Source organism: Sminthopsis crassicaudata, chromosome 3 (genome assembly GCF_048593235.1).
Source record: "Sminthopsis crassicaudata isolate SCR6 chromosome 3, ASM4859323v1, whole genome shotgun sequence".
Taxonomy (NCBI): Eukaryota; Metazoa; Chordata; class Mammalia; order Dasyuromorphia; family Dasyuridae; genus Sminthopsis; species Sminthopsis crassicaudata.
In genome coordinates, this window is record NC_133619.1 from 396,469,493 (window position 1) to 396,541,581 (window position 72,089).

At 40.3% G+C, this 72,089-nt stretch overlaps 1 protein-coding gene across 8 annotated transcripts; it reads right to left on the bottom strand.

Moving 5' to 3' along the window:
• Positions 1-20,050: 20,050 nt before the first annotated feature.
• USP2 (ubiquitin specific peptidase 2) lies at positions 20,051-48,994 on the bottom strand. Of its 8 annotated transcripts, none has more exons than XM_074302398.1 (13): positions 48,767-48,994; positions 40,404-41,200; positions 25,472-25,522; positions 24,518-24,641; positions 24,129-24,240; positions 23,888-23,998; positions 23,613-23,677; positions 23,292-23,395; positions 23,121-23,201; positions 22,911-22,989; positions 22,306-22,413; positions 22,027-22,147; positions 20,051-21,809 (listed from the first exon to the last, which is right to left on the bottom strand). In XM_074302398.1, exons 2-13 carry the CDS (start codon positions 41,157-41,159, stop codon positions 21,722-21,724), a joined length of 1,800 nt encoding a protein of 599 aa, XP_074158499.1. In that variant the 5' UTR covers positions 41,160-41,200; positions 48,767-48,994; the 3' UTR covers positions 20,051-21,721. The 8 variants fall into 8 exon arrangements, with proteins under 8 accessions (XP_074158499.1, XP_074158500.1, XP_074158502.1 ...); XM_074302399.1 differs by lacking the exon at positions 48,767-48,994 and adding an exon at positions 47,797-48,422; XM_074302401.1 differs by lacking the exon at positions 48,767-48,994 and adding an exon at positions 44,692-44,771.
• Positions 48,995-72,089: the final 23,095 nt, after the last annotated feature.

Consider the following 72,089-nt stretch of genomic DNA (forward strand, 5'->3'; position numbering starts at 1 on the left):
TGGTTCACAGTTATCTCCCAGAGTTCTTTCACTGGGTGTACCTGGTTCAGTTCATTACTGCTTTATTGGAATTGATTTGGTTCATCTCATTGTTGGAGAGGGCCACATCCATCAGAATGGATCATCATATAGTATTGTTGTTGAAGTATATAATGATCTCCTGGTCCTGCTCATTTCACTCAGCATCAGTTCATGTAAGTCTCTCCAGGCCTTTCTAAAATCATCCTGTTGGTCATTTCTTACAGAACAATAATATTCCATATTATTCATATAACGTAGTTTCCAGTTTCTGGCCACCACAAAGAGGGCTGCCACAAACAGGTCCCTTTCCCTTCTTTAAGATCTCTTTGGGATACAAGCCCAGTAGCAACACTGCTGGGTCAAAGGGTATGCACAGTTTGATAACTTTTTGAGCATAGTTCCAAATTGCTCTCCAGAATGGCTGGATGTATTCACAGTTCCACCAACAATGTATCAGTGTACTGGAAAACAGGTACCTTAATGCACTATTGGTGGACCTATGAACTTGTCTAGCTATTCTAGAAAATAATTTGGAACTATATCCCCAAACTATTAAACTATGTGTACATTTGACTTAGTGAATCTACAAGTTTTATGCTTCCAAAGAATTCAAAGAAAGAGGAAAAGAAAAAATATTTACAGCAACTCTTTTTGTGGTAGAAATTAATTGGAAATTGATAGGGTTCCTAGAAATGGCTATGGTATATGAATGGGATGAAATAATATTGTACTGTAAGAAATGATATAGGGGATGGTTTCAGAGAAACCTAGGAAGCTTTGTATGAACTGATTCAAACTGAAGTGAGTAGAACAGGGGAATGATTTATACAACAATGGTATTATAAAAACAAACAATTCCAGAAGTCACATGATAAAACATGATTAGCTATCCATCTCCAGTTAACCAGGTAATGGACCCAGAGGGCAGACTGAGGCATTTTTTAGGGGCAGGGAAGGAAGGGAATGTTGCTGCATAAATATTTTTTCTTGACCATATATTTGCAACAAGTTTTTCTTATTTGTTCAACATGGGAAATGGGGAGGAAAATTCAGAATTGAAAACAGATTGAATTGCAAACCAAGTATTACCAGATAAGGAAAGTTAAATAGATTATATGGGGTTACATGTAAGCCTATCAGAAACTTTGGTAATCCCCATGGAGAGATTAAAGTGATCTGTGAAGCATGAGGAACAGGGTTGTTCACACAAGGAAGTGAAGGCAAAATTCTGGAACATCCATGGGATAACAATATAATGGACCCAAATGTAGCAAAAAAGCTATCTTTCTTGTTTCTGCTATCCATGGATGATTGGCAATGAGCAAGATATAAGATGAATGATGATGAGAAGTGAAGTAGTTCAAGAAAAAGTGATGTGGGGAAAAAACCCCAAAAAGATAAAAGGAAAAAGGATGTGACTCTCAAGGACTTAACTTTACCTCACCAAAATAAAGAAAAAAAAATAAAAGGAAAAAGGATGTGACTCTCAGAGACTTTACCTCCCCACAGTCTAATTTGCTGTACAAATAAATACTGAAGAAAGTGGGACTGGACCTGTGATTATATTGTTATAGGGAACTCTTTAATGAGGGAACTCCTTCTACCAATGAAGGTCTTTTTTCTACAACTTGTAATTAGAGTTTCCTTGATCATTGACTTGCCTTTGTCACACAGCTAATAGGTATCACAGTCAGACTATATTCAGTCTGTTATGTTTCCTTTGTAGGGGAGTACTGTACTAGATGAAAACTAATCCTAAAGAAAGGATGAAAAAAAAAAAAAAGCAATTGGTGTTATTCAGTGCCTTCTGTTCAGGGTTATAAGAGCATTTCATGATGATCTTGGCCATGGTAGTCAAGAGAGACTCTGGAGCTCATACATAGTAGATTCTATTGGATCAAGGATGACAGAAATGACATCTGTGATAAATGTGTTCCTAGGAAAATGATACAAATTTAAGATGCTTACATGGAAAACATATGCACATAGATTTTGGAACACTTAAACTTTTATCTCTGGAAGGGTTTAGGAAGACTTAAACAACATCCTAGAGGGTTCTGATTTTTTCATCCAGTTTCAAAGGTCCTGTCCCGTTCCCCACTCCCGCTCCTGACCCTGGAATCCTAAGGCTTCTGCAGTTGCCAAGGTGTTAAGGTGTTACTATTTTTCAGTGTGCAGTTTCCCTTGCAGAATCTTTGTTTGACCAAGTTAAAGATTTGAGAGCAAGTTCTCAAGGAGGTGCTAGACTTGGCAGGAATCAAAAAGTATAGAACTACATTGTACCATTCACAGGAAGAACTACAGCCTGAGCATTTAAATTTTGCCCAGTGGAGCTAGTAGTGGGCTCAGTGGAGTCACCGTGTGGCCATTCTGGGATTTGGATGTAACGGCACCAGGAAAGATGTCACAATCAGCTTTCTACCGATTTGTACTTTGGAGTTTTCAAGAAGTATTTCAAGCTGGAGACTTAGTAAAAAGATAAGACAAGGGAGGACCCATACTTGCCAGGGGTTCCAGCTCAGAGGATCCCCGAGAGAAAGAATTAGTATGAAGAGGACCAATAACATCCTGGGGTGCCTTATCTTGCCTATGAATTGGGCTTAATAAAGTACCATGCTGTCAGTCCCATTTTTTTGTTCCAGAGTCATCCAAGTCCAGCAGCAGGAGATGACCCAAGATAGCTCAGAATACAGCAGATGAATGTGGTGTCTGATGCATCAGCCACCTTCATGGCCATTGGAAGAGATTGTTCTCATCAGCTCATTTTGAGGGGTGATGTTCTCACAAACTGAGGGTGCACATCCTAACTCACGATGGCTCTGAGGCTCATTGGTTACCCTCCATTTGCTTAGCCCTTTTCCTGAGAGGATTTTGCCAAGATGTGACTAGAGTTGGGTGAAGATGGACACCATAGGTGGATGAATAGCCCTGAAAGGGACTCAGCAAACTCTCCCAGCAGTGGAGCTGGTGCTTCTTGGTCACCCTTGTGGAAACTGCTAGATGCACCGATAATTAAAGGGACAGATTACAATGGAAAGTTGAGGAAATGGGAACCTATCCACCAGCTGCTGATGAATTAATTGTTAATGTCAGCCTATTTGGGGTAAGATTTGATCAATGCCCCGTTTAAAAAAGTTGAATATGTTCTTGATGTTTGGAGAAGTCTACTAAGGGGGATTGGTGTGTGTGTGTGTGTGTGTGTGTGTGTGTGTGTGTGTGTGTGTGTGTGTGTGTAGAGATTGCCCCTTTCTTAATATTCTAGTTGTTGAAGCCCTAAGGCAATGTATGCTGTCTCCAAAACCCAATTAATTAGGTACTATAAGCAGTAGCCTCCTGCCTCAGAGGCCTATATAGATTCTGGATTGAAACTATAGGACTTTAGTGATGTTGAAGATGAAGAACAATGGGCTACCCCCAAAAGTGCCAGGATCAGTGACCAGAATGAAAGATTGGTGCTTCTGGAATAACAGGTAAAGTGTCACCAAATAGTCACTATAGAGTGGAAATAATGTGCACTTTACATAAAACCAGTGTGAAAGTTCCTATTGCATATAATCTGTGTTTAGTGTAATGTCTGTATGTATGTAATTCTATGTGAAGCTATTTGTTTTAGATGTTTATAGATGTGACCTTTATATATGGTTTGCTTCATGAAACATTATTTTAATTACTATGTATTAGGTAGTTGCCCATGGTCTTTGTTTTTACAATTATTGACTATAACTATGTTTTGTGCAGATTAACAGACATTTTATATCATATTTTGAGAACTAGCCATATTTACTTAGTATTATTTGTGAGGATTACATAATTTTGTATTATTTGTGAGGATTACATAATATTTTATGGTGAGAGAAAAGATGTAATTGGAGCTCATCTGATTTAAGGAATGATATTTCTCATGAGACTCTGATTAGAATTCCTTGGATTAAAATACCATGGGACATTTGCCTGGGCACTAAGAGACTTTACTGGGTGTTAAGAGGGGTGTGAAATTTCCTGGGATTTCTCCACCATTTTCTTGGGAATGAGACTAATTTCTAATTTACAAAATACCACATGAAATTGTTTCTTTGCTCCTTTGCTAATTGTCTTTATCCTAATTTTTGCTTTTAAAATGCAAATTCCTTATTCTAGTCTTCCAATAAGATGCTATATTAAATTTAGATGGTGTTTGATGTCTCAATATGTTCAGGATGGGGGTTTTCTAGACAACTAAGATAAGAAGAATATCCAAATGACTGATGCAGTGAATCCTGTAATCAGTAGAAATTCCAGGATGAAAGGAAAATAAAGTAGCCCTTGTTCACAAGGAACTTTTTACTATAGTAGGGAATCAGATATATGCAAATAATTATAACATAAGTTGGAGGTAGCTGATGGTGGATAGAGCACTGGACCTGGAATCAGGAAGGCTTGAGTTCAAATCTAGCCTCAGAAACTTCCTAGCTGTGTGATCCTGGGCCAGTCACTTAATCTGATTGCCTGACAGAAGGGATCCAGAGAATCCACAGGAGAAGGAAATGGCAAACTGCTCCAGTATCTTTGTCAAGAAAACCCCAAGTTATTAAGCACCGGACTAAGATATTAGTAAGGGAAGGATCATCTATAATAGAGTGGAATTAAGTAAGGCATCCAGGAGAAGGTACCAATTGGTCCCAGTGTTGTAAAAGGGAAAGCCTTTCAATAGGTAGATATTAGGAGTCTGTTACAGATACAATAGATATATATTAGGAGTCTGTAACAAATGCAATGGGTGTATATAAGGAGACTGTAACAGATACAATTGGTGTATATACGGAGTCTGTAACAGATACAATTGGTGTATATACGGAGTCTGTAACAGATACAATTGGTGTATATAAGGAGTCTGTAACAGATACAATTGTTCTATATAAGGAGACTAACAGATACAAGAGGTATATATAAGGAGTTTGTAACAGATACAATTAGTATAGATAAGGAAGCTGTAACAGATACAATTGATATAAAGGAGTCTATAACAGATACAATTGTTATATATAAGGGGACTGTAACAGGTACAATTGTTATATATAAGGAGTCTATTACAGATACAATTGGTGTATATAAGGAGTCTGTAACAGATACAATTGTTCTATATAAGGAGACTAACAGATACAAGAGGTATATATAAGGAGTTTGTAACAGATACAATTAGTATAGATAAGGAAGCTGTAACAGATACAATTGATATAAAGGAGTCTATAACAGATACAATTGTTATATATAAGGGGACTGTAACAGGTACAATTGTTATATATAAGGAGACTGTTACAGATACAATTGGTGTATATAAGGAGTCTGTAACAGATACAATTGTTATATATAAGGAGACTGTAACAGATACAATTGTTATATATAAGGAGACTGTAACAGATACAATTGTTATATATAAGGAGACTGTAACAGATACAATTGTTATATATAAGGAGACTGTAACAGATACAATAGGTGTATATAAGGAGACTGTAACAGATGCAATAAGCATATATAAGGAGACTGTAACAGATGCAATGGGTATATATAAGGAGACTGTAACAGATACAATTGGTGTATAAGGAATCTGTAACAGATAAAATGGGTATATATAAGGAGACTGTAACAGATGCAATAAGTATATATAAGGACACTGTAACAGATACAATAGGTATATAAGGAGTCTGTAACAGATACAATGGGTATATATAAGGAGGCTGTAACAGTTGCAATGGGTATATATAAGGAGGCTGTAACAGATGCAATAAGTATATATAAGGAGACTGTAACAGATGCAATGGGTATATATAAGGAGACTGCAACATATACAATTGGTATATATAAGGAGACTGTAACAGATACAATTGGTATATCCAGGGAGTCTGTGACAGATATAATTGGTATATATAAGGAGACTGCAACATATACAATTGGTATATATAAGGAGACTGCAACAGATACAATGGGTATATATAAGGAAACTGTAATAGTTACAATGGGTATATGTAAGGAGACTGTAACAGATACAATGGGTATATATAAGGAGACTGTAACAGATACAATGGGTATATAAGGAGTTTGTAACAGATACAACTTATATATGAGTCTATAAGAGATACAATTGATATATATAAGAAGTCTGTTACAGATACAATAGGTATATATAAGGAGACTGTAACAGATACAATTGGTGTATATAAGGAGTCTGTGATAGATACAATTGGTATATATAAGGAGACTGTAACAGATGCAATAAGTATATATAAGGACACTAACAGATACAATAGGTATATAAGGAATCTGTAACAGATACAATGGGTATATACAAGGAGACTGTAACAGATGCAATAAGTATATATAAGGAGACTGTAACAGATGCAATTGGTATATATATAAGGAATCTGTGACAGATACAATTGGTATATATAAGGAGTCTGTGACAGATACAATGGGTGTATATAAGGAGACTGTAACAGATACAATAGGTGTATATAAGGAGACTGTAACAGATGCAATAAGTATATATAAGGAGACTGTAACAGATGCAATTGGTATATATAAGGAGACTGTAACAGATACAATAGGTATATAAGGAATCTGTAACAGATACAATGGGTATATATAAGGAGGCTGTAACAGATGCAATAAGTATATATAAGGACACTGTAACAGATACAATAGGTATATAAGGAGTCTGTAACAGATACAATGGGTATATATAAGGAGACTGTAACAGATGCAATGGGTATATATAAGGAGGCTGTAACAGATGCAATAAGTATATATAAGGACACTGTAACAGATACAATAGGTATATAAGGAGTCTGTAACAGATACAATGGGTATATATAAGGAGACTGTAACAGATGCAATGGGTATATATAAGGAGTCTGTGACAGATACAATTGGTATATATAAGGAGACTGCGACAGATACAATGGGTATATATAAGGAAACTGTAATAGTTACAATGGGTATATGTAAGGAGACTGTAACAGATACAATGGGTATATATAAGGAGACTGTAACAGATACAATGGGTATATATAAGGAGGCTGTAACAGATGCAATAAGTATATATAAGGACACTGTAACAGATACAATAGGTATATAAGGAGTCTGTAACAGATACAATGGGTATATATAAGGAGACTGTAACAGATGCAATGGGTATATATAAGGAGTCTGTGACAGATACAATTGGTATATATAAGGAGACTGCGACAGATACAATGGGTATATATAAGGAAACTGTAATAGTTACAATGGGTATATGTAAGGAGACTGTAACAGATACAATGGGTATATATAAGGAAACTGTAATAGTTACAATGGGTATATGTAAGGAGACTGTAACAGATACAATGGGTATATATAAGGAGACTGTAACAGATACAATGGGTATATATAAGGAGACTGTAACAGATACAATGGGTATATATAAGGAGGCTGTAACAGATGCAATAAGTATATATAAGGACACTAACAGATACAATAGGTATATAAGGAATCTGTAACAGATACAATGGGTATATACAAGGAGACTGTAACAGATGCAATAAGTATATATAAGGAGACTGTAACAGATGCAATTGGTATATATATAAGGAATCTGTGACAGATACAATTGGTATATATAAGGAGTCTGTGACAGATACAATGGGTGTATATAAGGAGTCTGTGACAGATACAATTGGTATATATAAGGAGACTGCGACAGATACAATGGGTATATATAAGGAAACTGTAATAGTTACAATGGGTATATGTAAGGAGACTGTAACAGATACAATGGGTATATATAAGGAGACTGTAACAGATACAATGGGTATATATAAGGAGGCTGTAACAGATGCAATAAGTATATATAAGGACACTGTAACAGATACAATAGGTATATAAGGAGTCTGTAACAGATACAATGGGTATATATAAGGAGACTGTAACAGATGCAATGGGTATATATAAGGAGGCTGTAACAGATGCAATAAGTATATATAAGGACACTGTAACAGATACAATAGGTATATAAGGAGTCTGTAACAGATACAATGGGTATATATAAGGAGACTGTAACAGATGCAATGGGTATATATAAGGAGTCTGTGACAGATACAATTGGTATATATAAGGAGACTGCGACAGATACAATGGGTATATATAAGGAAACTGTAATAGTTACAATGGGTATATGTAAGGAGACTGTAACAGATACAATGGGTATATATAAGGAGACTGTAACAGATACAATGGGTATATATAAGGAGGCTGTAACAGATGCAATAAGTATATATAAGGACACTGTAACAGATACAATAGGTATATAAGGAGTCTGTAACAGATACAATGGGTATATATAAGGAGACTGTAACAGATGCAATGGGTATATATAAGGAGTCTGTGACAGATACAATTGGTATATATAAGGAGACTGCGACAGATACAATGGGTATATATAAGGAAACTGTAATAGTTACAATGGGTATATGTAAGGAGACTGTAACAGATACAATGGGTATATATAAGGAAACTGTAATAGTTACAATGGGTATATGTAAGGAGACTGTAACAGATACAATGGGTATATATAAGGAGACTGTAACAGATACAATGGGTATATATAAGGAGACTGTAACAGATACAATGGGTATATATAAGGAGGCTGTAACAGATGCAATAAGTATATATAAGGACACTGTAACAGATACAATAGGTATATAAGGAGTCTGTAACAGATACAATGGGTATATATAAGGAGACTGTAACAGATACAATGGGTATATATAAGGAGACTGTAACAGATACAATGGGTATATATAAGGAGGCTGTAACAGATGCAATAAGTATATATAAGGACACTGTAACAGATACAATAGGTATATAAGGAGTCTGTAACAGATACAATGGGTATATATAAGGAGACTGTAACAGATACAATGGGTATATATAAGGAGACTGTAACAGATACAATGGGTATATATAAGGAGACTGTAACAGATACAATGGGTATATATAAGGAGGCTGTAACAGATGCAATAAGTATATATAAGGACACTGTAACAGATACAATAGGTATATAAGGAGTCTGTAACAGATACAATGGGTATATATAAGGAAACTGTAATAGTTACAATGGGTATATGTAAGGAGACTGTAACAGATACAATGGGTATATATAAGGAGACTGTAACAGATACAATGGGTATATATAAGGAGACTGTAACAGATACAATGGGTATATATAAGGAGGCTGTAACAGATGCAATAAGTATATATAAGGACACTGTAACAGATACAATAGGTATATAAGGAGTCTGTAACAGATACAATGGGTATATATAAGGAGACTGTAACAGATGCAATGGGTATATATAAGGAGTCTGTGACAGATACAATTGGTATATATAAGGAGACTGCGACAGATACAATGGGTATATATAAGGAAACTGTAATAGTTACAATGGGTATATGTAAGGAGACTGTAACAGATACAATGGGTATATATAAGGAAACTGTAATAGTTACAATGGGTATATGTAAGGAGACTGTAACAGATACAATGGGTATATATAAGGAAACTGTAATAGTTACAATGGGTATATGTAAGGAGACTGTAACAGATACAATTGGTATATCTAGGGAGTCTGTGATAGATATAATTGGTATATATACAGAGACTGTAACAGATACAATGGGTATATATAAGGAGACTGTAACAGATACAATTGGTATATCTAGGGAGTCTGTGACAGATACAATTGGTATATATACAGAGACTGTAACAGATACAATGGGTATATATAAGGAGACTGTAACAGATACAATTGGTATATCTAGGGAGTCTGTGACAGATATAATTGGTATATATACAGAGACTGTAACAGATACAATGGGTATATATAAGGAGACTGTAACAGATACAATTGGTATATCTAGGGAGTCTGTGACAGATATAATTGGTATATATACAGAGACTGTAACAGATACAATGGGTATATATAAGGAGACTGTAACAGATACAATTGGTATATCTAGGGAGTCTGTGACAGATATAATTGGTATATATACAGAGACTGTAACAGATACAATGGGTATATATAAGGAGACTGTAACAGATACAATGGGTGTATATAAGGAGACTGTAACAGATACAATGGGTGTATATAAGGAGACACTAACAGATACAAATTGTATATATATAAGGAGACACTAACAGATACAAATTGTATATATATAAGGAGACTGACAGATCCAATTGGTATACATGAGACGACTGTAACAGATAAAATTGGTATATAGAAGTAACAAATATAATTGGTATATATGAGGTATCTGTTACAGATATAATAGGTATAAAGTGTCTGTAACAGATACAATTGGGAGTCTGTTACAGATACAATAGGTATATATAAGGACAGTATATGTAGGTACATTGACATATATAGAGCATGCCATGTCTAGCCTATATCGAATTACTTACCTTTGGAGGGAAAGAAAATTTGGAACTCAATATTAAAAGATAAAAGGAATGTTAAAAATTATCTTTACATATAAATGGAAAAAATAAAATATGATTGAAGGATAGATAGATAGAAAAATTCAGAGACAGACACAGATGGGGGATGGAAGAGAGACAAAGAAGGAGAGAGAAAAAGAGAAGGAGGTCAAGAGAGAGGGTGAGAGGGAAAAGAGACAGAGAGAGAAGGAAAGGGAGAAGGACACACAGAGAGACAGAAAGACACAGAGACAGAGAGACAGAGAAACAGAGAGATAAAGAGACAGAGATAGAGACAGAAAGATACACACAGAGTCATACAGAAAGAGACAGAAAGAGAGAGAGAGAGAGAGAGAGAGAGAGAAAGAGAGAGAGAGAAGAGAGAGAGAGAGAGAGAGAGAGAGAGAGAGAGAGAGAGAGAGAGAGATAAAGAAACAGACAGAGACAGAAAGGAGAGGCAGAGAGTGAGAGAGGTAAGGAGGGAGGAAGGGAAAGCACTCAATGTCAACATAAGAGAATTCCAGGAATTTCATTCTGGATGGAATATAGACTCGCTAAATGAGAGTACTATGAAATAAGATTGTACAGTTTGCTTAGAGTTGGACTCTTGAGGGGCACTATGTGCCTCAGGGCACATACAGAGTTGGGAGGCCTAATGAGTAATAGAAGCCATCAGTGGATATAAAGAAGGAATATCTACAGAAAAGCACTTCTAACTGTTCCTCCCCTCTGCTCCGGCCATCAGAAATAGAATATACATTTCTCAAGAACAGAGAATGTTTCATGTTTGCCTGGCCCATAGTTGATTGTTGTCTTTCATGTTCAAAAAGGACCCAAGTAACATCACTATGTCATTGTGATTGTTCAAACTAATATGAACTTGGAATGCTCCATCATAGTTTGGGCACAAATAGTACATGTAACATTTGGAGTGGAGATGTTGATAAATCTGTGCATCTCCTATTTCTTTTGAGCTGTGACAATCCCGTTTTGTTCATGGAGCACTCCTCCTTCTTTGATGTATGTAATGCAGATCATCAGAGTTGTACTTTCTGCAGTAGAGCTTGAATGCAGTTCAGCTCAAGAAAGGCCCTCAGGGTCTGGTACCTTATCCTGATAAATGATTTTCTGCACTTTCCTAAGACAATTCAAATGAAAATGGTTTGTTTCCTGTCACAGGCAGACAACAATGGGGTCAGCACATGGCTCTGCAGAACTTCAGTCTAGTGTGTATAATACTTCTCTCTTACATTTTTCCTTTAGAGCCTCCCAAAGACTGAGATAGCTCTGACAACCTCATCATCTATTATATATCCCTCGAATGCATATTGTCAAGGTAAGTGAACTTATCTTCAGCATAATCCATTTGCTGTAACTAACTGTTGATTGGCTGGTAGAGAACTTCTATTTTCTTGATGCTAATCATCAGGTCAAAATTAGCACAAATGACAGAAAATCGATTCATACTCTTGCATCTCAGCTTCAGAAACTGCATTGAATGCACAATCATCTTTTAAAAATTTTTTATTGTAGTTTTTTATTTACATAACATATGCAATGGGTAATTTTTCTTTTTTTATTTAGAATTTTTTTCACAGTATATATGCATGAGTAATTTTTAAAATAATATTATCCCTTGTATTCATTTTTCCAAATTATCCCCCCTCTCCTCCATTCCCTCCCCCCGATGACAGGCAATCCCATACATTTTACATGTGTTACAATAAAACCTAGATACAATATATGTGTGTAAATACCATTTTCTGTTGCACATTAAGTATTAGATTCCGAAGGTATAAGTAACCTGGGTAGATAGACAGTAGTGCTAACAATTTACATTCACTTCCCAGTGTTCCATCTCTGGGTGTAGTTATTTCTGTCCATCATTGATCAACTGGAAGTGAGTTGGATCTTCTTTATGTTGAAGATATCCACTTCCATCAGAATATATCTTCATACAGCATTGAAGTGTACAGCGATCTTCTGGTTCTATTCATTTCACTCAGCATCAGTTAATGTAAGTCTCTCCAAGCCTCTCTGTATTCCTCCTGCTGGTGATTTCTTACAGAACAATAGCATCCATAACCTTCATATACCATAATTTACCCAACCATTCTCCAATTGATGGGCATCCATTCAACTTCCAGTTTCTAGCTACAACAAAAAGAGCTGCCACAAACATTTTGGCACATACAGGTCCCTTTCCCTTCTTTAATATTTCTTTGGGATATAAGCCCAGTAGTAGTACAGCTGGGTCAAAGGGTATGCACAGTTTGATAACTTTTTGGGCATAGTTCCAAATTGCTCTCCAGAATGGCTGGATTCTTTCACAACTCCACCAATAATGTATCAGTGTCCATGGGTAATTCTTCAACATTGACCCTTGCAAAACCTTGTGTTCCAACTTTCCCCTCCTTCCTCCCACCCCCTCCCCTAGATGGCAGGTAGTCCAATACATGTTAAATATGTAAAAGTATATGTTAAATATATGTATACATATTTATAGAGTTATCTTGCTGCTCAAGAAAAATCAGATCTAGAAAGAAAGAAAAAACTTGAGAAAGAAAACAAAAATGGAAGCAAATAATAACAGAAAGAGTGGAAATGCTACGTTGTGGTCCACATTTCCCATAGTCCTCTCTCTGGGTGTAGCTGATTCTCTTCATTACTGAACAACTAGAATTGGTTTGAAGAGAGCCACGTCCATCAGAGTTGATCATCGTATAATCTTGTTGTCGAGTACACGATCATCTTGAACAAAAAATTGCTCACTAACTCTCCCTCCACTTTAGTATTGGCTTATAGGCTTTTCAAATTAAGCAATTTACTCTGTGTGATAATCTACTTTGATATTGTTTTTAATCTTGTTGAAGATGCCCCACAACATGGCTGAAAACATCATGCTAAAAACCTTGAGAGCAAGTCTATTCCCTTGGTGATTGGAAGTTTGAGAGTGCTGTCCATCAGGAAACTGACATGAACCAAATTTTGCCATGACCTTTCTTTTTCTTCTTCTTCTTCTTCTTTTTTTAAAATTTTATTTATTTTTAAAAAATTTTTATAATTATAACTTTTTTTTGACAGTACATATGCATAGGTAATTTTTTTTTACAACATTATCTGTTGTACTCCCTTCTGTTCCGAATTTTTCCCCTCCTTCCCTCCACTCCTTCCCCTAGATGCCATGACCTTTTACAAGCCCTCATGGCTTTGGTCAGATTGCCAAACTTGTGTAAGACTTCTCTGTTATGCTCCTGGCATTTCTCTCAGAGTTGCTGTGTAGCAAAAAAACACGTTAACTCTTCTTCAGGCTTTTCTGGAGCCACATTGACTCTCAGGTAGAAGACCATCTTCAGAAGATGAAGGATTGCCCAATTCTTTTGGCAAGAATCTTGCTGACAGTGACTGAGAAGCCCCTTTGTGATTGTCATAGGACAACTTATCTTGCTTTCTTTTATAGAGATAAACAGTGGAAGATTCCTTGAACTCCTGGGGGATAACCTTCTCTTGCCATATAACCCAGAACATTTCCACCAGCTTTTGTGTGAGTGAGAACCCCTTGTCTTGTAAATCTCAGCTGGAATAGAATCAGCACCAGGCACTTTGCCATAAAAGAGGAGCCTAATGGCATTCAATACCTCTTCTTCAATTGGAAGTTCACTTAGAGAGGGATTGACATTAGCTTGAGATATATGGGTAATGGCTTTAGCATTGGTTTGATGACAAATCGTTAAGAATAATATAAAAGGATGAATGTGGCTCTTTTCAACAATGAGATGATTCAGACCAATTCCAATGATCTTGTAATGAGAGTCATCTATACCCAAAGAAAGGACTGTGGGAACTGAGTGTGGTTCACAACATAGCATTTTCCACTCTTTTTGTTGTTTACTTGCATTTAATTTTCTTTCTCATTTTTTGTTTGATTTTTCCTGTGCAGCAAGATAATTGTATAAATATGTCTGCATAAAAAAATACTATAGAAGTATTCAGCCCATCTGTTTACAATCATGTTTTTATCACTGATCCTTATCACTCCATCAGCAATGAGTAGCTGAGATGTACCATAGGTTTTGGGCCCATGAAAAGCCTTCTGGACACCATAAAAATGCTTTGGATTATTACTATCAGTGTGAACTGAATTTCATTTGCCGTGTTACTAAGCCAGGAATCTTGCATCTTTTTATTCTTTGTTTGCATTTTACTTTTTTTTTCTCTGAGACAATTGAAATTAAGTGACCTGCCCAGGGTTGTACAGCCAGGAAGTGTTAAGTATCTGAGGCCAGATTTGAGGGCTGGTGCTCTATACATTTCACCACCTGCATTTTACTTCTGATGGAGTTAAATACTGCCTTCCTAGTGAATGATGAACTATCCTGCTGGATAGTTCTTGTTTTTTCATTTAGCAGCTTCTGAATTTCCTTATCATTTTTTGTCAATCCATTCCTGATGTTTGTGAGTTTTCTGGCACAGATGAGTTAATACATTGCTGAACCAAGTCTCTGAAAACTGCCCACTCCTTTTCTGCTTCACTATGGCCATAGTGTGTTGACTTGTTTTCCTTCCTAGTTAGCAACAAACTCATCTTGGTCAGACACATTAAATCTTCTGGTAGTGAGCTTGCCTTGGGGCCTCAACTTTTGCTGATTGCACATATTTAGTTTAGAAAAGATAAGTACATGATTGGTCCAGCACTCTGGGCCTTCCTGACTCTCACATCTATGAATTTTCATTACTGAACTGAAGTTTATTGAGGTTTAGAGGGTAAGATCATGGTGATGAGGTCATGAGACGCATAAGTCTTCAGTGGTAAGTGGCCATTATTGTTGCTATTTCCAATTCCATTCCTTCTGAGGAATCCCTGACAGGTCTGATAGATAGTCTGTGACTATTGGGACATTAAAGTCATCCAGAATCATAAGCTTGTCTTCTTTTGTCACATTAATAAGGAGGGTCTCCAGGTCTTCGTAAAATTATTCTTTGACTCCATCAGGGTTTGTCATAGTAGGAGTACATATACTGCTCATGGCAGCATGGAGGTTTCCTGCAAGTGGCATTTACCCTGTTATCATCCTCATCAGTGCCGTCACTGCAATCCCTCTGACCCCGACTCCAACTTGATGAAGGGGCCTTCATTTGGCAGTCTTGTTTGGCTGCTATTTATGTGGTTTACATGTTGAGTTCTCTTACAACAAGAGCTGTTTGTTTGTCTTTCAAGGATACTGGATTTCTTATTCACATTCCATGTGCCATTGGCAAGTGGAATCAATTTTACCAAAGTTTTTGCACTTTTTTCTGTGTTTTTGTTATACTTTTTCTAGCTCTTTCATGTCAAGAGATGAGCAGAATGGTCCTTAAAAAAGGCTGCTCAGCCACCCAGGAGCTTCCAAATCTCACTGCTGCTTCAGTCCAGTGAGATGACCTGGGACCTGAGCCACCTTTGTGAAGTTATGACTACAGCTCCCAGTGTATTTGCACTTGCTGCTTTGCCATTTGCTATTGCCACAGGACATTTGAGAAAGGTAAAAAGGGTAAAATGGTATGGTTGATGGAATTTGACTCAAGAATAAATTAGATTTAAGTGAGTTAGAGTTGCACAAAGTCATCAGCCTCATTCTCTCTTCCAAAGTCATTGAAGTCCACTGACAAAAGTAAAAACAAACAAACAAACAAACAAAAGACTGGCAATGGCTTAGGATGCAGTGGATAACATGGCATCTTTGATGTTTAAGTTCTAAATACTCTGTAGTGCTTACCTACCACTGCCTTCATGATCTATTGGTACAAATTGTTCACACTTGCCCATTCTGCTGGAAGAAGTATTTACATGCTTAGGGTAGACACCCCTAATTCACTGAATGGTTCCAAAGCCCTTTGGTTAGCCTTAACCTGATTTAGCCAACTTTACTGAAAGTTTTATTGGGGTACAGCCAATGCCCATGCTACAGCTTCTTGTAGCCATAAGTGAGAGCTGGATGGCAAGAGAAGACCAAAGGTGGAAAGCAGCCTTCAACAGAGATACTATAGCATCTTCTCTGAACATTCTATCTCCCTGTGGTTCAAAGTAAGCTTTTAATAAGTCCTTTGCTTTTTGGGTGAATGAACAAATGGATGAAAAGAAGAAATCAAACTTCTGACTTCACCAGTGTAAAGTTGGAGATATCTAGTATTTTTTGTTTAGCTCAATACCCAATTTCTTTTCCAGTTTGATTTTCAAGCAAATGAAATCACTGCATATGGAAAATGTGCTTTTTGTAGTTGGCTGTCCATCTATAGTACTTTGAAGATTAGGAGTTTGATTATACTGAGAGTGGGTATCACTCCAAAATAGATCTCAGGATGTCAGGACACTAGGAAAAGTCCCCAAGGGTTTGTGGTTGTGATTGCTTTTTTCTATGAGCAAAAACATTTTCTTCCATGGGATAGGGTGTGAATTGATCTGATTTGTGCTTCATATAATATTCCCCAAACACTAATATATTTATTATTGGTGGAGCTGTGAACGGATCCAACCATTCTGTAGAGCAGTTTGGAACTATTCTCAGAAAGTTATCAAACTGTGCATCATACCCTTTGATCCAGCAGTGTTACTACTGGGCTTATATCCCAAAGAGATTTTAAAGAAGGGCAAGGGACCTGTATGTGCCAAAATGTTTGTGGCAGCCCTCTTTGTAGTGGCCAGAAACTGGAAACTGAGAAGATGCCCATCAATGGGAGAATGGCAGAATAAATTGTGGTATATGAATGTTATGGAATATTATTGTTCTGTAAGAAATGACCAACAGGATGATTTCAGAGAGGCCTGGAGAAACATGAACTAATGCTGAGTGAAATGAGCAGGACCAGGAGATCATCATACACAGCAACAATAAAATCATATGATGATCAGTTCTGACGGACATGGCTCTATTCAACAATGAGATGATTCAATCCAGTTCCATTTATTCAGTGATGAAGAAAACCATCTACACCCAGAGAGAGAACCATGGGAACAGAAGGTGGAACACAGAATAGAATTCTCATTCTGTTGTTTGCTTGCATTGTATTTTCTTAGTTTTCTTCCTTCTTGATTTTTCTTGCACAAAATAACTGTATAAATGTGTATATATATGAAATCTAACATGTATTTCAACATATTTAACATGTATTAGACTACCTGCCAGCTAGGGGAGGGGGTGGGGTGAAGGAAAGAAGAATTTGCAACAAAAGGTTATGCAAGGGTCAATGTTGGAAAAATTATCCATGCATATGCTTTGTAAATAAAAAGCTTTAATTAAAAAATATATACACATATACATATATATATATGTATATATATATATATATATATATATATATATATATATATATATACACACACATTCCCCAAGGCCATAGGTCCTCTTTTATGTCTATATTTACTTTCTTGGGGGTCTTTTAAATTCCCAAGGATTCAATGACAACACTCAGATTTGCCTATTTCACCTTTCTCCTGTATTCCTACCACATGTGGCTGTCTCCATAGAGAAGTAGGCAACTCAAAACTCCCGATATTCAAGATGGAACTTATCTTTAAACCCCTTCTCCAACCTATTTCTGTTGAGAAAAACACTCTCCCTGGCAGTGTTTTCAGTGTTGTAGTTATCCTTTTCCTTCATTACCTCCAATAACCAGTTGTCAGATCACTTCCTCTCTCTGATCCACCTTCTAACTGCCAAATTACCATTCCTAAAACATAGATCTATTTTAATTCAAGTCCTTGATAAGTCTTCAATTAGGATAAAATAACCTCCCTTAGTCTGGCATTCAAAGTCCTTCAAGCCAACTCCTCTCCTCTCTGTAAGGATTGTACTTTAAAGTTTAAGAGCTATCATTAATAAGTGTACTTTTAAGGATTTCAAATTACTCTGTTAACTCATTTAATCTTCAAAATCACCTTGGTGAAAGAGGCTATTACCCCCCATTTTAGAGATGGAGAAACTGAGGCAAATGGGTAAAGTGACTGGCCCAGAATCAGACATTAAGTATCTGGGGCAGTGCTTGAACTTTGGTCTTCCTGATAAGTACATCATTATTGTGCGCTATCTGCTTCTAGGATATGTGTCTCTATAGATACACTGTCATTTTTTCATGTACTCTTGACTGCTAATAGTACCACTCTCTGAATCTGATTTTCCATTTTCCATCTTATTTCTTCTCCAGGCTTCCATCCCAATGCATCTTTTTACTCTTGCTTGCATTTTACTTTTGATGGAGTTAAATGCTGCCTTTCTAGTGAAGGATGAACGATCTCCTGGATATTTTTTCATTTAGTAGCTTCTGAATTTCCTTATTTTTTGTCAAACCATTTTTGATGTTTGTTTTACTCCTTCTCAGTTCCTAAAACATATCTCCTCACCTCCACCTCTTAGAATTGCTAACTTCCTTCAAGATTCAGCCTAGGGGTCCTTCTCCTAAAGGAATCATTTTCTTTTTAAATGTCCTTGGGACGCACTCAGGGATCCATGTCTTAATCTTACCCCTAACACCCCTAATGAAATCTGAGTTAAGGGGGTCTCAATACTTGGCATACCTGCCTCTTTTCTATAAGTTTATGGGCTCATGATTGGTACAAATTGTACCAAAGGAAGGATGGCTAAGAGTGATGGAGGAAACCTTGAAATTTAATCTAATCCAAATCTGCAACGACTTCCACAATTTAAAAGGTCCAGGGAAGGGCAAATGCTGGATTAAGAGGGAAAATATTCAAAATTAAAGAATATGAAGTCTAAAAGTTAAAAAAAAAAGGTTAAAAAATTATAATTACCAATTTTGCAATCTTACAGGCATGGTTTAAATAAAGAATTCCTGCCTATAATCAAGTATCTTTCACGTAGGTTGTTTTAGAAGGGGGGAAAGCAGTTATTTACAGGGTTTAGTCATACAACTTTTGGTATTGAAAGGGCTTAAAAATCTCATTTTCAGGTGAAGAAACCTAGCCAAGGAGCAGAAGCTCCCAGGAATCAAGATTTCATAGAAAGACCCTCTTAGAAGCTGGAGCTAACAACAGGAAGGAGTTAAGCTTAGGAAATACTTTCCTCAAGCATGTGGGTTAAGTGGAAGCTGGATGATCAGCTGCTATGAGGGAGGGGTTGGAGTGGATGACCACAACTGCCCAACATACATCATTGTTGTTAGTATTTGGTTGTTTCAGTCATGTCTGGATTTTCAGGCTATTTAGAAGTTTTCTTGGTAAAGACACTGCAGTGGTTTGCCATTTCTTTCTCCAGCACACTTTACAGATGAGGAAACAGACAAAGAGGGTGAAATGGCTTGCCCAGGGTCACCTAGCTAAAAGTGTCAGGCTGGATTTGATCTCACTATAATGAGTTTTCCTGACTCCAGGCCTGGGGGGGTCCACTGTGCCACCTGACTGCCCAATATACATCCCCAGAGTCAAAATTCCTGATATCCAGGACATGGTACTGCCGTTACTCATGATTTGATAGATCAGTAAAGGGAGCCATGTTTGGACACATCAAGTCCCAACCCCATCAACAGTTCGCTCACAAAGGCAGGTTTTTTTTTCTCAAAGCTAAAATTTATTCTGTACAAGGTTCCACTGTACATTAGACATTCTCTTTTACTCTTGCTTACACAGTAAGCAAGTGTACACCAGCCCCTTGGCTCAGGTTTACAGGTCTCCCCTGGAGCAGGGGGTCAGGCCAGCTAAACCTGAAGGGTCTCCCCCCTTAATGCACTGGAGTGCCTCAATCTGAGGAGCACAAGTTGATCCTGAGTCTGCTGGTAGGGGAGAACCCATGGAGCTCAATTTCTTAGGGCTGAATAATCCTTTCCAGAGACCCAGTGGAGTTGTGTCCCTCTACCTAAGGGGCAGAACCAGGCCCTTGCTGGGGAGAAACACTAAGGGCTGAGGCAGCATATCCCAAAGCACTCGTGGCTGTAGCTTTCAGGATGGTACTAAAGACTAATAAATGCCAAAAAGAGCCAAGGGGCAGCCCGGGTGTCCCTGAGAAACTCAGTCCAAGGGGCCTATGTCTGAGAAGCTCTGAGGGGAGGAGGGAATGGAAGGGAAGAAGGGAATAAATTAAAAGAGAACTGGGAAAGGGGCCAGGGAAATGGCTTGTACCATCCTTTAAATGCCTAGGGAGTGGAACTGACTGACTAGAGGAAGTGGGTGGGGAGATGGTCTCCTCACCTGCTTGCCTCTCCTCATTGCACTGTGAAGTCAGTCAATGGTGTAAGGACATAGCTCCTATTCCCCCAGCAAGTTTGAGCATGGTACTGGGGGAAGGGAAAAGAAGGCAGAGGGATGTATCTGGGAAGGGCATTCCCCTAGTCCCCAAATGCTGTAAGGCACAATTCTCAGAGGCAACTAGGATCCATCCAAAAAGCTTTAAAAAAAAAACCAAAACAAAACCAAAAACTTGTTAGATGCCAGTTCTATAATGGCTGTGCCCAGGGCCCTGCTGACACACCTGCCTAGCACCACTGGGGGCTATTGTTATAAAAAGTTGTGCTTGACAAGTTAAAAAATAAAACCAACACAACTCCCCAGCTGCAAAGAGGCATATGGGAGAACATCGCCAGTCTGAGAACTCTGCTTGTAGTTGTTTGAAAAACTTCAAAATGAAAGAAAAAAGAAAATTGGGATTTTAAAAACAAAAACTGCTTGTTTCAAAAAAATATCCCACAATCAGTTCCTCTGGAGTTAGCAGCATCAGGAGGCCTCTTGGCTCACGTGTGACTTGGTAAGCTGGCGGTGCGGGATGGGGGTGGTTCTCCTCTCTGCAGAGCCAGCACGTCCAGGTGGGGTCCTCCTAGTCAGGCTCCCGAGGGTGAAGTCTCCTCAGGAGGAGTTGGAGGCTGGAGACAGCAGCAAATGGATGAGGGTCTTCTCCCCACAAACTGCTGTTGTTTATTACACACATGGAAAACACAAGTTTAAAAAAAGAAAGTACAAGAAGCCGAGGGAGCGTCTTGCTGACTCCAAGTCTCTGCGTCCTCCTACTTTCTCCCAGCCAAGCCTGGGTGAGCCTTGAGAACACCTAGCTCCTCTCTCCCGGCCCCTGACCAGGCTGCATAAACTCTTGCTCGGCAGCTTTATTTTAGTTTATTACTCTCTCTCTTTCGCTTTCATTTGCAGTTTCTTTTTTTTTGTCTTTTTAAAAAAACTTGGGATGTGGGGCTGCCACGGGGAGGGGGAGGTGGAGTGTGGCGCCCCTGCCGCTACATACGGGAGGGTGGACTGGCCAGTTCGTAAAAGAGCAAATAGGCATCACTGCTTCGCACTTGGCTGGAGGACATGGGTGTGACGCTGTGGAGAAAGGAGGGACAATCAGTGTCAGGGTCAGGGGCCGACGAGGGGACAGCTTGGGACAACCAGAGAATGCGGGTAGGGTCATTAGCACTTTGCTTTGCTACTACTCAAACTCTCCAAGAGCCCCAAGCGCTCTGCTCGCTAACCACATGCAAACCACCCCAAGCCCACCCAGGAGAAGGGGGACAGGCGTGCCTTTCCCAAGACCACCCACCTGGAGTCATTGAAAGTGTGCCATTCTCCTGTCACTGGACTCCGACAATAGGCAGTATAGTGGCCGCCCATAGTGGTTCCAGAGTGGTTGGACACAGCATATAGATTGTAAACAGCGTGATCTAAACAAATAGGTAGAGTCAAACAGCAGCAAGGAATACAAGGCTTCCAGCTCCCACCATCACTCCAGTTTTTTCCTTTCCTCTAATTTCCATTCTAGAGGTACTGCTGCCTTCCCCTCTTCCCTTCATCACCCTCCAAATTCTGTTAAAAGACTCACTGGTGTTCTCTGAGGCAAATTCTCTCAAGTCCAGGTCTCTCAGTGGAAAGTTCACAAATGTTGTGAGTTTGCTGGTTCGTATCCTGGATTCTGAGAATCGCTTTAGATCTGGAATTGGTTTGAGTTAAGAGCCAGAGAAAGTAGTGTTGGTTCTTTAAACATGTACCGAGTGCTAAGTTAATGGCACCATGCTAAGTGCTACATATGAAGTCCAAATGGTGAATAAAAAAGTCCTGAGCTTTCTTATTTTAAGAAAGCAGAAAAATAGATAAGAGAAGAAATAACAATAGTTATGTTGAACCTGGCACTAATACTAAGTGTTTTATAATTGTCATCTCCTTTGATTCTTCACGACGGGCTTGGGAAATAGGTGCTATATTGACTGCCCTTTTACAGATGAGGAAATAAAGACATTGAGAGAGTTGGCCCAGGCTCATACTGTAAGCATCTGGGGACACATTTGAACTTGCTCTTCTTGACTCAAAGCTTGGCCCTCCATTGGTCCTCCATCTATTGCACTGCCTATCTGCCTCCCACACTTAGTGGGTTCAATTCATCACCCTTCACCTTCCCCACCAAGATGCCTCTTTTGCCCTAAAGGATACGGAGCACCAAAATCTTTGGGAACTTCTGGATGGAGAATTTCTTTATACACCTTTTCCTGGCTCGGCAGCGACAGCAGGTCTGAAGAGCATAAGAAACACATTGGATGAGTGGGAGGGAAAAAACCGTAAGACCCGGTAGTAGCGAACCTCTGGGGCCAATCAACTGAGTCCCAAGGTAACCAAGGTGTGCCTTCAGGAAGTATCACTTACTGGCTTCTCGTCTCCATCCAGCACATCCTCTTTGGTGAAGAGCCTCATGCAGTCCATCAGGGTCACCTCAGGATAGCCCCGCTAAGAGGATACAGAGCTAAGGTAAGAGGCCATGGAGAGGAAAGGAGGGGAAGGGCAGTTTCAGAAGTAGGCTAGCAGCCAGATAATTACCTTAGCAATGGGTAGGGAGAGGTCCCAGAAGGGGTCAAAGACAGTTGAGCAATAACCACACTCAGTACATGTCAGGGAGCTCTTTAGCTGCCCAACAAAGAGATCTGAGGAAAAGATAGAAGTGAGACATATAAGCAAGGAGGTCAAGAACATGCAGTAATACACATTATGTTATGTGCTTGTATCTTTTCAGCATCTTGATAGTACTGTTACCAAATACTACCATCCCGAGAAGGGCAGTGATCTTAAAGATCCCCATCCTTTCCCCAATTGCTCAGGTACAAAGTGACAATAAAACTTGACCTCCGCCATAATACTCACCCCCAATCCGACTGTCTTCCCGTTCTAGATATTTCCTCCACATCTGTCTCCCTTTCTCCTCATCACTGTGATACCCAGAAGGAGAAAGATTAACAAATAGTTGAATTAAGGTCCAGATTAATGTAAGATCTATCCTACTTTGGTTTAAGATCTATCCTACTTTGGTTCTCTTGGTCATTTCCCTGAAGTATTTTGCTTTTGTAGGGAAAGACAGAAGAACCCATTTTTTCTTTCAAAGTTTTTCTTTTTGCTCATTTTCCTTCTTTCTCACTTACGGAAGGTGATCGAGGTTCTCAGGGTTGGACTTAGGTCGTACTGTGACCCGGTTCACCTCATTGTGGAGTCCATCCAGTAGAAAACGAAGGAACTCCTGAGCATCCTGCTGACTGAACAAAGAGAAAAGAAAAAGTGAGAAGGAAAGGGAAAGGGTGAGTAGGTGATACACATTTCCCCAGAAGTTCTTAGCTATCCCCTTCACCCACCCTGGGAAGAGACATCTCTCTGCAGAAGCCTTACTTATAGCCAACGAATCGGGGAGCAAATCTCTGGATCTGGGTCTTGAACTCTGAAGGGCTCACCACATCATTAGCTGATGAAGTCCATATGGTTTGGATCAGTTTTGCAAATTCTATTGGGGAAAAAAAGGTGTGTGAAAATGCCAGGGCACAGCACAGAATCGTCCATTAGGGATCTCTGAAACTGAGGCCCCCTCCCCCACCCAAAAAAAGGGGAAAAAGAAATATTTGGGACCATAACCAAAGGGACACCAAAGAGGAGACTAGAGAATAGTTAAAACAGTTGTTGTGGAAAGAAGGGAAACTGGATTTCTAGAAATCATGGGTTAAAAGGGAAACTGGATTTCTAGAAATCATGGGTTAAAAGGACAACTGCCTCCAAATTCTCACCCTCCATAAGGGCTGTATGTGCATGGCTGCTGCTATTGAGGTCACGGAGGTAGAGCCTCTGGAGGCAATAATCTCTCAGCTCCCGGGTATTGCTCAGGCACTGCAGGATTGAGTTCATGAAGCACTGAAAGAGATAACAGGAGGCATTATTGGGTAAAGCAAAGAGATAAGTAATCTGTACCTATAAGAAAGGCTTAAGAATTATATTCTCCACTCCCATCCCATATAAAGTGTTTCTGTTCATAGAATTTATTCAATTTATCAAGGAATAAAAATGTCAGCTTGTTTGACAGGAAAAATGGAATATTAAGATGTTAAAAATATATATTTCTAAATAACAATATTAAAATATATCCCTCATTGAGACTCCAGCTTCCCCTCCCCCACAACTTGTTATGTCTAATGCGCCCCCTACCTTACCTATCCCTAATCCATAGAAGAGATGTGTGGCCCCAGTTTAGAATTCTAGCTTTCCTAGCATATAGGAACTCTTTGGTTTACCCCAGATACGAATCCTCCCACAACCTCAAGTTCCTTTTTTCAAAGTAAAAGGATTGTTGACCTGTAGTAAATTCCCTGTGTCAGCAAAGGATGACGTAAAGTTATTTACTGTAGGGGTGTGCAACAGGGTGTGGGCAAGATTGGGAATAAAGGAAAAGAAAATGGAGGGATACCCTTGAGGGAAAGGATCCAGGAAGAGTATCAACACTCCCAGTTAAAAGGAAAGTTTCCCTTCAGAAGGATTTTTTTCCCTGGGGAACTGAGGCAAGGCAGCATAATTCTGGGAAATGCCAACCAGCAAAAGAAGGTACCAATTGACTTGGTGGGTGGTTATCTTCCCTATAGCTAGGTGGGTGTCTTAAGTTAAAGAAGGGCTCTGCCAGGAACAGTATGGGGGAGTCTAGAGGAACAGTGGGGTTGGGCAGATATATACAATTTAGGCTTAATACTCACCGTGTTCCCAAGGTTTCGAAGACCAGCCAGACCCTGGGTGCTCTTGGAGGTCTGCAAAAAAATAAATCAAGAAAGAATATATGAAATGTTAGGCAGAAGCCTAAGTCAGCTATGCAGGCAGGGCCTGTGCTAGGTCCATAGCCCCATTCAGATAGGGGCCTTGGACTTCCCTAAGCCACAAATATTTTCATCAGACTCTCTTTACCTCCCAGATCTGTGATCCTTGTGGGAAAGAGAGATAAAGAATGCCTTTCCAATAAAGAAATAAAATGCTCTTCAGAATATTTTCTTTTATCAAAAACTATACTATTTATTTTTCACCTTTTCACTTATCTTCACTGCTTTTCTCCTCTACAAGCAAGGGCTAGCCATTAAGGCTGGGAAATAAAAATTAGGATATTTGGGTTACTCTCTACTTCTGGCTAAGGGAAACTGCAAGTCAAAAAAATGGGGTTTTCTTCATGGCTCTGACTTATAGGATCATAGAATTTTAGAGCTGGAAGGGACCTCTGAGATGATGCTAGTCCAACCCCCTCATTTTACAGATGAAGAAAATGCAGCCCAAAGAAGTTAAGTTATGTGACTTGCTGGAGGTGAACAACCCCTCATTTTACCATGGTTGCCCAATATACAAAGTGAGAGCTACAATGGCCACTTCAAAGAGGGTTTGAAAAGTTTAATGAAATAAATCATAAACCATGTTTTCAGATCCTCAGCTGAGGGAAGCTCAAGTCTCTGCCAGTCCAAAATGCCATTGACAGGTGGAATTCCTTCCTGCTTCGCTCAACTCCCAAGGGCTGATGAATTAAGAACTAGGAGAATCTTCCTTCCCTGGCTCCAAGGCTTGGGTTCTGACATCCTGAGAGGCTACTGGCTGGGAATCCTAGTGATGGCAAATTAGGGTGATTTGATATCACTCAGGTGGCTAAGCAGAAATAAAAGTCTGGCTGAAGGGTGCTATTCTTACTCACATCCCTATATGGGGGCTGGTGAGAAGTGATGCAGGTAGAACAGGTGCTCAGGCAGGAAATCAGGATGCCCAATGTCAAGGCCCCTTTACTAATCCAAGGAGGCAGAAAGTCTAAAGTGTCAAAAGGGGTTAAAACAGTAGCTTCAAGATATTTGCCACCTCTACTTCTAGGGACATGGTCCAGGATCAGTCATCGCCACAGCTGTATTGGCTAGGGCTTACGTGGGGGCCAGCTCACCCTCATCAGAACAGGAGCTTGGAATAGCTCAGCTAAAATTACTCCTGCTACACATTTGACAGCCTACATGGTTGTCAGAAGCTCATTACCCAGTGAGAAGTGCTTAGGGAAAAGAGAGCTGGGAGGATAAGGGCAGAAGGGACCTCTTTTAAATGATGCTTTGTTGAGCTCATATCTAAGTTTTAAAGATCTCCCTCAGTTACAAAGCTACATCCCAGTCAGATCATACCAGTGAAAAAGAGCCTTTAAATCTATAATCACAGGGAAAGTTATATTAGCACCACGTGAAAGCTATCATCGCTGAGGCAAACAGGATGCCAGGGCTGCTACTCTATGGCCCTAACTTAATAATAAAAAGTGAAAATCAGATGTTAGGGCATTCTAAGCTTGCAGCATGGGGATAAGAAACTAAAATGTCATCTTTTGGACAGAAAACTTCTGTCCTTCTGTCCAAATGACTCTGGGATCCAACACACTGTTGAGACTATGTAACATTTCTGTTTTGAAGATTCCTAAGTGCTAAAAACTCTGCCCTCAGATATCATGTGATAGCTAACTTTGGCATAAGTCCTAACCCTAGTATGCCAAGTTCCTTAACTTGCACACTTGAAAAATTTGGGGCCATGAGCATCCTTCCAACCATGTCTATCAATGTTATGGCAATACATCTATAATAACAGTCTATGGGAAGAATATAGAATCTTTTTTTCTACCTAGGTTTCCCACATCCCCCAAAATGTGTTCTAAATTAGGAGTCAATAGCTTGGAAGAAGGGTCAAACAAGGAACGTCATCACTTGATATTACTATCCCTTTATGATTTTTGCCTCTTGTATCCAAGTTTCAGCTCAGTCTAGCAGAATTCCCTCCAGGTTTCATTAGGGCTCTCCATTCCCCTCCCCAGGTATGTAGGGAATAACTGCCTGAATAAAACTTCCTAAATTCATCCTTAGCAAATACTAAGATCCATGTGTAGAAAGTGGAATTGCTAGATATCAAGAGTGTTAAGGGTACGAATCAAAGGAGAATAATGCTGCTTTCCATTCAGCCAAATAGTTTTGCCATTGAATAGTAAATTAGGAGCTACAGGGAAAGTCAGCACTTTCCATTCTAGGGAGGAACAAAATGTCCCAGGAGTGACCTTTCTTACCAAAAACAATCCTACCTCTCAGCCAACAGGGAGAGGCTAAGATTGAGGAGCTAGGAGATTTCAACTAGCTTCTTGCCCCTTTCCTAAAGACTACAAGAATTCTGAAAATTTCTAGCAATTCTTAAAATGGTCATTAGAAAATCTTGGATTCTGTAACAAAGTATCTATTGAAAGGAAGGGGTCTTCTCCCCAACCTCCTTTAATATCTATATCTAACAGGACAAACAGGGAAGGGCAGACAAGTTAAAAAGAAATTGTCCCTGAACTAAACCAGACCACAAAAAGAAGACATTCGGGGATCAGAGGTCACAAGAAAGTTCAATTGGGAATTACTACTTAACACCTAGGATATCATTAGGAGAGCACCTTTATGACTATTTCACTTATTCTGACAGGGTCAGCCATGGGCCCTGGCTCAAGCCCAGAAATCTGGGGTGGCTCTGGCACGGGGCAAACCATGCTCTGCCAGGACGAGTCAGCAGTGCCTATTACATAATGGCTGTCAAGCTCCTGCCCCTTTTTGCTCTCTCAAAGGGAGGAGGGAAGAAGAGGTCAATCTCTCTCTAAGTTCCAGCGCTGTGCTAAGGTGCTTTATAAATGGAGGGCCGTCAGAGTTCATTCAACAAAGCTGAACATGGCCTACAGACTGGTGGGGGAGATATTTCCTCTCCTTTCCCCCCTCCCCCCAGTTGCTCTGTCCTTCACAGGGTCACAGGGTTCCCCCCGAAGCCCAGGAACACTCTTTGGTCATTTTAACAAAGTCTTCTATGCTGGGATCTGGCCTAAGAGGGTTTACACACTTGCGATCAGCAAGGGCCATCCAGACCCACTACACTACTCCAGGCTACACTTCCCTCGCACCTGTCCTGACTCCAGTCAGGAAGTGCCAGAATCCCCATCACAGAGACTGGAGGTGGGGCTAGAAGGGAGGGTATCCAGTTATAGGCTCTCACCCCGGGAGTGGTTCACCTGGGAAAGGAGCAGACCTCACGGGGATGGGGGAGGGGCAGAGGGCTGGGTCGGGGGCGACGGGAAAGGAGCGCCCCTCCCGGGGGCGGGGAGCCGAGCATTCGGCTGGGGAGGGGTCCCGGGCAGGGGTGCGGCGTACCTTGGCTTTGTTGAGCAGGAGCCCCACGAAGGTGGAGAGCAGCAGAGAGCGGGGGAGAGGGGCACGGGGCCGCAGCTCCTTCCCGAAGGCGGGGAAAGGGGCTGCGGGGGGCTCCTCGGGCAGGGTCACGGTGTACGAGGTGCGCATGCTGGGGGGCGGGCCGGCCGGCGGGGGATTCAGCTGCGCTCCGCTCCCCTCCCCCCACAGACGTTAGTTGGCGGCGCGAGGGCCGGACGGGGGACTTCCCTCGCGGCGGGCCCGGAGACTCTGGCGGCTGCCCGAGCTGGCAGCTTGCGCCGCGGGCGCGCGCTCCTCTAAGCCGGTAACCGCTCCCGAGCCCCGCACCGCCGCCACCGTCAGCACTCCTGCCGCCGCCGCCGCCTTCCCCGTTGCTGCCGCTGCCGTCTCCGCCGCTGTCGCTCCCAGAGGGCTAGCGAGACCCGCCCCCCACCCCCCAAAAGTCCTCTGCTGCCTGCTCAGTTACTCGCGCAGCCAACCGACCGAGCGACTGTCCGACTCGAGCAGCCCGGAGGCTCGAGCCCGCTGACGTCACGAAGGGGCGGGGCCGGGCGGGCCACTGTGGAGGGAGGGCAGGAGGGCCCTGGGGCTGGGGGGCGCGCGCGACCGCTGGAGAGCTCGAGAGGCCGTTGGCTTGTGCTTGGCCAGTCCAGGCCCCCGCCCCACTCGAGGCCCATTCGCTAGGGAAGGATAGGGTTGGGAACAGGAGGGGTAGGGGACGGGGACTGCCTCAGTGTGGGTCGGGAGAGATCTGGGCCTACTAGGATCCCCTCTCCCAACACTCTAGTTTTCGAGGCAGGGGGCACAGTCCCAGGTTTTAAGGCTGCAAGGGATCTCAGAGGTCATTTAGTCCAATTCTCTCATTTTATAGATGAAGAAACTGAGGCCCTTGCACAGGGGCACACAAGATAGTAAGTATCTTAGCGCTGCATTTAGAGTCTTGGAATTCCGAAAAGAAGAATAGGGTTCATTTTAGATGCCAAAAGTCAGACCTGAAGGCAAAATGACAAAGCCATACAGAAAGGACACTGCCGGCACTAGCATTGTTATCTTCACTACAAAATACGGTGCCTTTTGTCCGGGGTGGGCAAAAGTGCACTGGAGGAAAACCATCTTTGCCATGACCACGGAGAAATGCTCCCTGATTGGAAGCCTCCTACTTCTCCCCAAAGCCATACTTACTCTCCTTAACCTGGCTCTCCCATATCTAGCATAATATTTTATGAGCTCCAGACTGACGGAGAGAGAAGCTCATGCCCCTGGTGCACCAAGCACACGTCAAGAATCCCTAAGGCTTTTTATGGGGAAGAAGGTGGGAAAGAGACAGAATTTTCTGCAAATATATTTTCAGCTAGTTCAGAAGTTGGTGTCTCATCTTTTTTATTGCTTGCATACTACTTTGGGGCCTCCTGATTCTAGAGAATTTTATCTCTGACTCTATATCCCTCCCCCTGGGTGTCGCACATGGACCTGCCTGGAGAAAGTATCTTGTTTGGAGCTCGTAGGCTATATTTAGCAGCATTTAAAAATATTCAGAGAGGCAGCAGAGTGTGCTGTTACTCATCTGTGGGCTCCTTCTGTTCCTCTCATAAAAACAGGCCTGCTCATATTCACATGTACACAAATGGTGTCCACATGGTCACAGCACACGGGTAATATGCCCTGTACACATGCATGGGACATACACTGTTCATTTGCTACCCAAAAACCTTTTTAGCTTCATGTCGAAGTCAGGGAAATTGGATTGTCTGCCCCCTCTGCTAGCCCCACGGAAGGGGGAAATAGGGGTGATGAGAATGAATCTGGACTAAGGCCTGAAGACATATGCCAGGTGTTATGTGACTACATGAATATTAAAGGTACCACCCCACATCTAGTCTTGATCAGTTCATAACTGGACAGCTGCAATAGCTTCCTTCCAGGCTTTCTACTTCTAAACACTCTTCTTTCTGATTCATCATACACATTGCCGTAATAACTATTTGTTCCTCATATACTGCTTAGATCATGTTATTTTTCTGTGCTTAGAAATCAGGTTTTTATTGCCTCATGTTAAATCAAAACTCTCACTTCCCTTTTAGATGGTCCACTAATTGCTTCTTACTATCTCATCATCCTTGCTTTTCCCAATTTACTGCTGTGAGCCAAGCAAACCCCCACACTGTACTCTTCCCACAACCTGACTTCTCCCACTTCATCCTATCTTTGCACAGATGCGCCTCTCCGGGAAAACCCTCCCTTTTTTCTGCCAGTCCATGGCCCTTTTCCTTCTTCCAAACTCACCTCCTCCATGAAACTTTCGAAATGTTACCCACCCACTTAGTTTTTAACACTTCATTAACCACATCCCCTTCAGCAATTAAGCACATAGCTTAAACAGACTATATGAATTTGCACCTGGTTATGTTTTGTGTCATCAAGTCTCTTTGCTTTTCTGGGTGAATCTTTTGTTATGGCTGTCTGTGAGATGAAAATGCAAGATCATGGATGCCCACTTCTTTAGGGATTGAGCAATAAAATGGGGTGTGAGTGTGAAGGAACCTATAGTGTCAGCTTTGAGTGTTTTGGATCAAGTGCCTGAAAATCCAGCAACTTCTTGAGTCTTTTGTCTTATGTCTTTTTTCAAAAGCAGATGGATGCCTCCTGCTGAAGTCAAGAGTTGGCTTATCTGCCTTGGGACATTGGCAAGAGGCAGGGATTCTAACAGACAATAGTAGCTGACCATTATATAGTAGAGTTTTACATAATTTATGTTATTAGATCCTCAATAATCTAGGTATTATCCCCATTTTGTAGCCGAGAAAATTGTAGCTCGGAGAATTTATAGGCTTTTCCATCAATCTAGAACTGAACTCAGTTTTTGCAGTTTCAAATCCAGTTCTTTCCCCAACTATCATGTACCTTCTATTATTTCTCAGAAAGAGAAATATTCTGAACTCTTTTCCTTTCTCCTTGGCCAGAGAGGGTCAGGAAGATAACTAAGGAGATCAAAACCTTTGCTGGGAGTTTAAGACACAGAATATGACAGAGGAGATTCACAGACAAAGAACTGGAAGGCACCTTAGAGGTCTTCTAGTTTCAATCCTTCTTGGCTATGTGATCATAGTTCCCTTTTCTGTGCCTTGAAAAAAATAAGTTACTTTGAGTAGGACCAATCTCAGCAAACCAAGACAGTCATTCCTCTGTACCTGTTTGTTCTGCCTAAGCTTCTTGAGATCAGGTATGCTTGTTTTCTACTTCGCTTGCAACTGACTACAATGTTTAAATCCAGGTTTCTGTCATTAACTCTGACTACCTCCTTCAAAGCAAACCAGGCAAAAAATCCCTATGATTCCAGGCCAACAGATGCTGCTGACTGACTGAGGAAGCCTGGGAAGACTGACCAGAGATTTCTGAAACTCACAAACCCTAGGAAGTGATAGTTTGGCACCTGTTTGGTTTCATTGTGGGGGAGGAAAGGGGTCCTTCTATTGTCTATTGGGGCTGTAGGAATAACCCCTCAGAGAAAAGTAGAACCCTAGTTCCCTATATTCTTTATAGTCTGTCTGCTGATGGCCAGCTGCCCACACTTGCCACTCCCCTCCACTGCTCCTCTACCCCTCCTCTCCATAACTTCTAGGAAGAAGGTTATTGATAGGAGGTAGCAAGTCTGAATTCCATTGCACCCTGGGGGAAAGTAGCCTGCGTCAGTAAGATTTCAGAGGCCGGCAAATAGTCCCTCTCCAGTTACACCTGGGTTCATCAGGAAGTCAGTTCCAAGTATACAGTGAGGTGAGTGGGGTCACGTGTCCAATCCGGGCTCTGGACATCGTGTTCATTTCCTAATCCTGATGATCAGTGAAGCGATTCCCCCACAGGCAGGGAACATTCTCTCAGACCTTGATTAACCCTTGCATTGCTGGTGCCAGTTCTGTCAGTCACCCAGGATCTGGATGGGGGGGAGTAGGTGGGGGAGAGAATGTGTGTGTGAGGAATTAGATGGCAAAGAAAGTGCTCTTCAAAGACTGAGAAACTGAGGCCTGTTAACTCTAATTTTTCTTTCTTTGGCTGCTTAAAGGCTAAGAACCTGAAGCCTGGAAAGACAAAACAGGGCCTCTTACCTTAACTTTCCTTAGCTGAAGTCCTTCCATCAGCCAGGCAGCACTGGATGTGTGTGAACCTCAAACTGAAATGTTCTGAGGCCCAACTAAGCACATACCATTGGATGAATGCACATCTGACTCTTGGCATCTGGCTTTTTCTCCTAGTTAGGGGACCTCAGCTCTTACTAGCTTTCTCTTTAGCAGACTTTCCTAACTTGTCAAACACTAACTCAATCAAGGTAATTTAGGGGTAGCAACACAGCTAATTAGGAGGGGGTAGTATCAGTGCTGGGGAGAAGGCCTCAAGATGTCAGGCTATCACTCTGGAAAAAAACGAGACTTAATAAGGGTAAGCATTTATAATAAGTTGGTTGAGTCAAGAGAGCCAAAGGGAGGGAAGAAGAGGAAGAGAGGAAGATCAAACCACTCACCAAGGAACTCCTAGTACAGTCCCTGGTGTCCTCATTTGCCCTGTTTTGGAGAAACCCCTAGTTCAATTCAAGTCTAAAGTCCCATCTGAGAGGGTGGGAATAAAGCTATGTGACTATGATTTATTGCCTGGGTGGCATTTGTTACTGAGCATCTAGAAACCCAGGCCTTGAGCACTGAGTCAGCTGCCCTAGGGGGCAAAGAGGACCCAGGTATTCCTAGTCTTGGGCTTTTGGAGCTTGACTGCAGAGACTGAGACACAGAAGTTAGGTGAGCAGGGGTGGGGAAGCTGTACAAGAAAAGTCGGTGTGAGGAAGGAGGAGGGGTGCTTAGGGTCCACCTGGTTCAGCTCCTGGCCTCCAATGAGGGTGGCGGTGGTGAGGAAGGGGGCAGGTCCAGCCTGGTGACTTTGTCCTCTGGAGGGACCTCAGATAACAAGCACCTCCTGTCTGTTCATTTCTGCTCTACTTTGTTCCCTGGGGAGAGTGAACCGAGTTGAACAGAAGAGGCTCAGTGCCAAGGGCCAGGAGAGAGAGCAGCTGGAGGGGGTGGAGCGGAGGTGGATTAGGAGGGATTGTGGGGGTTAAGGCATAGACCTGGCAGGACTCTGGAGAACAGCTTGTCCTTCCATAGGCCTAGGGAACATTAGAGGTGTAGTGGATAGGATGGGATGACAGCACCCTGGGTATTAAGGCTTTCGCTTTGCTAGCAAAGCCAGGAACCACCTGTGCTGGCTTGATTCCCTCTTTGGGTTTTGCTTTTACCTGCTCTGGGCCCATCTTCCTGCATTTCAAGAAGAGCTCCCACTCCACTGGAAAGCTTTACTCTGGTACTGAAATCTCTTCTCCTTCCTTACTAGTTTGCTAATTTTTAGAGTATGCTTGTCACATTTCAGAGGCATTAAGGACAGGAGGAGGGAGTAGAGGAGGAAATTTAGAGCTTCTGAATTCTTCCTTCCACAGCTGTTCCTCATTCTCCTTTTGGCCTCATTTTCTTTATTTGTTGCAAATAGATACTCTACCATCAGAATAGGGTGGAGTCCTGATATTAATTACTCTTAAGGAGGTGAAAAGAGTTTGCTTGTTAACATCTTCAGTGTCAGGGGCTGCAGTGATCATCCTTACAAAAAACAAAAGTACTTCCTTCCCTAACTGCTGCCTTTCTCTTATGTTATCAGTAACTAAGTCTTTCTAAATGCTCACTGTAGCTTCACAGTATTCCTAACTAGAAGGAAAGACAGCCCCACCAAACTTAAAATCAAGAGGAAGAGAGTCCAACCTAAGTTAGGTTAATTCTCCTAATCTCTTGAATATTGCCATCTCTATTTTTATTCATGATGAAACGGAATGTCTTCTGTGTATTGGAACTCACATTCTTCTTCAAGCTCAAATAGGAATAGTAATGCCTGATCTTACTCATAATGAGTGCTCTCTACCCTTTAAATTTTATAGCATTTCCTTTCCTTCACTCATTCAGTTTTTATTAAAATACAACTACCTATTACAATTGGGGCAGCTAGGTGGTGCAACAGACAGTGCCAGGCCTGGACTCAGGAGGATAATTTTCCAGAGTTCATATCTGGCCTTGGACACTTATTAGCCATCTAACCCTGAGCAAGTCACTTATCCATGTTTGCCTCAGTTTTCTCTTCTGTAAAATTATCTGAAGAAAGAAATCGCAAACCACCCTAGCATCTCGGCCAAAAAAATCCCAAATGAGATCAGGAATAGCTGGACATGACCGAAAAGCAACTGAACATCTAATACAATTAGTTATTTCTATTAAAAGATTTTAAGGGCTGTGATCATCCATGTTTGTATCTCTCACTACACCTAGTACAGTGCCAGGCATACACAGGAGTTAGTTACTTGATACATGTTTGTTGATTGCCTGAATAAACTAAAAGATGTGATTACAAAGTATCAACTTGCCAATGGCATAGCCTTATTAGAGGAAGTAGTCACGTTCCTTCCTATTCTAAGCTGCAAATGAGAAAGCTCTCTTTTGCATCAGGGAGGAGGAGGGGGAGGAAGGAAAGGAATATTACACAAACTGGCCCATCAGGTTTCTTTCTCTGCTGAACATTTTCTCAAATGGATGGGTAAACTGTCAGATTTACATTCTTATCTATTTCCTGGCTTCAAAAATGACCTCTACATACCTGAATCCTAAATCTACATATGCAGTTCTAATCTTGCTCCATTGCACATTGTCAATTGCCTGCTATCAACAAGACTGTTTGGTTTAGTAGAAAGTTTATCAGTTTTGGAATCAGAGGAGTGGTATTCAAGTCCTGCTCCAGTACTTGGAGCCTTCATGATCTTAGACAATTCACCAAGCCTCTCTGAAAAATAAGGGAGCTGGGTCAGATCTCTAAAGTCCCTCCTAGTCTGAAATCTATGATTCTCTGATCTTTACTAGGATTCCCCTTCAGTTTCTCAATTGCCCCATATTGAATTAAATTCCTTTCTCTCTGAACTCAGCTCTTCTCCAAACCTCCTATTGTGTCTAGAATAAAAATACAATTTCTCAGCCTGGCTCTGACCTACCTTATGGTATTATCTCATGTTATTCCCCTATTGAATGTATTCCACATTCCAGCCAAGGAAAAGTTATTCCTTGAGCTTTGCATTTTATTTCCTATCTTGTGTCTTTGTAAAAGGCTGTCTCCTATATTCCCTTTATCTTTGTTTCCAAGAATCTTTATTTTCTCTCAAGGTTCAGATTATGTTCCACTTTGTTGGCATTCTGTTGCTAAACAGAGGGACTGGTATTTTATCCTTAGGTGACTGGGACCCATTTCTTCCTTCAAAGATAGAATTATCTCTCTTCAGATATAACCTTGCATTATTATCTATCTGAATATATCCCTTGCTCCTACTCAAAAGAATGTAAGTTTCTTGAGGGCAGAGTTATTTTATTTTTTAGTATTGTATTTCTAGTCATACCAGAATAGACATTTAATATTTGCTGATTTGAATTTCTTTCCAAGCTTGGCTTGGTTTAATTCTGGATTTTAATTTCCTTCTAGATATCTAATCCATCATGACAATAAAGGTAAATGTCATCATCATTATATCATCATTGTAAATGGTAATTTCCATTTAAGATAGTACTTCACAGTTTGAAAAGCACTTTAACATGCATTATTTGCTGCTGACCAGTCCTCAGATTTACCAAGTTTTCAAATCCAAGTTTCCTAATCTAAACAACTGGGAAGTTAGAGGCCAGAAGGCTGGATTGGATGGCCTCTAAGATATGGATGGCTATAATGATTTATCCACCACCCTCCTCAAATCTTCCCTTTCTTCAATCCTGATTTCTTTGAATGGCCCATCCATCTTCCTCTCAATCATCTAAGGTCAGGACCTGAAAGTTTTACTTTGACATTTTACCCTCTTTTACCTGTGTGTCTTGACAATAGCCACCTCTGCAATATCACTTTCTTTACACTCTTCCATTACAATTCATTCATTTATTCATTACATTCAATCATTCATTCAATCAACAAATTTTTTAAAGTACCAGCTCATGCTAAGCTCTGGGCTGGATCTGTAGCTATAAAAACAAATCCAGGATAATTCAAGCCCTGCTTATATTCCATTGGGAGAAAATACCACCAACAGAGAGAATATAAATAAATAAAGAATATATACAAATGGAATAAATTTCTTGGGGGGTGGGATGGTGGGGAGAAGGAGTTCTAGCAACTGAGGGAAATCAGGAGAATTCTCATATCTGAAGTAGTGCTTGAAGGGAGCTTCAAAGGAAATTAGGAATTCTCAGAGGCTGAGTGAGGAGGGAGTATGTTCCAGGCATGGAGATAAGGGATGGAATATCATATTCTAGAAAACAACAAGATTTGTTTGCCTAAAACACTGAAAGTAGGATAGGGAGCAATATGCTGGAAAGGTAGGCTGAATTCAGACGGGGGATGCCAAAATGAGGGATTTTTATTATATCTTCAGGCAACAAGGACTCACTTCTTGAACAAGGGACCAACATGGTAAATCCCATGCTTTAGGAATATTAATTTGACAACTGTGTAAAGGTTAGAATGAAGAGGAGAGATTGGAAACAGGGCTACATCAACTGTCTAGGCCAGAGGTAATGAAGACCTGAAAAATCCTCAAAAAGCCCTGTATCTTTCATCTTTTCATCACCTCTGCTTCAGACTAACTAGTGCAAACTAACTAGAGATCCCTTGGTCTTAAGACTCTTTCCCCTTGAAGCAAGCAGCCTAAAGTTAAAAGACCTGGGTTTTGACCGTTAATTCAAATAACTTGCTAGCTAAGATTATAAGTCACTTAATCTATAAGCCTCAGTTTCTTCATATGTAAAATGGAAATAATACTTGTAAGTATATATTTCACAGGATTGTGAGACTTAATTAGCTAATAATGTATACTGAACACTTAGCAGGCTTTAATTTGCTACATAAATGGTAGTTGAAGAGTAGCCGGTATAGTAGATAGAGGGCTAGACCTGAAGTCATATATGAACCTGGTTACAAATCTTACCTCTTGACATTAGTTATATGACCGCAGGTAAGTCACTTAAGTTCAGAGTCTTGGACAAATCTCTTTTATTTCTCTAAGTTATGGAGTCTTTGGTGGAGGGAATTCCCACTCTGATGAAATCACAGATTCATCTACTCATTTATCTATCCTTTTCTCCTTTCCTGCCTCCCTCCCTCCCAGAACTCTGGGTCTCTCCAGGGCCCTTAGCACACTTTATCTTGTAATAGATTTATCTTTTTACATGTCCTTACTCCTTTGTGATGTTAAGCTCCTTGAGAACAGGAACTATGTTTTATTTCATATCTTTATGCACAGAACTTTGCATAGAGGAAATGCTTACTAAATATATGTTTAAAAAGCTAGAGGACTGCTATTTTGCTATTTGAGAATATTGTGGTTTACTCCCAGTAATGAAGGAAGGATTTTCAGGTTGTCATATCTGCACCAGTGGAATTTGTCACTTCACTATTTCTTTCTCTGGTGAAAAGCTGAAGCTGTTCTAAGGGTCTAGAACTGAGAGAATAATGACACTTTTGTAGGAGATCCAAACAGAACTCACTCTATATACAAGTTATGATATATATCCACTGACAAAAATATAAAAATTATATTTATGTACATACAAAAATAGTCTCTGTTCATTAAATACTTTCTATGTCACTGCTCCCTTAGATAAACACTCTTAGATAAACCCAAACGATTTAATGTCCCCTACCACATCTTCCCATTCCCATCTTCCCACATTGGTATTCTTTGCTTCAATGTTCCACCACAAGGGGCAACTAGTTGGTCCAGTGGATAGAGCACCAGCCTTGAATTCAGGAGGACCCCAGAGTTCAAATCTGGTCTCAGACACTTAACACTTCCTAGCTGTGTGACCCTGGACAAGTCACTTAATCCCAGCCTCAGGAAAAAAAATGTTCCACCACATCTACCCCCAGTTATTTAAGTCTTATTGGCAGCTAAATGGAACAGTGAGTGGAGTGCTGGGCCTGGAGTCAGGAAGACGAATTTAAAAACTGGTCTCTGGACAAGTTATTTTACCTTTCTCTGACTTAGTTTCTTCAACTGTAAAACATGATAAGACTATTTTACCAAGACTAAGGATTAAATGTGATAATCTTTAAAGCATTTAGGTTAATAAATAGGTACTTTATACATTTTTCCTTCCTTCCCATCGCTAAATAAAGGCTAGACAAAGTTAAATCTTTTCTGTCCATCCTGCCCACAATAATGTGTTCCTCTTCTTAATTCCTAAAGCACTGATCTTTGTACTATTCTATTTGGATCTTATTTGCTGTAAGACTACACCCAATCTTCCAAAAACAATGATAAGTGTTACATTTGTCTAGTTTACCCAACAGGCGACTGGCCAATAAATATTTATCGATGATAGTATCAGACTGCCATTGTCATGACATGTTCTATGTCTGTATGTATTCTGGCCTTATAAAAATCTATCATGATAGTCCTAGATCATATACTAAAAGAGTTCAGAGGATAAAGAGGGGACATCAGCTTTTGAATATTCTCCAAGTAAGTCCTTTCCTCAGAACTCCTATGCATTCTATACAAAATAAGTCACGAGCATGTTTCAAAGCCCCACATGAAGTTTCTCTGCCATTCTTAGATTTATGAAACAACAGTTAAGTCACTTAACAAGCCCAGTTGTCCAAAGAGATGACTCTGAAAGTGGGCTTGTCATCTCTAGCTTCCCCAACTGATGACCTGGGGTCATTAGACAGCTAAGTATGGGAACACTATTCTCAGGTGAAAATGGGGAAGCAGAAAAAGAAAGCAGCATCTGAAAAGCAGGCTGGCCCCTCTTTTTGCCTATAAGTTTTCCTTCTGACCTCTTTCCCATCCAAACAGAAGTGGGGGAGTTTCAGGTGAGATGGTGATCTGGAGTGATAGGGAGCTACACTTGGTCCTGGTCCAGAAAGGGTCTGGAGGCCTTAATATACAGAACAAAGAGAAGCATTGGGTTTTTTGGAGACCCTAGGGTCTGGCAGGCTCCACGGAAAAGGAAAGGATAAGAATAGCAGTGGTTCTGGAGGCTCTGCATTCCTGAGAGCGTCACCCAGCTCCTCCTCCTTTCCCCTCTCCTCCACCCCCCAATCCTATAACACAGCTTACCGAAGCCAGGGTTCAGCCAGGGACAGGAGTGGGCTAGGTCTCCTCACTCTCTCATCAAGCACTGACCAATAGGGAGCCTAGTCATATTGTGACACCCTCCCCCTATTCCTACTCCCTCCCCTCAACAGGGCCTTAGGAGTGATAGCAATGGAGGTTAGAGAAAGTTTCCCACCCCTATGGCCCATCTCAACCAGCATAGTACGTAAAGTTCTTTGGTGATCCTCCCCACCCCTTGGGGGACTGCCCCCCCCCCCAGCCTCAGTGCCCATGGGGTTAACTCACCATAACATCCCGCCCTGGGGAGGTGGAAGGGCTGGAGCCCTTGCCCTTTTCCCACAGGCTATAGCGGCCACTTGGTCTGTAGGTGGGGCTGAGGGTCTCCAGAGTCCTTGGGGCTGGGGCTGGCCCCTGGCTGACATTGCCCTTGCGCCCGTAGTTCTCCAAGTAGTCCGATAGGTACTCTGATCTACTGGCCGCCTGGTACAGCCCCTGTAGAGCACACAACTCCTTTCGGGTCCGAGCAAGCATCGGGCTCCGCCCTGGCCCAGGATCCATCCTATAGGTATCTGTGGTCCGGAGGCCAGAGAAATCTCGGGCCAGGTCCAAGTGACTGTTAGACTTCTTCTGGGTCAGGGGCACTACCTGGTCCCGGGAATTTACGGGCAAGTAGTTGAGAGAGCTGCTGGGCATTCCATAAGGCATGTTGCTGCCTCCATTGAGTCCACTCCCAGAAGGCCGCTCACTAATCCTGCTTTGGCTCTCTCCTCTTTTGTTACCTCCGACCTCCGACCTCAGCATGGGACGGCCTCGGTCATAGTCCAGGAGGGAGGCAGGGCCATAGGTACGGGGTCGGGTGTTGAGAAATCCAGAGGGATGTGCTGGCTTGAAGCTGAGTTTCTCCTTCTCCAGGAAGGATGCAGCCAAGTTGGCTCCGTAGGAGGAAGGGGTATAGGTCCCATAGCTGGATTTTGAATAAGGGGTGTCTGTGTAGCGTGATGAATCTGTGTAGCGCTTCAGGGTGGAGGAGAGCTGGGACATCCTTCAGGGTGAAGCTCAGTGGGGGCTGGGAGCGGCATGGGCTGTAAGAGAAGGGAAGCAGCTGTCAAAGACAGCCCTCAAGGACTAGGGCCCCCACCATTCCCATTTAGCCCCTTAACATCCCCCTCCTCAGCTGGGCAGACATGAATGCACAAAGATACACACAAACATATATGCCATGACTCTAAAATAATGAGATTAGTTAGCTGATTATGGGCAAGTCACTTAACTCTTTCTGGGTCTCCCTCTCCTCAAGGCTGGATGTGATGATCTCTAGGGCCCATTCCAGCTCTGACAGTCTCAGAGTGATTTATTAGTTAGAGAGGCCACTTTCCAATCTTACAGTTACACACTCTCAAACACGCACACACCCCCCCCCCCCACTCGGCCCCATGTCTCCTCCATGACACACACAGTCCCACATAAAGTCCCATTCCTAGCCAGGCTCTTAGACAAGCTTCCTGGAGGAGCTGATGGAGTTGAAGGGGGTTGTCGAAGCTTTCCTTTCAAACTGAGGATTCCAAGACACTCCACTCATGAGACAGCAGACACATCCTTCTGATGCAAGCCATGAGTCCAGCCCTGGCATGACAGATGAGTTTAATCCATCTTAAAATCACAGAATGTTAGAGAGAAACAGTTTAGCAGTCCAATTGTTTTATTTTAGAGATGGAGAAAATAGGGCTCAGGGAGAAAGCCACAAAACTTGTGGGTGGCAGGCCCAAGAACCATAATCTAGGTCTCCTGACTTAGATGCTTATTGCCTGTGTGACTCTGGCCACGTCCCTGGACATCCCTGGGTCTCATTTTCCTCATTTATAAAAATAAAGCCAAGGCCTGGAGAGCCTCTCAGGATCCCTCCAACTCAGATCCATGATCCTCTGAACTCTAAGTCCAATGTTCTATCATCTTGGCACTGCTAGAGTCCAGGCAGTACCAGAACCGGTAGCCCGGCCTAAGCTCTGGGGCTCTTTTCCTAGCATTCAGGCCAACCCCAGTATCGTACCCTACAGTGGACAGCTAGAAGGGTCCCAGTGAACACCTCCAGGAACCTCCAGGGGAGATGCCAGGGCTTGGCTTGGGCAAAGGAGTCCCCTGGAGGCAGAAATCCAGTAGTGCAGCCAGCCCTGACTTCTCCCCTGCAGGACCCAGTGTTGGGTCTGGTGGGGATAGCAGAGATCACAGGATTGCAGTCAGAAATGGACAGACACTTAGAAGCATCTAGTCCATCCCCCACCACACCCCAAGTGAGACCCAGAAGACGGAGAGACTTGCTGGGATCTGGAACCCCATTCTCTGATCCTAAAGCCGATGTTTCTAGTCTAACTTCCAATATTTTACTGAGATAGGACCCCGAAGGCTTCAGTTCACCTCTCCTGCCTCCACGACTAAGGTTCTTTCCCCAATTGGCTTCCTCTCAGCTTCATCTGACCCCCTGGGTTCTGACAGCTAACACAAGTGAGAAATAGAATTATGCAAAATGTTCGATATTGGAGAGTATGGAATGCACCTTCCTCATTAGTTAGGTGAGAAAAATAAGCCCCACAGAACTGATCTAATTTGCCCGAGGTCACACGTCTCAGTAAGCATTTATTAAAAACACAGGTGGGTCGGGACAGGGCTTGAGGCTAGAAGCTCAGGTCCTCAGGACTCCATCTTCAGGTTGGTTCAGCTACTGCACTGTGCCCCAACCTCTCCCATAAAGCTCGAGGCCTTTCTTAGTGTACCTGTACTGAGGACATCCAGACTATCTCCCATAGGACCAGTCTTTCTTGCCAAGGGAACTAGGGAGAGAAAAGTGCTGACAGGACAGGAGATCAAAGCAACTGGGTGTGTTAGTGGATACTCACAGTCCTTTTTCCTTGAAGTCTATCTGGGAGCTCTATGGGGAACAACCAGGAAATCAGGACTCTGGGTTTCTTTCTTTTGGCTGTATCGATTCTCTTCTACTTCCTTTCTTCTAGTAATGATAAATGGTCTGCCCATTCCTCCCTCCAGAGTTGTCCTAATTCTACTTTTTCTGTTAGCTTGCCCAGTTGGTTGCCAATCCTGCCTCCTGATAAGATCAGCAAGGGAGTACTGGGATAGTTGTGGTAGAAGGTGCTGGTGAGATATAGTAGGCATTGATTCTGTCTAGCTATCCCCCCCCCTCCTCTCCTGGGCATTTGAAGGTCCCAGAACCCAGCCCCCTTTGAAATTAAGATCAAGCCTCAAATACTTCAGGCTTGGCTGAGATCTCGGAAACCAGCTTTGAGGTAGGGGGTATATATTCTGGCATCAGCTGCAAAAGTATCTAAATGGGGGGTTAAAGGGATAGCCCTGCCCTGAGCACAGAGCTAATACCCAAAAGGCACTTGGATCTCAAGATTATGTCCCAGTGTTATCACCAAAGAGTCTCATCCATGCTGGCTGCTGAAGTTTCTCTCACCAGTCCTTTTATTCATTACATACAAATTCCCCTATCCCAGGGCAGGCCAGGGCAGGCCATGTACCCCTAACCCTAAGCAGTGCCTGTGTGATAAAAGGTAGCTGAGGAAGGATTTTTCCCCTTTTCAGTCCGTAGGGGAGAAGAGGCAGATAGAAGGGTTTTATTAAAGAAAAATGAGAGAATGGTGGGGGAAGAGGGAAGTTGGTCCGGTCCTGCTGTCCGGTTTCACTGTTAGAGAACTCCATCAATAATTCAATGTCAGAGAAACTCCAGGCATCAGGAGCCCTTAAACTAGGCAGCCATTCAGACATGTCAATGTCTCCTCCTTCTTCAGGGGGATGAGCTCATGGCTCCTCTCCAGCAGCTATACCACCACCATTATTAGCACCACCACCACCACATTGGTATTCTGTAGGCCATTGTCACAAGCTCTGAAATTTGATGGCCTGTCTTAAGACACTGGCTTTTTGGAAGGCCTCAGAGGATGCTTTTGAGATGGTCTGAGAGCACTGGAATATGGCTGGGACAGATGGGGGCTGCTGAAGCAGGAATTCAAAATTCATGTCTCTCTCTCCCCTCCAACACAATAATCTAAAGTAAAAACTGTTTCTTTTCTTAGTGCACGGGCTCCTAATTTGGGGTTCACAGACCCTAGGTTTCATAAGTTCCATGAACTTGGATGGGATAAATATCTTTATTTCACTATAATTGGTTTCCTTAGCAATCCTGTGTAATTTATTTTATCCATTTAAAAATATAGTTCTGAGAAGAGCTCTAAAGGCTTCACCCTGACTGACTGCCAAAGGGTTCCATGGCACAAACAAAGTGAAGAACCCCTGCACTAATGGAATCCCAGGGGATTTATACATTCTCATTTTCACACTAGTTTAATCATTTGGGTTGGGGCAATTCTGTCCTCTGGGCAGTTGTGTAGTAACCTAAGCATTCTCCCTCCCTACAATGCACAAACATATATACCCCCCTTCTTGGAAACCTAATGGCATTATGTCTTGGAGGGCACTGGTCTGGGCTGAGGCTACAGGGTATTCTCTAGCCCTGGTCCAGAAGAGAAGACTAGTTCATGTTGGCTCTCTTGGGCCTTACCTGGCTTAGGGGTATCCCTGGAGGGTGGCAGAGGATGGTAGGAGGAGAGGGCTTGGCCTCTTCCTAAAGGATAGAGTGCCTCACATGGCTACGAGTCTCCTCGTTGCCACAGGAACCACCAGTATGAATGGCCCTTTCATGGGGCAGTAAGAAAAGATCCTATTGGCTGGAATCCCTCTCACCCCCAGTATGGGCCCCCCTTATTCATCTCCTCCTCTTTTTTATTCTGGGTTGGCAAGTACTGACATGCAGCTCTTGGCAGACGGGCACCTCCTGTGGTGCCAGTCACTCTGGACACACTGGGCAGCCAAGTTGCCTAGCTCTGGGTACTTTTCCCTTGCTCCATCTCTCCAGATTGCAGGGTTCTCTTTCTAACTGCCAGAACTCTCTGGCTAAGCTTCTATCCTCTTTGGAGCTGGGTCACTCCCATGTTTCTTCAGAAAGGATAAGGTCCTTCTGGAACATTTAGGCCAACAGCTTTCCCTAAGGAGGGTCAGCAGCGTCCCCTTCTCTTCCCTGGGCTCAGTGCCTCATAACCCCTTATCTCCCCTCTATCTCAGACAATAAAAGGGTCTAACATTCCTTGGAGTTGTGGATACAGGGAAACTACCAAGGTCTCAGGAAGGAGGCTGCCATCTTCCTGGTCCATAGTCTATGTAGCTAAGAGGGGGCAGGAGGCCCCTGAGGGAGACAGCCCTTCAGATTTTCCACCAGCAGGCAGGTGAAAGTGAAGCCGGGAGCAACCTGAGCCCCAGAACAATACTATCAGTCAAGATATCATCCAGGAAGACTCCATTTCACTTGTGGTGCCAATTTCCCTCATGGTGCCCATGCCACAAGCATCCTGGACACAGCTAGGAGTTCTCCAGACATTGCCACGGGTCTCCCACCCACAACCCTGCCTCCAAGGTGCCAACAAATTAGATGACTCAAGGGTTACAATTAACCTTGTCACCACCAGAACAGCCGGCTCCAGTGCATCAGCCATTGTCACTTCCTGTCCCTTACTCGAAGGGTTCCCCAACCTGTCCAGCAAGGGCAGTGACTTACTCAGTGGGAATCCCAGGCACTCCCAGCCCCAAAGGTAAGGGAGGGTGAGAAGATCCCAGGCCCCGGCTGCCACTTCCACCGACCCTTGATTTGTTCTATATATAAGCACCTCCTGGTAATTTCTAGGCCAGATGAATCCCATGATCTGTTGTTCTTGGTTTGGGATAGAGATTTCAAGGAAAGGTTCATGGGCAATCTCCACTGGTGCCCTGTGTAGGATGAGCTATGTCCCTGACCTCCCCCATACCAGGTGCTTGGGGGCCTCCTCAGCAATGACCTCACAGCTTCCTAAAGCTACTTGCTAACGGGATTGGAATGTGGTCAGGCTAATGTGCCTTCTATGGAGGGCATGTGGGGTGGGGGTAAGAAAGAAGCCAGACTACTGTGTTTATCTCTTTTGGGGATAGAAAGGGGAATGTTGCCATTAAGTCATGAGGGCCAGTCTAAGACAGATCAGATCTGAGAGTGTTCTGGCAGGAAAATGAACATAGGTAGAGAAGAGGAGGGGAGGATGGTGAATTTATATTCTCACTGGTCAAGGGTTCTGTTTATTCTCAGACTTCCTCTTCTAACTCTAGCCTGCTCTCATCTTCTTCTAGCAAGCTATTATCTATCAGGGTCTAGCCCATTATACCCTATGGGATTAACAAAGTCTACATCCTTGAGGGGGAGGAGGGAAAGAATCAGTAAGGAAAATGAAGCCTTCTTAAGGTTTCCTACAAGTTTCCTAGGACCCTGGTGGGGAAAGTGGGGAAGTAGGACCCAGAGATCAGATAAAAGCTTTTACACTAAACAGTTGAAGAAGGTATGTATGTGGGTCCAGGATACTATCTTAGTTGGGAAGCATATCTTTGTATTTTCCAGAGAAAACAAAAATGGTGCCAGCACCCCCAATCATTGCCTCAATATTCCCAAACTTGCTTCATTACTACCAGAAACATAAGATGGTACTCCTGGCATTTTAGGTGATATGGAAAAATCCTGAAGAAGAGGTCCCCTAAGTCTATTTCCTAACTGATTCTTTCTATCCCTTGGCCAGATACTGTCTCTCCTCTGCTCTCCATCTCCTAAAGTCTTGTCCTGGCTTACAGCACCAGGCCTGGCTGGGTAGATGGATTATCTTCTGCCATCTATACCCGCCACCCCTCCCCCCACCACTCCCCTAGGCCTAGTAGCAGGGCAGGCACCAGGCAGCGGCAACGATGTGTGTTTAGACGCACAGGGGAGCAGCCACTGACCTGTGTCCAGAGAAGAAGGTTTGATCGGGACTCTGGGGGCCTCTCCTTCCCCAGCGGGGCATGGGATGGAGTGGAGAGTGGAGGAGTGAAGCCTGACTCCAGGCTGGGTAATCCGGGGCTCAGGTTACTGGCTCTGATATATATATAGTATCTTATCTGACCTCACAGGGATGGCTACTGCAATTCACTCACATTCCAGGATCCAGAGAAACTTAAAGGGGCAGAGCCGTGCCCACCCAATAGGAGGTGAGGTGGGGTGGACTGTCCCTAATGATCAGATGTGAGATGTGTATGGGGGTGACACGAAGGGAAATTGGGGAAGGGCGAAGTAAGCAGTGGTAGGAGGGACGCAATAAAAAAAAGAGGGAAGAGAACAGGTGGGGGTGCGCTGCTAGTAGCTCAGGGTGAAGGAAGCAGAGGACTGAAATTATCTGCAGGTCCCGGACTTCCAGGAAGAAAGGTAAGCCCTGCCTGTGTGCCCTAAGTGCCCTGCTTCTTCTAAAGTTAAAAAGCAACTCCAAAGCCTTCTTTCATGATCTCCCCATAATCCCTTGGTTCTCATCACTGGGGCAGGATTAGTTCCGCTGACACACCAGCACACAAAGTGGGCTGAACAAATTCCCAGGCCTCCCCGCCAAGCATCCATCCGGGAGCTCAGACCCTGCCGGTTTCTTCTAGCTTAAAACAGTGGGAAAAGGTGAGGGCCCCAGCAGGTGCTTGGAGAGATGCCCGATGGCCCTCCCTCTGCTATCCGTGCCCACACCTGTGGGGCTCCCCCCTATACTAGATACAGAAGAAAACAGCGGTGTCCTCTCACCTTTCTAGGCCTTTTTGTCCATCGTGCTCCCCAAGGCTTTCCTAGGCCTTGGTGCAGCCCACCTTCATGCAGGTGTCTCGGGTCTCCACCCTGTCCCCGCGGCTGCCACTCGCTCAGCACCGGGTCCTGGTGATGCCCTCAGGCCCTCATTCCAGTCCCCATTCCCTGACCCCAAGTGGACATGAATCTACAGCATCAGAGAGGTGGTTTCAGCCGGCCCCACCACCTGACCCCTCTCCAAGTTCCGCTCTCCCGGCGCCCCCGCTCGGGACAGTCCGGGCCACGGGAGTTTCTGACTTCGCCTGCCCCCGACCTTCCCCAGCAGCGGGAGCCCGCTCTCGCAGCCTCGCCCCCAAAGCGCTGGCCAGGTGCGGACTCGAGCTGAGGGCGGGGGAGGAGAGGCCGGAGCTGTCCGCCTCAGAGCGCCATACACATGAGTACAGTTGGGGGCTCTGAAGTTTAGGTCTGGTCCGGGCGGGGGGCGGTTATAGAGGTACCTCTTCTGGGCAGAGAGCGGAGGAAGTTCTCTTCCACTACTTAGCCGCTGCCCGCCCCCGCTGACAGACCCCTGTCTCCTCAGTCTGTCTCTCTTCTCTCTCGCCTCTTCTTCCCCTCCCCCTCCCCAAGAAAGCCCCCGGAGGGGACAGTAAATGAGCGGCACACAACCTTCTTGTCACAATGGGCTACAGCACAACACGCTCCTCTGAGAGGCGCCCGGGCACACGCCGCCCACCGCGCCCCCGGCCGGGCACGGGAAAGCGCCCCGCCGGGTGGTACCCAGAGCTGGGGCCGCCCGGCACCGCGGACGCTCCCCCCGGCGCGCGAGCCCCCGGAACCGCGGCTCCCCACCTCCACGTCCCCGGGGGGACTCCGGGTGCTCCCCCTCCTGCCGGGCAACAGCCGGCGCCCGCCTCGGGCATCCATCGGGCGCGGGTCGTCCCCGCGCCCAGCCCCGCGCAGGTGGCCCTACCTGGTTCTCCGAGGGTGGCTGTCTCAAGCGGAAAGCAGGCATGGAGCTGCGGGTGAGTCCCGCCTGACACTGGCGCGGCGCAGTGAGCAACAGCTGACGCAGAGGGCTCCTTGGCCCGGGCTCCTGCCCGCCTCTCTCCACCTCCGCCAGGGGCCCCAGTGAAGACCTCCCCGGGAGAACAGCGCCACTCAGTGGGCAATCGCCATTCGCCGTTCCAGGACGTCCCCGTGCGTTTTACGTCACTGAGACGTGGAGCTCCCATTGGCTCTTTATTATTGTGACCCGATGGAGCTCCTCCCAGCCTGGGTTTCCCGGGCAACCGATGTAAACAGAACCACGTGGAAGAGAAGCACGCGGGCTAGAGCGGGTAGAGACGGAAGGAAATGGAAGAGAACGTTGCTTAGGTCTGGGAAGGACAGGTGCACGGGAGTCTTGGAAATGAGCTTAAAGACCATCCGGTTCCACCCTCTCGTTTTGCAAATCACGTGGGGGAGCAGAGGTGACAATGTGGGTCTCGGCCCACGTGCCCGGGCGCGTGTCGGCCGGGCAGCAGCGGCCGAGGACCGGCTCCGAGTCCCCTGGAGGCACTCCGGGCGCGTCTCACAAGCGGTGAACGAGTGGCTCGGCCAGCCTCTCCGGCGCTCTCCTCTCGGCCGGGGTCCTTGTCCCCTTCGCTCAGCCTTGCCGTTCCTCCCTCAGGAAGGCGCCCGCCGCGTGGCAGAAACGGTGGAGTTTGGAGTGCTCGGAAAAATGAGACGGGGGTCAGGGAGCGACGCTCCCCTCACTTAGGCAGGAGACAGAAACCGGGAATTTGCACGTTCGTGTTTTCATCACTCACCATCTAGCAGAGATTCCGTTATCTTTGAATGAAAGGGCGCGCCTGTGTCAAGCGCTCTGGAAACAGTGCAAAAGCGAGAGTCGCTGCGCTCTGGGAGGTTGTGTTCTTCTTTTTATTTTAACAGCTTTTATTTACCAGATATTTGCATAGGTAATTTTACAGCACTGACAATTGCCAAACCTTTTGTTCCAACTTTCCCCCCCCCTCCAGGAGGCAGGTCGACCAATACATGTTAAATATGTTAGAGTGTATGTTAAACACAATACATGCATACATGTCCAAACAGTTGTTTGGCTGTACAAAAAGAATCGGACTTTGAAATAGTGTACAATTAGCCTGTGACGGAAGTCAGAAATGCAGGCGGACAAAATTAGAGGGATTGGAAATTCTGTGTAGTGGTTCATAGTCATCTCCCGGAGTTCTTTCGCTGGGTGTAGCTGGTGCAGTTCATTATTGCTCTATTGGAAATTATTTGGTTCATCACATTGTTGGAGAGGGCCACGGCCATCAGAATTGATCATCATATAGCATTGTTGTTGTTGAAGTGTACAACGATCTCCTGGTCCTGCTCATTTCACTCAGCATCAGTTCCTGTAAGTCTCTTGGAGGTTATACTCTAACTGGGAGAGAACACATATGTTATCGGTGGTCCGGGAAGGGGTTTCAGTCTGAGAGGATCCGGGACTTTAAGCCGCGGAAGAATCTTGCCTTTCTCCCATTGACGCACCTTTCACAAGCATCATCCCCTCTCCCACCTGCACACCATTCAGAAGCAAAAGCAGTGCCAGGAAGTGTTGTTGCCATTTGTCCTGGAAGAAGACCAGCACTTCAGGAGGGGGCGCCCTGACCTGCGAGGGAAAGGGATTTAAGTGTGGGAGGGCTGCATAACGTCACTCTCCTCACTCCCTCTCCAGAGCCACCTGGGCCCAGTGCGCTGGAAATGGCCATGATACAAGGACACGCAAAGACACCTTGGTCTTTTTAAGCTAAGGTCTTGGTCCATAGGTCTCAGTTTGAGGCGAGGTAAGAAATGGAAGCCTCAGGGTTTCTGACCAGGACAGCAACAACTAATACTTTCACTCTTCAGTCAATGGGGCCTACACAATGACCTGGTATATCTTGTTGGAATGAGTGAATGAAATATTGTTGAGTGCTTACAGTAGGTGGGACAGTAGTAATAGCAAGTTGCAGGCTGGGGCTGCTAGATGGTACATGGTCGGAGGGCTGAACCCGGAGTCAAGAAGTTGTTGCTCGGTCATTTTTGTTTCTATCCTGCGCACTTTTCCTGACCCCATCCTAGGTAAAGACACTGGAAGATGAAACTCAGGAGGATGAGTCTATTGATTCCAGATCCTGCGCTCTAGCCAGTTCCCAGAGTCCTCCCTTTAGCAGTGTGGCTCTGGGAAAATTGTTTAATGTTTTTTACCTTCCTTTCCTCTTCAATAAAATAAGCTGGAGAAGAAAAGGCCACTGCTACCAACACCAATGTCTATTAGATAGATTCAGTACTAAACACTAGGTGTAGGAAACCAAAAATAAATAGTCCCTAACTTCAGGCAGTTTATTTTCTTCAGGAGATGTGAATTCCTTTAGTGCAGAGAGAGTATTGATGACCCATTAGATTGTAAATTGTTTGAGGGCCTGGCACTATTTGACACTTAGTAGATGGCTAGTAAATTTTTTTTGACTGATTCTACATTAAAAATATTTTACATTCATAATCTGTTCCACTCACTGCCTCCCAAATTGAATCCACAACACCCTCTCCCCAACAAAATCCTCATCATGAGCATGTGTAGTCTAGCAAAATAAATCCCACATTGGTCATATCTAAATTTACCTATTTTATTCTGAATTTTACATCTCTGGTATGAAATGAGTATCTTCAGCCCTCTGAACTCAGTTTGTCATTCTATTAATCAAAGTTCTAAAGTTTTTCTAAGTTCTTGTATGAATTTTGTATGAATTCTATTTCTATGCTTTTTATATCAGTGCATAGAGATCTTCAGAATTTCCTTTGATACTGTTCATTTTTATCATACCTTATGACAATAATATTCTATCACATACATAAACCATGATTTCTCCCTTCTCCAATAGGAGAACAAAAAGGACTGCTATAAATATTTGGTACATAGAAGTACTTTTCCTCTTTTCTTTTATCTCTTAGCTAGTATCGGCTTTGGATAGTTTTGTTGGGTCAAAAGGTTTGTACAATTTAATGACTTTGGGAATATAGTTTCCAAATAGTTTTTCAAAATGACCAATTCACAGCAAGGAGCTTACATTCTAAAATGTGAGAGCACACACATAGCACAATGGTGGGCATCTTTAATGGGGCTATATAGTCTTGCAAGAACAAATGATAGAATTGATTTAATCATGATTTGTGGTTCCAGAACTGGAGATGAAAGACAGCAGGAAGTAGCTAGGTAACTGTATAGGTAGCTATAGAGAAGCTGGCTAGAAAGTAGGGAATGAAGCGACACACTGCTGGGGTTTTCCAGAACTAATAGGGGTAGTCAATCATTAATTAGGACCTGAGACCTCCCCTTTTCCTATCCCTTGTCCCAACCAGGGCAGAAGTACCTCAAGATAGTTGTGAGTCTATGAGATGGCTGGAAAATATTGAAGTAAGAGGGAACACAGATTTGTAGGTAGTGCTGTTTCAAGATATATAGTGAAATGAGGGGTGAATAGGAGAAAAGATCCAATGGAATGTGAAGAACGGTTTGGGTTAAAAGTTTCAATAGATAAAGTGAACCATGGCTTGAATCCCTACTGCTTTTTGTATCAGTTAGGACAGTGGTGTCATTGAGGAACTGAGTGGATTAAATTACAAGTCACAAGGGTAGGTAGAATGCTAGAATTCTAAGCTCAGTGCCTGAGACAGTTAATAAATGGTTTACTGACCAACTGGAACCTTTAAGCGTTAAGAGGTCATTATTTCAATTTCTAAACCAGCCATAAGAATCCCCTCTAATGCATGTGTGGGAAAGGTGATTAACCTCATTGGCTTTTCTTGAAAACTTCAAATGTCAGAGGGTTCACCATCCTGAATCATTTGTTTGGTCTGCTTTAATTGTTAGAATGTTCTTTGTTTTTTTTTTCTTTTTTTTGAAAACATAGTCACTTTATTATAAATTTTTTGACAGTATATATGCATGAGTAATTTTTTTATAACATTATCCCTTGTAATCATTTTTCCCAATTATCCCCTTCCTCCCTCTACTCCCTTCCCTAGATGACAGGCAATCCCATACATTTTACATGTGTTACAGTATAACCTTGATATAATATATGTGTGTAAATCCAATTTTCTTGTTGCACGTTAAGTATTAGATTCCGAAGGTATAAGTAACCTGGGTAGATAGACAGTAGTGCTAACAATTTACATTCACTTCCCAGTGTTCCTTCTCTGGGTGTAGTTATTTCTGTCCATCATTGATCAACTGGAAGTGAGTTGGATCTTCTTTATGTTGAAGATATCCACTTCCATCAGAATACATCTTCATACAGCATTGAAGTGTACAGCGATCTTCTGGTTCTATTCATTTCACTCAGCATCAGTTGATGTAAGTCTTTCCAAACCTCTCTGTATTCGTCCTGCTGGTCATTTCTTACAGAGCAATAATATTCCATAACCTTCATGTACCATAATTTACCCAACCATTCTCCAATTGATGGACATCCATTCATCTTCCAGTTTCTAGCCACTACGAAAAGAGCTGCCACAAACATTTTGGCACATACAGGTCCCTTTCCCCTCTTTAGTATTTCTTTGGGATATAAGCCCAATAGCAGCAATGCTGGATCAAAGGGTATGCACAGTTTGATAACTTTTTGGGCATAGTTCCAAATTGCTCTCCAGAATGGTTGGATTCTTTCACAACTCCACCAACAATGTATCAGTGTCCCAGTAGAACATTCTTTGTAAAGAAAAAAAAAAAAAGGAAAGCTCAAATTTGTCTTTCTGTAACTTTCACACATATGTATAAGTTCTGCCCTCTAGAATTAGGGTATTTTCTTCCCTATGACAGTCTTCAAATAACTGAAGCTAGTGATCATTCCTGTCTTGTCTTCTCATTTCATTACTAAACATTTTTGTTTCTTCAATTAATTGTTGAATGGCAGTTTCTATTAAGAGAATCCAAAATGGGAGCTTCTGGGTGGGAGGCAAGGGTGTGCTAAAGCCAGTTCCTATCAGCCATAGAGAAAAGATCCTTATATTTTCAGTGTGAACATTTACATCTTGAAAATCAGTAAACCCTACAAATCAGGACTTGATTTATTTTGATTGTTTTATCAATTTTCAAGTAAGGAAGTGATGAAGAAAATGCTAATGTAGATTAAATATAAAAGTGTATTGTATGTATATATATATATATGTGTGTTATTTTTCTAGAGTAACAGCTAAACTTATATATATATATATATATATATATATATATATATATATATATATATATATATATATATATATATATATATATATATATATATATATATATAAAAGCATACTCCTTGTAGAAAGGAGGAAAGTATGATCCAGGTTTTTTGTCACATAGTTTAATGGAAGGGGAATAGAGCTGGGATTCTAGTCTTTCTTTTCTAAAAAATTTTAAAAATAAATTTTATTAATATTTTCTTTTTCTTCCATCACCATAAAATTCCATGCTATTCCTCCCCTCTCCTTCCCAGTGAGCCACCTCATATGAGAAATAATATTTTATAGAGGGCCAGGGTGGTGGGATTAGGGGAGAGAAACCCTTAATAGAACCTTCATTCATATTAAGATCTCATATCTGTTTAGAATGTATTGTTAATGTTGTGTAAGATGCTAGTCCAATGGATCAGATTGCCAAACTGCTTTCCAGTTTTCCAAGCAGTTGTTATAGAATAGGGAGCTTTTTCTTAGGTAATTTATGTTTTTCACTTTATCAAACACTGAGTTATCTTGTTTCTGAATCTGTCTTTTTTAGTTTCTTCCGTTTATTTATCTCTCTATTCTTTAATCAGTACCAGATAGTTTTGTTGACTGTCACTTTATAATATAATCTATGATCTAAAATTCCTATTCCCCCTTCATCCTTATTTCTTTTCACCATTTCCCTTGATATTTTAAATTTTTTGTTTTTTCCAAATACATTTTGTTATTATTTTATCCAAGTTTTATAAAGTATCCTCTTTAGTTTGATTGGTATAACTTAGTAAATGTAAATTAATTTTAATAGTATTGTCATTTTTGTTATTGTGGCACTTCCTAGTCATGAACAATAAATATTTTGTTTAGGTTTTAAAAAATTTTTAAGGAGAATTTTATAATTGAACATTTACAAATCTTATGCATACTTTCATAGGTTGATTTCCAGATTATTTTGGATAGAGATGTTCCTTCTTTTACTGCTTATTGTATTTTGTTATTATTACATTGAAATACTGTTGCTTTTTGAGGATTTATTTTATAGCCTACAACTTTGCTGCAGGTATTGTCTCAATTAGTATTTTGCTGATTTCCTAGGGTTTTCCAAGTTAACCACCGTATCATTGACAAATAGGGATAATTTTATTTTTTTTAAACCTATCTTGACTTTCTCTTGTGTTGTTGCTATCATTTCCTGAACTATATCAGATTATAATGGGGAGAATGGACATCTTTGCTTTGCTTTTTATTACTGGAAAAGGTTCTGGTACATCTCCATTCTATATGATGCTTTTGGTTTTACATAAATGCTTTTTATATTAAAAAAAAGGTCTCTCTAGACCAGCATTTTGTAGGATTTTAGTATAAAAGAATGCTGTACTTTGTCAAAGGTTTTTTTCTATATCTATTGAAATTTTGTGTAGTTTTGTACATTTTGATTTTTAATGATGTTGTACAGTCATGTCCTATTCTTCATGACCCCATTTGAGATTTTCTTGCAGAGATATTAGAATTGTTTGCCATTTTTTCCCAGCTCATTTTGCAGATGAGAAAATTGAAACAAACAGGGTTAAATGATTTGCTCAGAGTTACACTGCTAGTGAGTGTCTGAGACCAGTTTTGAACTCAGATCTTTTTGATTCCATAATGTGCTCGATCTGTGCCCCTAGTTCATATGGTTGTTTTACTTATTTTCTAAATATTGAACCATCTTTGTATCTATGACATAAAACTCTCTTGATTATAATGAATGATTTCTTGGATAAATTGATGTAATCTTTTTGATGAGATTTTGTTTAAAATTTTTGAATCATTGAAGCATGATACTCTCAGAGATACTTGGCAGATTTATATGAAATGATGCAAAATGAAAAGGGCAGAACCAGGAAAATAGTGTACATAGTAACAACAATATTGTATAATGATCAGCTGTGAAAAAAACTTAGCGATTCTCAGCAATACAATGATTCAAGATAATTCTAAGGACATATGAAGAAAAATGCTATCCATCTCCAGAGAAGGAACTGATGGAGTCTGAATGCAGATTGAAGCATACCGTTTTTTTTTTTTTCTTTTCAGTCAATTTTTTTTTCACATCATGATTAGTATAGAAATATGTTTTGCATGACTGCATATGTATAACTATGTTAAATTACTTGCCTTCTCAATGAGGAAGAGGGTTGGGGAAGAAGGAGAGAATTTGGAATCCAAAATTTTAAGAAATGAAAGTTTAAATTATTTTACATGTAATTGGGAGGAAATAATATATATATATATATATATATTTAGAAAATTAAAAATGTTTGTCATTTATTGATTCTCTAATTTTTTAAGAATGCATATGTAGGTCATTAATTTTGCTAATGTATGATGTTAAGCATTTACTTTTCTCCCTTGAGAACTGCATTAACTACATCCCAGAAATTTTAGTATGTTGTTTCATCATTATCATTGTCTTTTACATAGCTATTATTTCTATCATTTGTTCTTTGACCAACTCATTATTTAAGATTTCCTTTTAAGCCTTTTTTAAAATCTGTATTTTTTGTTTGTGATCCCTGAACCAATCTCTATTTATATTGTTTGGTGGTCTACAAAGGATATATTGCTGTTTCTTTCCTTTTACATTTGTTGGCAATATCTATATAGTCAAATTTTGTAAAAATTCCATTGGTGCAGAGAAATATGTACATTCTTTTGCTTTCCAATTTAACAGATATTGTAAGTCTTTAAAACTACTTTCTCCAGAAATTTGTCCAGATTTTCCCCTTTTGTTTATATTTCTTTTGGACTTATTGAAAACTGATAGAGGGATATTGAAGTCTCCTGATTTTTTTTTTTATCGATGCATATGGTTGCAGAAACAAATAGGGTCCAAGGTTTTCTGTAAATCAAGAGCTTGTGATTTCTATAATTATTATAGCTTGAAAGGAATAAAACAAAGAAAACAAAGAAAACTTATTGGTAGAGAAGATTGGGACTTCTCCAAGATCAGGCAATGGAGGGGTGGGGAAGTAGTTTTGTGATTTCCTTGAAAAACAGAGCAACCTCCTAGAGGAAGAGTTTAATGATTTCCCCAAAGTTGGGGGGCTCACAGGGAAGTTAAAATTCAACTTTGCAAAATGCCCAGATAAAGAGCTAAATGGAGATATAAATGCTTTTCTTTTTTCCTTTTTCTTATTGTTTTTTAATGTAACATGGGTCAAAGGGTATGTATAGTTTTCTCTTTGAGCATAGTTCCAAATTCTTCTCCAGAGTGGTTGGACCAGCTTATAACTCTATCAATATTGTATTAATATCCCTATTTTTCCTTATTCCCTCCAGCATTTGTCATTTTCCTTTTTTTGGTATGTAAAACAATCTGATAGGTATGAGGTGGTACTTTAGAATTGTTTTGATTTGCATTTCTCCCATCAATAGTGATTTTGGAGCATTTTTTTCATATGACTACATATGAAAAAGTTTTCATTTCTTTTTTTCTGAAACTGCCTAAGACCATTGCCAGTCTCTTAACTTTAGTCTTGCCCCTGGATTTCAATGATTTTGGAAGAGAGAGTTGATTTTGTGCAACTCTGTCTCACTTAAATCCAATTCACTCCAAATCCAAGTCATGTACAAGTAATGTCTTGGGATGTCACTGATCCTTTTTGAAAATGGAGAATGTTTGTTGTACCTTTAGCAAAATGTAGTTTCCCTTATAATCTGTTTAAAATTAGATCTATTTTTGCTTTTACTTTGTCTGAGATCATGATTGCTAACTCTGTTTTTTTGTTTGTTTGTTTTTTTAACTTCAGCTAATAGATTATAACAGATTGGCTCCAGTCCCTTTTTTTAAAACTATGTGTATAACTTTCTGTTTCAAATGTGTTTCTTTTAAACAACATATCATTGGATTCTAGGTTTTCAATTCATTCCACTGTATGCTTCTGGATGAGTTTATTCCATTCATATTCACAATTATGATTACCAATTGTGAATTTTCTTCCATTCTATTTTCTTCTGTTTGTCCATTTCTCTCCATTTACCCTTTCCTGTCTCAAAAATTTGTTTTGCTTCTGACCACTGCCTCCCTTAATCTGGTTTCCCTTTAACTGCTCCTCATTTCCCTTATCCCCTTTCCCTCCTACTTCCCTTTTGGGCAAGTTAGATTTCTATATCCAATGTAGTGTGTGGTGTGTACATGTATATTATATATGTATATGTATGCATTCTTTTCTCTTTGAACCAACTGCAATGAAACTGAGGTTCAATATTGTCCCTCATAAGCACCTCTTTATGTTGAATAATTTCCCTCTATTCATCTCATTTCTTCCTTCTTCCAGGGCACCTCTCTTTCTCACTTGTTCATTTTTTTTTTATGTTATCTCAATATGATTGACTCACACTCATGTCCTTTGTCTAGGTAGACTTCTAATTGCTCTAATAGTGATAACGTTCTTAGGAGCCATGTGTTTCATCTTTCCAAATAGGAATGTAAATAGTTTGATCTTATTGAGTCTTTTATAATAGATTTCTCTTTTTAAGTTTACCTTTTTATGTTTTTCTTGAGTCTTGTCCTGAATGTTAGATTTTCTATTCAGTTCTGGTCTTTTCATCAGCAATGTTTAAAACCTTTCTATTTTATTAATATCCACTATTTTCCTCTGAAGCATTATATTCAGTTTTGGGATGTTATTCTTGGTTGCAATCCTAACTTTTCTGAAATATTATATTCTAACTCCTCAGCTCATTTAATGTGGGAAGTTTTGTGTGATACTGTTATGCCATAATATTTGAATGGTTTCTATTTGACTGCTTATAATATTTTCACTTTGACTAGAGATCTCTAGAATTTGGCTACAGCATTTCTGGGAGTTTTCATTTTGAGGTTTCTTTCAGGAGCAGATGGGTGAATACTTTAAATTTATGTTTTGCTTTTTATTTCTAAGGTGTCAGGGCAGTTTTCCTTTGTGATTACCTTGGATACCAAATTTTTCTCATCTCATGAAATAGCAAACAGAAAGAGAAGGAAAGACAAGTAAGCAAGCAAATAAATAAAAAAAAGAATTAGGGGAAAACCAAAATATACCAGATTATTCAATTTCTGAAATTAGTTAAATTTCCAAAAAAATGGCCCAAAAAAGATTTAAAATGGAAAAATCAGCAGAGGTTTATTTAATCAGTGACACTATAACAGTTATATTTGGACTCTAATATCATAGATCTTAATTTGTTAAGTGATTTTTAAAAAGTACAGATCCAACCAATCACCCCTCTAGTCAATAAACTTCAATGACTCTTTATTACCTCCAGGATCAATACAAAGTTGTTTGACATTCAATGTTCTACCCTTTCAAGTCTTCTTACTTGGCTCTGAGCATTTTCTCTGGCTGTCCCCATACTTTGAATATTATCCCTCGTCAGCTCCTTCTACTGGCCTCCCTGATTTCCTTTAAGTCCCAAATAAAATCTCATCTTCTACAGAAAGCTTTTCCCAACCTTTCTTAATTCTTTTCTTTCTTATTTATTTCCAATCTATTTATTTGCTTGTTTCCCCATTAAATTATAAGGTCTTCAATGGCAGGGATTCTCTCTTTCCTTTTTTTGTATCCTGAACACTTAGCACAGTGCCTTGTACATAGCAGACACTTAATAATGTTTATTGATTGCTCAATGAGAAGATAGAAATACTATTAAAGAAAATAAAGATAGAAAGACTGGCTGGGCTAAAATCAAGTTATACATAGAGGTGTTATGTGCAGGAAGTCACAAAATTTTGAGGGCATTAAAGGATCTACTCTTAAGATATTTGAAAAAAGGGAGAATATCAAACCTTTGGAGAAACAGTCACTGTCATTATTACCATAAAAAGATCAACTTTGAAAATATTACAACTTACAGCTACCAATCCACATGCTTACTTTTTCCTTTGTATAAAGTCTTTTTGAGAATAATTAAGGACATTCTTGATGAAGGTATGAGAAGGGAAAAAGAAGGCATTTTGAACCATATTTTACAACAGACTACATCTTTATAATCCCACAATTGAATGAAATAAAATCTCACTATGTACATTGTTTTAAAATTTAATAAAATGCATTTGATTTTGCAAAGCAAATTGTAGCTTTAGCATCTCTCTATAACAAGATCTCTCTCATGAATATATAAAAATCATAAAAGGTATTTAAAATATGTAACAGTGGAGATAACTTTGTTCATCGATACTCTGATTATTGATATCAAAAGCAGCATTAAAGAGAGAGACATGTTCATCACAGAGGCCTTCCTTGCTTTATCTCGACACTGCAGAGGTATCAGTGGTACATGTTGATTGTTCAACAGACATCCCTTATTCCTGCCACATGATCAGCCCATCTGCTCTTCCAATCATACATTTCCTTTTACTCTTGCTCTTCTTTTAAGTTTCTTATTCTAATTGCAGCCTGCTCATAGCCACTTTGTACCCCTCCATTGTCTTCTCTGTAGTATTTTTCATTTTTTAAAATACTTCAATGGCAGTGATTTTCCATAATTGCCTACCACACAGCAACACCACTAGGATGTTGGAATTAAAGAGATGGACCTTTGTCCCCATGGTATGTTAGACAAAATTGTCTCTCAGGTTCTTTTCAGTTGAAGCATTATGTACATTGTTCAGTATTGTGTTCCCTGCTCTATGCTCCATGCACCCTGGGGACATTGAAGCAATGGTGTAGGACTTTGTGGAGATACCAGGTAATTCAATTTAGAAATGAGTGATTGGGGGTGGAATCTAAGAGAAAAGGAACAGGAATTAGAATTTTTGGAGAGGAGTTTCGTGCAAATGGGAGGTATTGTTTATGACATTCATATATTCACCACACATTCAACTTTATTTCCCATCATCCTAGAGGCTTGGCTTGTTCAGGAAAGGGATTGAAAAGACCTGAGAGCAGTGGGAGAAAAAGCCCATGCAGAAGGTAGAGCAGATTCTTCTTTTCTATTGCTCTTTCTAATTGTTCAAACTATATGTAATATCCTACTGCTTTCATGAAAGAGAGGTAAATGATGGTTTCCTTGTATCTTCCTTAGAATTTCTCTATTTCCTACTCCAATTATTTACCTACTTCAAAAAGAAATGACTCATAGTGATTTTAGGAAAACATGAAAAGACTTGCACAAAATAATGAAGAGTGAAATGAGCAGAGCCAAAAAAATATTGTATACAGTAAAAGCAACATTGTTTTAAGAGTGACTTTGAGTGAATGAGTCATTTTGAGTATTATAAATACCAAACTATAAAGGACAAATGAAGAAAGATGCTATCTGTATTCAGAGAAAGAACTGATAAATACAAGTATACATAGAATAATTTTACCTATATGTGTATATGTAATATATGTAATATGTATGTTTTAATATGTGTATGCATGTATATATGTATGTGTGTATATACATACATATATATGTGTGTATATATATATACATACATGTATTTGTGTTTATGGTAGTCATCTCTGGGGCTGAGGGGAAGAACAGGGAGGAAGAAATTTACATGATAACTTTGTTGTGTATTTAAAAGGAATAACAAGTTTATATAGTGAATTTATCATTTCATGTGTAATCATCATTTTTATTGTATATGTTATGGAAATGTTTATGGAATGCTTATGTACTATGTTATGGAAAAATTTAAATTTAAAAAAAAACTGGAAAGACTTGCTTAAAATAATGAAGTGTGAAATGAGCAGAACCAAGAGAACATACAGTAAAGGCAATATTGTTTTAAGAGTGACTTTGAATGAATGAGTCATTTTGAGTGTTATAAATACCAAACTAACTATAAAGGACAAATGAAGAACAACTATATGCATCCAGAGAAAGAACTGATAAATATAAGCATATATAGAATAATTTTACATATGCATATATGTATATATTATATACATATATATTATATGTTATTTATCTGTATCTAATGGTAGCCATCTCTAAGGGAGGGAGGGAGAAAAAAAGGGGAAGGGAGAAAATTTACATGATAACTTTGTTGTATATTTAAAAGGAATAGCAAGTTGTAGTGGTAAATTAGTGGCTTCCTGTGCAATTATCTTATACTTATATTATGGAAATGCTTATGGAATGCTTATGTACGATGTTATGGAAAAACACTAAATAAAAATGAAATAATTCATGGTGCATATGTGCAAAACGAGGACTCCATATATATGTGTATATATATGTATATATGTATATGCATATACATATACATATATACATATATATACACATATACATATATACATACACACACACACACACACACACACACACACACACACACACACACACACATATATATACTGGACACGACAGAGTGAAGGACTCTCCCACTGGGGGTGAGATAATTCAAGTTAACTCAAAGAGAGAATCCTAGATCTAATCCAAGGGAAACTTCCCAAAAGTCTCCAGTGTAGCAAGCTGGGGATAGGGACATTATGGAGACTTCTAGTACCACTTAACTGCCCTCTATATAAACTAACTTGTATCACTTGTTCAAGCAACAATGAACAGTCTTCACTGGCTCAAGCTAAAGCTGACCCACAGTGTGGCCTCTGTTCCTGGATCAGAAATGGTTCCATGTGGTTCCAGCCTACTTTCCTCTTCAAAGGCTCCCTTCACAATCCATAAAATCCTATCATAGCTCATGTTGCCCAGGCTTCTGTCTCTGCTCCTGGCATTGCCATCTCAGAGGAAGTTCCAATCACCAGATCAGAGGAAGGAAGAGAATGGCACAGACAGCATCCTTTAATCCTGTTGCTTGGCAAACAAATGAATTATGGAGATCCCAGATCTAGGAGAAAAGGCAGATAGTTTCTTGTGCTGGGTTCATCTGAAATTCTCTGTGCATCATGTCTTAGGCCCTAGGATAAAAAGATGACCAGAAGCCATGGACACAGCTGGCTTAACAATCAACCAGCTCTCTGAACAAAAAAATCTGCATTAACATTTTGTCCATAATTTTTTTTAAATTTAGGCAATCAGCAAGACAATAAACAAAGCCCTGATTTATAGTGCATGCTGATTTTGGAAATGTAAATGTTCATACTAAAAATTTAGCTTTTGGATCTCAGGAGTATGATCTGGTTGATCTGAATTCATTTCGCTGTACTTATGACACACATGTAAATGTGAACTTCAAACTCTTTTAGACCTAGAATAGCAAGGTAATATTCATATGTGCTACCAAAAAGTCTAAGGCATAGACAGGGGAGACTCAGGGGGAAAAAAAGAAAAGACTGAAAAAGAGATTGGGAACAGTGAGACAAATTTAGAATCTATGCCTTTAAGTAAATACTTTAAAAAATATTTCTTCCTCTTGGGGAATCCATTTCCTCCTTACTGTGAGAAAGGCCTTTTTTTTTTTAGAACGAAGTAGACTGAAAGCTTCCTATGAATCAAGAGTGATATATTCCAATGCTTCAATGCATTTGTTGTCTCATAGTGGCTCTTGCTATGAAAGCAGATCTTTTTTTCACATATTTTCCTTGCTTCTGCCTGGAACTGGACATTTTGGTCATTAGAAATGAGAATGAGAGGAAATAACTAGAAATGACAGTGATGGGAATGTCATAAACTGCCCACCTAAGAAAAATGAACTAGGCCAGATCACCACATGGCACTTTTTTGGAAAAAAAATCATGGGAGGTCTCTCTTCCTAGTAGAAAGATTCTCTGTCTTCCTTTTGATCATATGGCAGCCAGTGGCCAGAATTGCCAAGACACTTGAAAGGAAACCTAAAGATTTGCCAGAATTCAATCAAGGAAGAAAAATGAGGTAATACAGCAAGATGCTGAAGGGAAATTCTGGGGGGAAGATTGAAATGGCTGTAGACTCTAGTTCCTTTAAAAAATGCTTAATGAATCACCAGGATGGGATGAATTATGGCATTCCACCATTCTTTGACTGATATTTTGGAAAGTTAATGGTAGCAGTCCTCTGCTTTTTGGAAGAACTCATTTTCATAGGAAGAGGAGCTAGATTGGAAGCTTAGTGATGGGAATCAACATCATAAAAGACCCCTTGGATTTCAAGACAAAAATTGAGGAGGCTATTCCTATGCATGTAGTAGAGGATGCTATGGGCTCCATGTTAGTCAAATTGGGCATGCTCAAAAGCCCAGTTTAGGTTACATTTTTAAAAATCAAAAAAATCTGTGATTTCATCAATTTGAAAGTTCTCTTCAAATGAGATATCTTACATCCCAATCATACCAATCCATTCCAAGTGATTATTATGCACATCTTTTAAAAATCTGCCAAAAAGACAGAAGTCTTTCTGAATTTCTCCTGATATCACAAGGGCACAGTGGAATGTCGATGTTGCCTAGTTGTCCTCCCTCACTTTATGTTACATGATCAGCTTACCTACTCTTACAAATATGCAATTCTTTGGTGATGTCTTTTATTCTTAGTCTTCTTCAAAGTTCATTGTTGATTATATTTTGTAGCTTGCTCATACATACCATGTGTCTCTCCATTGCCTTCTGAGTGAGGCTTCTTTTTAATTTTTCAGATTAAGTTATATTTTACTTCATATTGCAATATCAATATGCTAGTGTTGATGAGATGAATTTTGGATTTCATAATAAATTTGGGATTGGTAAAATTTTGTAATTTTCCCCTCTCCACATCTCATCATCCTATTCAAATCTGGGCCCCAACTAATCAAACATCTCTACCATCTGTCCCAAATACTTGTATTTTTGATTCTCTAGAGTACCATTTCAAAAGCCTGTTGAAACCTGGACAATTATGCAGTTTTAATTTGCTTAATTTTCCCTGTGTAGATAGACAGACCAAACTCTTTAAAGTGATTCTGGGTCACTACTAGGAGGATCTGCAATGTTCCAAGCCTTGATGGAATCATTACAATGTCATCCACAAGTGGACATCCAGAAGACCTCATCAACTACAAAGAATCCATGTACATTGGATCTTTTCCATCACAAATACCAAAAGCAACTGCTTTTAGTGAGCATGCATTTCCCTGTTTTATGCCTCACCTGATTGATATTTATTATCAAAGGGTCATTGATGGTGGCCCAAGACAATTTCAATAGACTTAGAATGGAAAATGCCACCTACTCTGGAGAGAGAACTATAGAGACTAAATATGGATTGAAGCATTTCATTTTTACCTTTTTATTCTTGTTTTTTCTTTCTCTTGTTTTTTTCCCTTTTTGGTTTGATTTTTCTTACATAACATTACAAATATGGAAATATTTTTAAAAGGATTGTACATCTATAACCTATATTAGTTTGCTTGCTGTGTTTGGGAAAGGAGAAGGAGAGGAGGGAGAAAAAATTTGGAACTCCAAATCTCATAAAAATAAATATTGAAAACTGTCTTTACATGTACTTGAAAAAATAAAATACTTATTGAGAAACAAAAAAAGGTCACTGAAAATTTTTTTTACTAAATAAAAGAGACTATTCTTTGCCTTATTTCTTACCTAGCCTTAATCACAGAATGGGTGTTGCTTCAGTGAAACTGAGCCTGGTAAAAGCTTTAGCTTAAAAAGGTCAAGGTCTCCCACTGCATAAGGGCCATTGCCAATTGTTCTGAAATATATCTTGCCTTTGGACTTAGGTGGCTCTGGAGGAGAAAGTGAGGTAGTGACTTTGCACAGCCCTTCCTCACTTAAATCCAATTCACTTGCAAGTCATGGCATCCCTTCCTTCATGTCATGGTGCTCTTTGAGTATGAAGTATAAAGAACAAACATTGAAACAGGGTTATTTCTATTATAGAAGGCTGAATTATCTTGATATATGGAGGTGAGATACATTTCTGTAAATAAGCTTATAGGAACATTTTGTTCCACTGATCCAAGTTCCTTTTTTTGTAATCAGTAAAAAATAAGAATAAGGACATATTATACCATTCAATTAATCGTAAAAATATAAAGAAGTGGAAGTGGCCAGGTTGCTAATAGGGCTTGGAGTCAGGAAGATTCATCTTCTTGAACTTAAATCTGGCCTTGGACAGTTATTAGTTGTGTAACCCTTGGCAAGTCATTTAATCCTGTTTGCCTCAGTTTCCTCATCTATAAAATGAGCTGGAGCAGGATATAGCAAGCCATTCCAGAATTTTTGACAAGAAAATCCCCCCAAAAAAGGATCACAAAGAATTGGACATGACTGAAATGATTAAACAAAAATAAATAAGATTATCATATTATCATATACTGCATCATTATCATATACTGCAAGTGAAAGTCAGTTTATTCCCTACTAATACTACTTTTGAAAATATCTTTTAGAAGATGAGTCTCATAAAGATTTTGCATCTATTTGAGTATAAATGTTCGAATTTCTAAGGGTCAAACTAATGAATTAAGATTAGCAGTCTGATCACCTGGTGGTGCCTTTGTGTTGTTGTTTTTGCCATAGAAAAACATGAACTAGAGAAAATACAAAATAATCTTCTATCCTGGGGAGCCTCCTTATACATCTTCATTGAGGGTAGCTGAGTGACAGGAAAGGTGGAAGAGAATGCTAAGGCTCATACATTCTCAGTAAACTATCATTTAAACTCTAAATGTGAGATTCGTGATAATCAACCATGATAGACAATTCTTTTCAGTAGTTCAGTGATCCAAGACAATCCCCAAAATTTTGGATAGAAAACATCATCTGTATCCAGTGAGAGAATTATGGACACTGAATGTAAATCAAGAACATGCTATGTTCTCTTTCTTTTTCTTCTGTTTTTTTCTCCCTTTTGTTCTGATTTTTCTCTCCCAACATGATTTATAAAGAAATGTGTACTGGGGCAGCTAGATGGCACAGTGGATAGAGCACCAGCCTTGAATTCAGGAGGACCGGAGTTCAAATCTCATCTCAGACACTTAACACTTCCTAGCTGCGTGACCCTGGGCAAGTCACTTAACCCCAGCCTAAAAAGAATGTGTGCTAAAAAAAAAAAATAATGTATGTATGACCAGAAAAAAGAAAACAATTTTTAAAAATGGGAAAAAAACTTAGCAGTAGCTTTAAAAAAGTGAGATTCTTGTCACACCACCTTGATATCTCACTGTAAACAAAACAAGAAGAAAGAAGTTGCAGCAAAATAAAAGGATTACTAGAAAAAGAGACAAAGAAAAGATTTGATAAAATAGGTTTTATCATAAGCCAAGAACTAATTAGAACTATTATTTTACCAGGTATTTGGTCATTATGTATTTTGCTACTAATAAGAATTTTCAAAAAGATCACCATGAAAATGATTATAGCTTATGCAGCAACATCAATTGAAGAGGATGAAGTGATAGAGAAATTCTATGAGGAATTTGCTAAGACCCTCTACATTAAATTAGTATGTATTCTGTTACTTGGTGACTTTCATGAAAAGGAGGGAAAAAGTGAGGATGGGGAGTATATATGGGAAATCATGGTTCAAGAAGAAGGACTAGAGAAGCAAAAAACTTATAAACTATACAGAAACCTCATATCTGTCTCATGAATACTGCCATGTACCAAATAACACTACAAACAACAAACTGGATTCTATTTTAACTATAGGAAAAGATTTTATGGATTGTGGGAGTTATCCTGAAATCAGCTTTGTGGTAAAGTCAGACCACTGATTCAGTAGAACTAAATCTGAAATTGACCAAAAAAATCAAGAATAATGAAACAAAGATATGATATACAATTGAAGAAATTTATGATGAAACACATAAATCAACCAAGGAGAACATCTTAATAATATTCATCTGAGTTAATGGCATTTTATTACTAGTATCTCCCCTGAGAGAAAACTTAAACTAAGTCAAATTTATCCTTTATGGCATATTGGGAACTCTGAATAAAAACTTTTGCAAAGAAAGATGGTTTTCAAAGAAGAAACTGTGGTAGTATTTGATATTATAAAATAATTAAGGATCCTTCCATAGCTAAGATGAGTTAATTTCTAGACAAATTCTCAACTCAACTGGTAATACTTAATCTTATATTTGCTACATCAAACCTGCCATTTTTACAAATATCAGAACATAGGAGTCTTTATCAATGATTCGATTCATTCTAACTGGTAATGTAGACAATTATATTTTTAAAAGTAAGTACAATTTACCTTTTGATTTTTTGGCCAGGAAAAGAAAAAGGTAAATGTGCAAATTCTGGGGCTATGGCAATGACTATTTGGGGGAAGGATAGGTAGATGCCTGACTTTTAATCAGTGTACAGCACCATTTGCCTTTTAAATTAGTAACTATTAAAATAAAGATATTATAAACTAGGAGTTTCTAGTGCGAGAGTATATGTGAGTTTGTTTTATATGCTTGTGTATGTGTGTGTGTATGTATATATATATATATATATAATTGTAATTTAATATATTTAGTTTCCTTTTTAAAATTATGTATTTTATTTTATGCATTATAAGCATTATTCTGAAAATGTTTTTACTGGGTTGAAAAACATAAAAAAAACCATAAGGAATCCCTGATCTAAAAACTATAATGTGAAAGTGTTTCCTTGTGAGTCATGAAAAGTAAGGAAGATAAGAGTCTTCATGGGAAAAGAAGCTTTAACTTCAGAGATTTCCTCAACAGTTCAAGGGATCAGAGGTAAATAGCAAGCCAAATATGTGATTAATTCATGAAATATTAAGCAGAGGCATCCAGTGATTTGCAGCCATATAGCTTCACTTGAAGAACTTCAGTGAGTTAAAAAAAAAAGTAGGTCACTGAAAGTACAGTACAGTTTTCCAAATATAACCCAGTCCACTGTTTTCTTTCTCATCAATTTTGGGCCCTTTTCATTGTCCATCTACCTAGTGTCTCTCTATGATATATGTACTGATGTACTGGCTCTATGAATTATCAAACTAATTGAATATCATAGTATAGACCAATGGTTAGCAAAGCGTTGTCTGGAGACCCTTGGAGATCCTTTAGATAATTTCAGGAGGTCCATGAATTTAAAAATATTTTTATAATAATACTAAAATATTTTCATTCCTAATAAAACTATTAATAGATGTAGCCCATTGCAACAAAGCCCTTTAGCTTTTCACACAGCTATTAAATGTCTGAGGTAAGATTTGAACTCAGGAAAAGGAGTCTTCCTGATTCCAAGCTTAGTGACTACCTTATTTCTAACCTGGATGGAGATTTAAATTCTAGTTTTTAGAGTAGAGCTAGTTTCCATCTAGGAGGATTTGCAGCATTCTGAGGTTTCATGCAAATAGCAGAACACGATCGACTACAACACAGGAGCATCTGGGGGAGCTCCCTATTTACAAGAAATCCCTCTTCCCTTTGGACTCTGCCCTAGCCATTTTCCATGATAGTGGCTATTGCCAGATAGTGTTGGTAAACACCTTCCATGAACAAGCATGTCTTCCTCTTGTGCAAGACTCAATAGTTACAATCAGAGCTATGGTCAATGATTGAAAAATTTTTTTTGTTTCTGTTTTCAAGACATCACCTATGATTTTGACATTGACATAACAAAAGAGGTGCCTTATTGGAGAAGAGCCTTTAGGTTTCCATTTTGCTCTACCAAAAATAGATGCTTTTTTAAGACAAAAAAATTCACATGATGAACTTTCCATACTTTTCTGTATTCATTATGAACATCATTTCTCACAGAACAGTAATATCCATGACATTCATGTACCTCAATTTGTTTAACCATTCCCATGTCAATGGACATCTTCTTTATTTCCAATTCTTTACTATTCCAAAAAGTGCTGCTGTAAATATTTTGAAGTATATGGGGATTTTTTTTCTTGTTGATATCTTCTTAAGGTTTTAAACCTAGTAATGGAGTTGGTTCAAAGGTTATAAACATTTCCCTCAAATTATTTGCTTAAGTCCAAATTATTTTCCAAAATGGTCATGCCATTATATAGCCCTACTAACTAGTGTGTCTATTCTTCTATAATCTCTCTTTGACTATTGATATTTTTAAAAATTGTCTATTTTTAGAGTGTGAAGTAAAGCCTCAAAGTTGCTTTGATGTGTTTTTCTCTTATTATTAGTGATGTGTTACATTCTTTCAAGTGGTTGTGACTACTTTGTAGTTCTTTTGGGAACTGTTTGTATCCTTTGATTATTTACCTTAAGCATATATATATATATGTATATTAATTGTTTATATATGTTGAATACCAACCATTATCAGAAAATGATATAATCACTAATTATTCTTAATTTTTGTAGAGATGAAAAAGTAGACATATGAATGGAACAGTAATTACTGAAATTTTTAATCACTGGTTTTTGTTTTGGGACAGTAATGATACCTATGTTTGTTTCTAATCATTTGGCAACAGTGCAATCAAGATAGCATGTATCCTATGGCATTAAAAACTGCCATATGAATCTCATTTAAGGAAATGCAGAGTTTGGCTCCAAAGAAGGGAAGACAGATTAGCATGGTGGCTATTTTTAAGAAAGTAATAGCTGTTTCCAAATATTTTAAGGATTTTCTCTTGGGAGGGAAATTAAACTAGTCCTTCTTGGTTTCAGAGATCAGAACTAGGAGCAATGGATGGAAGGTGCATAAAACCAACAATAGACTAAATGGAAGGAAAAACTTCCTATTAGAGTTGCCTCTACCTAATGAACAACATTGGGAGATAATGAGTTTCTGGTCACTTGAAGTCTTCAAATAGGTGTTGTCTGACTGACCTTTACTTAGGAATATTGTAGAGGAGATTTTTTCTCAGTAATGGATCGGAATGGTTGACCTCTGAGTTGGACTAGGTGACCTATGAGATTCCTTCCAGTTCCAAGATTCTATGAAATGTAAAATGTATTATTTTCCAGCAAAAGAGAAATATTTTTACATATATTTATTGTAGCAGTAATGAGAGGAAGTAAAGTGTGGGTACTGCAATTAGGAGGACCTGAATTCAAATCCTGAAATCAAATCAAATAATTAGCTATATGATCTTGGGCAAGTCATTTAACCTTCTTTGCCTACATTTCTTCTGTACATGAACTAGAGAAGGAAATGGCAAATCACTCCAGCCAAGAAAACCCCAAATGGTATCATGACGAATTGGACGTGACTGAAAACTGATTGAACAACAACAAACAACAACAAAACTGTATAGGTACTGTCTGACACAAAGTGATATGAAAATATGAGCTATTAAGTGTACTATTTTTAACACCTGGTCCTCAGGACCAATTTTCTGTTCTTTACTTTAGCCTCTGTTGAGGCTAAGTTGTAGGTAGTTCCATTAACTGGTATTAATATTGATGCAAAGCTTTTATATATTATTAATCAGCAAGCTCCACCATTTCCAAGGATTTTTATAATAGCAACAATCTGTTGCCTAAATTCACTATCATATGCAGTTTATTTTTTCCTACTTCCATACCTTTTATTTTATTTATATTCTATAGTATTTATATTTAGAGAAAACAAGCACCTCTGGTGTTAAGGCTGTTGAGCCCTTTTCAGAGCTGCTCATTCACCTTTGATGTTCATCTGTCACTCAGCTATCATCTGTGGCTCTAAGAAGCTGTAGCTTGAAGTTTGTTCCCACAAGTCCTTGAAAGAGCTGTGGGATTCTTGCAGTTTGGTCAGGAATTGAAGATTCCAGGGTTAATATCTATTCACTGTATTCCAGGCCATTGGTAGTTAATTTTGATTTTTATCCTGCCACTGAACGTGGATGACTCAGGAAGAGAGAATAAGGCTGATGACTTCATGCAATTCTGCCTCATTTAAATCCGATTCACACAAAAGAACAGACATTCCCATGAGAAGTACTTGGTCTTCTTTGAAAATGAAGGACAGTAGCATCATTCATACTTGACCACTAGATGGCACTCATGATGATTTCCTCTGGAGTTCCACGTTCACCCTTGTGGCTTGCATAGGGGGTATCATTTAGCATTTTGTAAACCTTAAAATGCCATATAAATGCCAGCTATCATTATTATTGTTACTATCTTATGATCCTAGGTCTTCTATCTGGTAATGACTTCATTCCTTGAGTCTTACACTGTGCTGAGCTCAAATAATGTGTATAGAACTACATTTGCTATTATTGCTCAGTCATTTCCGACTCTTCATGACT

What these genes read in the sequence shown, in the direction of transcription:
- USP2 (XM_074302398.1), bottom strand. Translation starts at nt 41,159, where the DNA reads ATGTCCCAGCTCTCCTCCACCCTGAAGCGCTACACAGATTCATCACGC. An exon ending in TTCGAAACCTTGGGAACACG is followed by an intron (nt 24,642 to 25,471) that starts GTGAGTATTAAG and finishes TATCTCTTTCAG; the next exon opens with TGCTTCATGAACTCAATCCT. An exon ending in GAGAACCTCGATCACCTTCC is followed by an intron (nt 23,678 to 23,887) that starts GTAAGTGAGAAA and finishes TGGGTATCACAG; the next exon opens with TGATGAGGAGAAAGGGAGAC.